This window comes from Cajanus cajan, chromosome 1 (genome assembly GCF_000230855.2).
Source record: "Cajanus cajan strain Asha chromosome 1, NIPB_CcT2T_4, whole genome shotgun sequence".
Lineage (NCBI taxonomy): Eukaryota > Viridiplantae > Streptophyta > Magnoliopsida > Fabales > Fabaceae > Cajanus > Cajanus cajan.
The window spans coordinates 9,492,547-9,564,635 of record NC_138517.1 but is presented as its reverse complement, the minus strand read 5'-3'; the positions used below and the strand labels follow the sequence as shown (position 1 = coordinate 9,564,635).

Here is a 72,089-nt window from a genome sequence, read left to right as displayed (position 1 = left end):
ATTTCCTTTATTATTATTTGTATATATTTGTATATATATATGATTTCTTATTTTTCACTAAATTGTATTGAAAATCTTAACTTCTTTTTTTTTTATAATTTCTACATTGGAGTGATGATTTATGAGTTATGAATGTGAATATTCTACCTTGTGATATTTGAGACATTTGTCAACTACGAAAAATTTTATTTACTCAAAAAGAAAAGAAAAAATTGTTTACATTTATTGTATATTAATGTTGGGGTAGAAGGGTGTTACAATCCCACTCAAATTGAAATATATTTGAATTGAATTTTATTTTTAAACCAAATTGATTAGATGATCAATGAAAAGAAAATAAAAAAGATTAGATTTGATGATTTTCTTTATCTAATCTAATTCATAAACACTCATACATGTTATCAATAAAAATAACTTTAATAATTTAAAAATATGAATTAAAATTATGAAAAGAATAAAAACTTATTATAAACATCTTGGTCAAAAATCATTGTAAGATACTCTTATGCTCTACTTGGTGGAGAAAATAAAATTAAAGCAAGTGAAAAGAAGTAGTTAAGAAAAGAAAATAAGAAATATAAATAAAAAAGTAGAGGAAAAATTAAAGTTATTTAATACGAGAGAAATAATAGAAGAATGAATTAAAGAAGATATTTTTTTTATTATTAATTATCTACCATTAACTATATTATATATATATATATATATATATATATATATAATTATGCTAAAAAAAAAGTCAAAATAATTTGCATGGTACACTTATGAGAAGATCAACTTCAAGGGTAGCTTCATTAAGAATATATAGTTTTTCCTATAAATTTACTTAAATTTGTTCGAAAGCATTTTTTTGAGTCTTAAGTTTTATGTTACATTCCCACAATTTTCACTAAACCAAACGCGCTAAGTAGTACACTCTACTCACTTTCCTCATTCGATCTACTTCTTTTTCCATTAAATTTGTGTGTGATTTTTACATTAAAAATACACTTTTCATAATTGATAATGATCACGTATTTTTTTATTTATAAAAAAACTATAAAGGTTAAAAAAATGTTTCTTTGTTTTTAAAGCTTAAATATAATGGTTAGGGTCACTCGAAAACCGTATAACTCGAAAAAGGGGTGTTTGTACTTTGGGAAAGCTACTCGAACAACACCTACCGGGAGTGTACCAAGGGTCTCAATTATTTACGCTCGAAAGCTGAATCTGAGAAAGAAACACTCGAAAATAGGCAAAGGAGGTTACTACAGGTTTCCAAAAAGAGTTGGAGTCGAAACGGAGCAGTTCGTAAAAAGTAAATCAAAAAGGTTTAAAACACGTGGAAAGAACGGTTATGGGAAGTTACGCTTTAGAGCACGTATCTGATATGGAGAGCGGTTACACACCCACGACGCATGTATACGAAAGATAACTGCTCTCGAGAGTTTCTATAAATAGGCAAAGTTTGACCTTTCACGAGGTCGGAAAAACTCATACTTGAATAGAGCTCTGAAGCACTCTCCACCTGCGCATATGGCTTTCGTGCATAGAATCGTTTTTGGGTATGGTTGCTTCTTGACCACTTTTCTTTTTTCCTTTCTAGATTAGGATTAGTTTAGTCTTCTTATTTCTTGTAATCATTTAGTTTTCAATTACGTAAATTCTGACAGTGTTGTAATGCTTGGATATTATGAACCATGATTTGCATAGGAAGTATATCTGTTGTTCATTCTGTTTATTTAAGCATCTATGTTCATGAACACTATTTTTTGATAATCATTGATGAATATCTAGAAACCAGTAATTATTAACTCTTCCTTCTACGTTCTTTGTCTTTAAATCGAATTAAATCAGATACCTAAATTGAAACCGTTTTTTGTCCTAATCCGAGTAAAAAGAATCCATAAAACGACGAATTCCACTGTAAACAATAATATTTAAAATTCTTAATTTATAGTATAAACTTAATTGTTTTTAAATGTTTAAACAAATAAACACGTTAAATTCTACAATATCAAACTTTATTCAACGAGATTTATCCTATATAGGATACAAATACAATCTAGCAAAGACAAGCTTGATTAAATAAATTCAAACAAGGTGGGTTTGATTTGTTTTGAACTGTAGTAGCAATTGGCATTCATGTTAGCCTTTTGGTAATGATATCAATATATGCCACCTCAACCCCCTAAATAATACCCAATTATTTACTATATCTTTCTGTGCTTTCTCGAAAGTATTACCCTATTCTTAAATTGCATATTTTACCAAACAATGCACGATTGGACGCACCTAATTAATCTTGCTTTTTTATATGCACTCCTAGTCCTAGCTCTATTAAACCCTATTATAGATTGAATAGAACATTCTAATGCATAGTTAAATCATTGAACACAGTTGAATTTATTACACCAAACATGAAATGGAATCCCGTGAAGCGGGCTTAACGAGGCCTTCTTTAGATAATTTTCATTATTCTCCTTTTTCACCAATGATTGAAGATATTTTATTTCAGCTCTATGAATAATTAGAGGCACCCTTTTTCAAAAATTAAAAAAGTGCAAGTTGTTCTCGCTAATGTTTGTTTTATTTTTAGATATCACATATATTTTTTATTATAAAAAATATGTTTGAGTTAAATCAGACTATTATAAACTATAATTTTTTTAAAATATTTAACTTACCTTTCTTTTATATTGTCATATACATTTTCTCACTTATCATTAATTTGTTTATAGTACTATCTTATTATTGACCCAACAAATTTTTGAACATATAAAACACAAATTTCTCACTATCATCCTATAAAATGTGAATGCATTATATATAACTATTAAAAAATATTAATAGAAAATATGAAAGAAAAAATAAATTTCTGATATAACTTAATAACTGATTTATTCAATAACATGTTTAAACTTATGTATTTGAAATCAAATATGTCGAAATCTCACTAATAATGTCCAAAACAAAGAGTATAAAAGAAAATTCTAAAAAATAGATAATTATTTTTCTTTTAAAAAATATTTTTAATATTAATGATAATAAAAATAATTAATATACTTCCAATAATATTAAAATAACCAGATTATAACCAATAGGTGAATCTAATGTTTTAAAAACCGGATCGGACCAGTTGAACTGGGAACTGGTGGTCTAGTCGGTTCGAATCTTGAGTTTGATCAGTTATGCATTCGATCTGTTTTAAACCGGAGTGAACCGGTCAGTTTGTCGGTTCAACCAGTGAACTGGTAGGTCAAACCGGTTCAACCAATTTTTTTTTAAATAAGCTAAAAATTGAAAATTAAGATATGATATAAATTTATTAAAATTTATAAATATAAAATATATTTAACATGAATATTTTTTTAGAAAAATTAATAAATATTAAGTCATGCAATTTAATAAGTGACCTACTAGTTAAACCTTTCACCAGTTTCTTAACTAATTTAATAACCGGTCTGATTTTCAAAAGTGAATCTATGACGATATATTTAATGAAACTATATATATAAAACTTGGTAGTTTTGATTAACTGAAATAATTTCATGCAAATTATTTGAGGGAGTGGGTGTCTCACCAATATTTTGCTTTTAACCTAGTTTAGTGTATAAAATGCAATAATTTGTTAGATTTAGGTATTTATCAGTTTTCAAACAGGAGTACAGAAAAATGATGATCAAAGCCAAGCCTGACATTTTTGATTGTCAAAACGAGTCATGATTGAAATGGTGATGTTCTGGACTTTCTCTATTCAACTTTTCCGTTCGCCCTATCACTAGATATCTTCCTACTTCCGTACATGTTTTTCTTTCTTTCTTTCTTCAGTTTACATGAGTTAGAGAGTTTCTAAATATATATTATTAATTCTTTAGAAACACTTTTTTTTAATTTCCCCTTCAATTCTTCGAATATTCAATATTCCATTTGCATGGATTTCTGCAGATGTAGAACCTATGAAACGCTTATTAATTACATGGATGAATTAATTAACATTAAAAATATATTAAATTTGTAATTATTTTTAATAGTTCGATTAATAAAATAAAGCAAAGTACGTATGTGCAGCTAACAAAGAAAAGAGTTGATTGATAGAGAAAGGAAGGAAGACAGCTAGAAGAGTAATTGATTTGATGTAATTTTATTGGCATTTTGTTATGTTAGGTAACAAAAGAAAGGGAATGATTTTGGTGCTGTTGATCACTGTTTCGTGGTAAAGTGGAAAGTTGTAACTCAAATTTGAAAAATGAAAACTCTAGTTCAAGAAAAGCTAGGGAGGTCTTGCCATGAATAGACATATGCTGCTCGTTGCACGAGAGCTGATGATACGACACAAGTAACAGCAATTGTTACAAGCATATTTGGCTACATTTTTTTTTTAAAATACCCTTTATTTTTAAGAAAAAATCTCTAAAATAAAATTATATATAACATACAAATAAATTCTAAATTCTAAATCCTAAACTTATAAAATAAAAATCGATCAATTTATAAATTAATTTGACCAAAATAAATTTTCTTAATATAAGAGCTTGGTTGAGAAACTTGTAACTTATTTTAGAAACTTGCAATCGACCAATAGAAATAATTTATAGTTTAAATTTTTTTTATCTCATTAATTTACTTAAAATTAATTATTATTATTTTTAATTTAAAAACCACTTTACACTTATCTTATTCTATCACGCACATTATCAAACAAATAAATATGTCATTTTATATTAATCAATTATCTCTAATAAGGAAATAATGGTAAAATAAGAAGACATTCCTAATGGCATGTTAGGGTCACCCACCCGTTATAGTTACTCAACTAGCCTTTAGGTGTTTGGGAATTTTTTTAAGTAGGGTTGCTCATTAAGCGAGAAAAATGGTACAAGGGAGATTCAAACTTCCATTATAGAAAAGGTGAAAGTTCGGTCTAAGACCTTAATCACTTGTATCAATTCGCATCGGTTATTAATCAGTTAACTTATCAACCAATCTTATCAAACACTTTTAATTTAATTAGTTAACTTATAGGTTTTCAACTTTTCAATTCCTAACTCATGAAATTTTAGCTAGCTTATGAGTCTTTAGTCAACTTAAAAACTAATTTTATGAAACACCCTTAATTAACATGTTTTTAATTTCTATAAATGAGTGAAATTTGTTTTTATCTTTAAAAATATCTTTTTATTTTTTCATCATTCTAAAATTAAAAATTATTATTTTTAGTCACTATTATTATGCAAGACTTGTTTGTTGTTTGTATTAAATAAAAGATCAAATAATCATCTTTGATAACACCTACTTGTGTCTCTAGTTCTATACCAACATATGACACCTCTAAAAAATTCAAAATATATAAAATAAATATTATTTACATATCTTGAAATAAATATTTGGGGACCAAATTAGTGATTTTAATTTTTAAAATATTGAAAATCAAATAATATATTTTTCAAGGAGTAAGATTAAAATTTAATAATTATTTTACGTGAAAAAATAATAATTTTCAAATTTCAATTTTAGATGATAAAAAACAAAACATTTTTACAAGAATTAAATTAAAAATAATTTATTTTACATAAAATAAAAACATATTTAAAACTAAATTCTATTTTAACCATATTGATATGAGATATTCGACAAATATGTTAACAAAAGTGTGATTAATTTTTAGTCATACATATACAAAAATTGTATTTGGAGAGATAAAATTCATCTTAAAAATTTTTATAATTAAAAAAGAAAACTAATCTCCTTGTATCAATTGATAAATATATTGGGTTAAAGCATAAAGTGTTGTTGTAGTTATGATAATGGGAATCTTGGTTTAGAAAAAAGTGGTGGTGTGTGGAGTTGTAGTTATGATTAGCAAACATTTGAGGGAGAGAGAGAAAAGGTGTGTAGCAACTAGCAATATAGCAACTACTTTGGGGGGTGAGTCGGTAAGTGGCTGGTTCCCTGGGGTAAGACAAGTGACCCCATTGCTAGTTGCTAGTTGCTAGATGGTACTACTCACTCAACAACAATAAATATACTACGGATCCAATTTTTTTTTTTTAATTTTTCTTACCCTCAATTTTGACCAGATTCTGTGTACATAAATGCATAGATGTTGCATCACACGCGTGTTGCAACTTGCAATGTTGCAAAATGGGAGTGATTTCTTTTAGTAGCAATGGATTGTCTTCTCTCCTCTTATCTACCTAGCTAGGTCTATTATAGGTGATGGATTGATCACAAAATGGAAATATATAGCTTCTTTTTAAATTATTTCTCAATTATACTTATTTCATTCCTTCATTTCATATAGGAAGAGTATATGATCTTATATCTTTAAGGTGTCTCACCTAATCTATTTAATAAAAAAATTTAAATCAAATCTTGAAAAAAGTGTTAAGTTTAAAATTATAAAAAAGTTTATTAGGTTTTATAAGTCAATCTATTTATTTATATAATATAATAAAAAAATTAATATATATTATTAAAATTAAAAATAAATAAATAAATTTATAAAATAAAAATAAATTATTAATATTTAAAATATTTTTTTAAACAATTATTTTTTATTATAGGATTTATAAGTTTACGACAATATACATAATTACTTATTAATTATCTCTTCAACAAAAAATAAATTAATTTTCTCTTATATAAAATTTAAATTTTAATAATATTAAGTAAATTATATTTTAAAAATAATTTTTTGATTTTTAAAAATTAAATTTATTGACTTGATTAACATTAATAATTTAAATAAATTTTTAAATAAACTAATAGGATAGGTCAGAATTTATAAAAGTCAGACTAAACTTATAAAAAAAATTATAATAAATAATAAAACAGGTTTAAACTTTAAACTTTAATTTCACAACACATATTAATTTATATATTCAAAGTTTGACTTAACTTATTATCATCCTAGTCATCGTTGTCAAGTTTTAAGATTACATATAAATTATCTATACTCTCCCTGTTAAGCTTATTTTAATGGGTTTATAATTGTTTTTTAATAAAAAATGAAAAGAAAAATAGATAAACACATAGTTTCATATGTGTATATATGCAATATCTGCATAGATGAAATGCTAATTAAGGACATTAGGAAATGGTGAGTTATTGTAGGAGATTAATTACCAGAACTATTAAAAAAATCTCAAGATCAGTATGATGGGTAATATTTAAATTTTTTTTAAAGAAAGTGTTTTTTTACAATACTTTTTAATTTTTATATTCATTTTATTAATTTATAACATTTTTAGTTTATATAACTATCATTATTATTATTTTTGAATATTTGTTAATTAAAAAAGTGATTTTTTGAAGGATTGCTCATATACGTGGCTTTATGGAAGCATATACACATATATCTGGGTTGGTCATGTATGCTGACAACCAGAGTGTTCAGCTCAGCTAAAGGCTCAACTTAATTAATTGCCTAGCTTATGAAAAATTCAGTGGTAAAAACAGAATATTCATTGCTTGAAATCATTTTGATTTTTTTATTTATTTTATTTTGCCCCTTCTAATGGTATATGGATTTGGAGGGGAAATCCTAATGAAATAGGAAGATATGAACACTCTAACAATATTCATTTTTATTGTTGAGTAAATTTTCCCTGTGATTCACTTAATAACATGAGTCTATTTTTTATTTATCGAGATTTATATAATTTTTTACCTAATAACAATAAATAATTTCTACAAAAATCTTACTAAGTACTGACATTTTTCAATCAACAATTTGGAGAATAAATAAAAGATTAATGATGTTTGTTAATAAATTAAACTTATTTTACATATACAAATTCTTACAAATGTTTATAATTTATAAGTGATTTGTAAAAGTTTGCCTTAATATTTTTAAGGGTTCAATGTTTATACATGGTGTATAAAATTTTGTCAGTGTGAATATGGTATAAAAACTTATTATATATGACCGTTTTTATTGGATGACTATATAATTTTTCACATGATTATTAAATATATTTACTTTTTCTTTATTGAGATGATATAATTTTACACAGTTAATTAATGAAATATATATATATATATATATATATTTGTTTTGATAAAAATTAATAAATTATAATTTATTATTAAATTGTAATATTAACAATCACTGTTACTCATAGTCATAGAAAAATAATCCAGAATCCAGCAATAAATTGGCATGGATATGATACTTTTATTATTGTGTGTATATATGTGGAATGCAATGCAATGCATATATGTAGCCTTGTGGTTAGTTTAGCAGCTTTAGCTTAGTGCTGCCAAAAGTTGGTATCACCCCCTCCGCAAATTGTGGCCACCGCCGCTCATCTTAGCTACTTTAATTCGGATTACTTAAATTAATTAATTACCTTCAAACATTGGTTACATTTCTTAACAAAAAAAAAAAGAAAAATTAATCCAATCTAACTACTGCCTTAATTATAGTTTATTAACTAATAGCATCATTTCCACCCAAATTCAACCGTTTACTTTTGCTTGACTTTTCAAATCCCAAAATTTATCCAAAACTTAAGATTAAAATCAAAATCTCGGTGGCTCTATCTCTATCACCTTCTATATAGTGATGGAATGAAGATGAGTGTGCAAAATTCATCATCTCCTCACAACCCTTTTAACTATTCCTGATTTCTGAAGCATCTGACGGTGGAGGATTCATCACAGAGTGTCTTTTATTAGAACAATATACGAGTAAGAGAGGTTCATAGATCTTCAGCATTTAAGACTCATGTGGTCCTCTACTTTATAACCAGCTCAGTAGTAATGGAATTTTTGTTGGCTCTGCTGCTAACTACAGCACCTGAAACAGTGAAATTTGAAAGCTCTCTTTCTTTAAAAGCCTTCTTTCTTTCTTTCTACTCTAGAGACTAGAGAGGACTCAAGTTCTACCCAGGCCTCGATACATTGTATTCACTTCCTTCGTTTCTGTTCTTTTTTCTTCAAGGATCCACAGTAATTCATCACAAATCTTGCTTCTTCTTCATCTCCTACTTAACAACCTGATGAAACTTTCAGAATTTGATTTGCAGACTCAAACCTCAGTTTCTGAAAAGCTCCTTTCTCTTCTTATTCTTGTGAAGAACTGGTGCTTGTTCATGTTCATGTTCATGTCCTAGTTGATAAAATTCCTCCCTCCCCTAGAAGTTTTTAGTTTCTGGGTCTTATTCTTCTCATTTTTCCAAGCAGAAAAGTCCTTTCTTTTTTTTCAAATCTGGGTGTTGTGAAGAGTTATTATTAGTCTGCAACATGCCAGTGATGGATATTTTTCAAAACCCATCGTCTCTCAAATCGAACAGATTTGAAACAGCCATGTGGGCTGCAAAGTTTGTGCTCATGTCCATGGGGGTTATCTCCACTCTTGTTTTGTTGAAAGTGGCCATAGTCCCATACACATTCCACCTTATTCTCTCAACCCTTCCTCAATTCTGGGTCTCACTTAGAAGCTGGCTAACTCTCCCATTCCTTTACATAATTGTCAACTTCATCATCATCACCATTGCAGCTTCCTCCAAAATCAATAACCCCAAACCCTTTTCTGAGTCTGATCCTAAGCACACATCTGCCAAAGAAGAAGAAAAGGAGGTTGAAGAAGAAGAGCAAGGACAACACCAACACCAACAAGAAGAAGAAGAAGAAGAAGAGGAAGTTGAAGAACAACACCACCAACAAGAACAACAACAAGAAGAACAAGATGAGGAAAAGGAGTTTGAAGAGCTTGGTTTGTCTTGTGACAAATTCATCATCCACCACCCTTTGCTTGAAAATTGCACCAACGATTATTTCTTGCCGGATTCAGATGGTGGTGATGACACACTGGAAGCCACATGGAGGGCTATAATGGAGGGACAGGGGAAAACTATGAGGCCACAGCTGAAGAAGAGTGACACATGGGGTGCTAGAATTGCAAAGGCAGAGCCATTCAAGCGCAATGGGGAGGGTGGTGGTGATGATGACCCTGTGGCTTGGGCTCAGAAGGAGCTTAAAAAGTCTGATACTTTCAATGATAGAGCCTCTCTGAGGAGGGAAAAATCCATGAGTCCCGAGGAACTGAATCGCAGGGCAGAAGCCTTCATTAAGCAGTTCAACAATCAGATGAAGTTGCAGAGGCTCGAATCTTACCAGCGGTTCAGGGAAATGGTAAATCGAGGTGTTTGATCATGTGGCCTATCTTTCTGCTTTTTCACCACTCACAGTGAAAATTTAGCTAAATGAGAATCTCTGGAAGTATATTAACCATTTTGGAGGTACTTAAGTATTCTTCTTAATTTAGTTCTCATTGGATTCAGCACATTACTAAATCCTTGTGTATGTTATGCAGAATTTCACTGTCGGCTATGTGTGTTATCATATATATGTAACATATTTTTTGTTGAAAAACATTTCATGAACACTTTGGGCTAATATACACTTAGAGAGAGAAAAATGTATATGTGATATATGATATGAGAAAAAGAAAGAGATAAAAATAAATAAATATGATGTAGGTGTTCATATATGTTGTTGTTATTAAACCATAATTCAGTAGCATTTACCTAACAACTTGTGCTTTTAGAATGGTCAGTCTTGTCATGGGGCTAGAATACAACTGTTCTCATATTAATATTTGGATTAGTAATAGTAGTTAAGTACAGCACTTACGGAATCTTTTTATGTCTAAATTAAACATAATCAAATGATTGTTGAGTTTTTCCTTTTTTTTCTCTGAGGTATGACCTCAGAAAGGAATCTGTAGGGAGCTTCTTGTATGCACAAGTATGAATTTTTATGACTCCAAAAGTAAATGTGTTATTCGATGGCGCATATCTATGGCATCTAATTATATTCTTGACGCATTGGGCATTCAACACCTGGCGAAACATAAATAGTAGTTAGCACAATTAAATGAATCTAGCATTGGTTAGACTGTTCCACCTACCAAACACTTGATTGAAGTGTAGAAAAACTATAATCTACTACATCATTAGTACGTAATATATCTAATCTCACATATAAGTTCGATTTGTCGGTTTCCATGTGTTGACTCTTTCTTCTCCCTTGGCAGGACTTGCTGTGTACATATTTTTGCTGCTGAGACCGTGTGAAGAAGCCAAGACAAGTATAAGACATGGTGTACTTTTTTCCCTTGTCAAGTTTCTTGTGACATAGTGGGCATAAGTTAGTTTCTCCCTAATCTGTTGTGCTCTTTCTTTGGTCTAGATCTTTTCTCTACATGTTCAACCTAAACTATTCATAAGTGTAGTGCTTCTTATGTTACATAATGTTTGTAATATGTAGTTTGAACCCTAGGTAGCATTATGAGGGTATTTTTAAAATCGAATTAATGTACAATTTATGCAGACCTAATAATTTACCAGTTAATTCAGCTTTAAAATGCTTCTTGAATGGTTGCTTTTTTTCCTTTATGTATCGGTATGCCCAAATGTCTTAAGAGTGGAGGTTAATGACAAGTTATAAACATTTTTTTTATCTAACAAAAATATATTTTTAAAGACAAAATTGCGATACCTTAATTAAAGTACACAATATTTTTAATGTGGTAATTTTAATGGTGTAAAAGACGTCGGGACACTTTGCCTACATGAAAGGAAGGGGGAACATACATGGACACATACCTATTGAACAAAATCACATACGCCTACCAATAACAAGTAACAACCGTACTCGTGCGAGGAGGTGATAGATGGTCGTGTTTAAAGATAGACCAAACTCGGCGAGTTGGACTGGAGACTTGGACCCCTTTTGCTTTGCCCTTTGGCGTATTATGGGGCTAGAAAAGAACTAAGCCTTTTTATCTATTAGGAAAATGGATTGAAGTGAATGAACGAAGATAAATTGAACGTAATGTTGAGAGTGAGTTGTCCTTTCAACTGTGCATGGTTGCATGTGACCATCAAGTAAGATATCTTAGCTTAAGTAGATTGGTTATGTTGTCCATATCTCCAAAGTCACGATTAGTTTTGGGATCAAATTAAGAGATTAGGGCAATAAACATGGTGAACACACCGCGCACATGGTTATTATCTGTCAGAATGGTATGGATCATTATACATCTAGTGGGACTTGCTGTTTCTTTAAGCCTTCATTTTAATTATAACCCCCTTAGGTCGGAAAGCACGTTGCCCCCTTTCATGCCAGTGAAAATTGAAACAGAAGAGTCCCATGACCCTTGTTGTGTCACGAACTTTGAGTGGTTTGTGAGTACAGAACTTCATAAAGAAGTAGGACCTGTGTACAACTGAAAATATAAGTGGATCCAAGTTGTGAAAGTCTTTTATTTGTGAGAAATCACAGACAGGGACCCCGCATCTCCTGCCTGCAAAATGCCTTTAACTTCATTTAGAAAAGGTCAGTTTTATTATAATATTTGCCTTCTCTTTCTATTTTAAACCTTTATACCTTTGTCTCTGTTGCAACCTTTGAAAATAGTCACGTATAATTTAATAACTAGATTTATGTTAATCAAATAGAAATTTAAAAAAAATGATTTTTATTACACACCCAAAACACTATTCAACAGTTCATATGATATGATAAAACGAGAAATTAAAAAAAAATGAAAACTGTTGACGAGGTGGTTAAAAATGAGATGTACATCTAAAGTTCATTATTCAATTTTTAATTATCAATATATTATTAAGATTGCCTAATAATATAGAGATTTGGGTAATATACATAAAAATTTTAGTTTCTAATCTCATTGCCCCATTAATTGTAGACCAACAAAAATTATAATCATTATAACAAGCTAGTTGGGACAGGCACTAACGCGTGTGACACTGCATAATCGTTTATGCTATGGTAATAATCACGTGTAAATATTGATTACGAAAAATGTACAAGCTAGAGGACCTAAGAATAAGACCCAATGTTTGCCATTATCAAAGACTAGTCCTTTTCTAATTAACCTCTAATGGAAACAACCACGAAAATCCTTGTACACGTTGTTATGGCACGAGTAAGCTGTGGACCAGAGGCATATGAATAGGGACCCAGAAAGTATGGGGCAGATATCAGTAAGTGACTCGGACACAAGAAGCTATTCAAACGCGGCTAATTAGGATTTAAGTTGGCTTCAAGACGCTGCATTCAAAATTGCCCATGATATAGACTTGTAAACTTCTAGCGGCCGCTAATGCTATTATTCCTTTTGTAGGTGCATGGGACATTATCTATGCATACAAATTATAGTCTAAATATTAGTATCGATGACAAATTAATAAAGAATTACCAGCAGTATCTTTCTCAATTATTTAAACTTAAACTTGACTTCTTTTTTCTTTTTTTTTTAACTGGTAATGGATTTGATGATAATATTCTAACGGGCTAAGCAATGTGGTAGCTAGTTGTTAGGCAACTGGCATTAAAAGAGAAAATAAAAGGAGGAAGAGAGAAATAAACAATACTAAGAAGTATTTGTTTTTGGTGTGACTTAAACCTTACAAGGTGCCTCTATATATATAGCATAAGGAAGAGGCAAGCATTACAAACTAAGCAATGTGGGACTTAAGAAGTAAGCATTACAAACTAAACAATGTGGGACTTTTATGCTACTACAATTTTAGAACTTAGACTACACACTTAACAATTCTCCCACTTGGAGTCTGAGTTCTAGTTAGTTTCCTTGTAAGCATTGAGTTCATCGGCTCCTTCGCCTAGTGCAGCGTTCTTTATCTTCAATTATTCTTGAAGACCAGCTGAGGTAATGCAGAGCCTCAGCTTGTCAGTTGTAACAGTCTTAGTTAGCATATCTGCTGGATTTTCTGATCCTGAGATTTTCAACAAAGATAATTCTTCATCATTTATCAACTCTCTGATGAAATGGTATCTTAGTTGAATATGCTTGCATCTAGAATGGAAGACAGGATTCTTTGCAAGACATATAGCACTCTGACTGTCACTGAACAATGGAGCATTCTTTTGTTCTTTCCCTAATTCACTGAGAAAGTTCTTTAGCCAGATCATCTCCTTGGCTGCTTCTGAGATAGCTATGTACTCAGCTTCGGTAGTTGAGAGAGCAACTCTATTCTGAAGCTTAGACTTCCAACTCACTGCAGTTCTCCCCAAGGTGAAAATGTAACCAGTGGTGCTTTTTCTAGTGTCCAAATCTCCTCCCAAATCTGCATCAGAGAACCCTTGTAAAGTGAAATTACCTCTTCTGAAGAGCAAATTTATTCCTGAAGTACCCTTCAGATATCTTAGTATCCACTTTACACCTTCCCAATGCTTCTTCCCGGGATTCGATAGGAATCGACTGACAACTCCAACAGCATGTGCTATGTCAGGTCTGGTGCACACCATGGCATACATTAAGCTCCCAACTGCTGATGCATATGGTACTCTTGACATGTGGTCCTTTTCTTCAACTGTCTCTGGAGATTGCTTCTTTGAGAGCTTCATGTGAGTTCCCAAAGGGGTGTTCCTGATTTTGGCATCTCCAACATTAAATCTGTCAAGAAGCTTTTCTATGTATTTCTCTTGAGACAACTTCAAGACTCCTTCTAGTCTGTTTCTAGAAATCCTCATGCCAAGAATTTGTTTAGCTGGACCAAGATCCTTCATCTCGAAGTGGTCTGTCAATTGCTGCTTTAGCCTGTTAATTTCTGTCATATTTGGCCCTGCAATTAGCATGTCATCAACATATAGAGCAAGGATAATATAACTGTTAACATATTTCTTAACATAACAGCAATGATCCATGTCACATCTGCTAAATCCTGAGTTTTGCATAAACTCATTAAATTTTTTGTACCACTGCCTTGGTGCTTGTTTCAAGCCATACAAGCTTTTATGAAGCTTGCATACAAGATTTTCCTTGCCTGAAACTTTAAAACCTTCTGGCTGAGTCATATAAATATCTTCATCTAAATCTCCATGCAAGAATGCAGTTTTAACATCTAACTGCTCCAAATGAAGATTCTCTGCAGCAACAATGCTCAGTATGACTCTGATGGTAGTCATTTTTACAACTGGAGAGAAAATTTCTGTGAAGTCAATTCCTGGTTTCTGCTGAAATCCTTTGATCACAAGTCTCGCCTTGTATCTTTTTCTGCCATCAGATTCTTCCTTCAGCCTGTAAACCCACTTGTTTTGTAGAGCCATCTTTCCTTCTGGCAATTCAGTTAACGACCAAGTACCATTCTTTTGAAGAGATGTCATCTCATCCTTCATTGCTAACTCCCACTTGACAGAATCATTCCCCTGTATAGCCTCATCGAAGTATTCTGGCTCACCAGCATCAGTCAACAATAAATAGTGCAATGAAGGAGAATACCTTTCTGGTGCAACTGAAACTCTGCAGGATCTTCTCAAAGGAGGAGATGCTGGTTCTGATTCAACCTCTATATCTGTACTCTGGCTTCTGTTGGTTATGTCGCTTTCTGAAATTTCTTCAAGTTCTACTTTCTCAGAAGGCTCTGGCAACTTGTCTGTATCAATAGATTCTGCAGAAAATCTATCCTTATAAAATAGATTCTCATTAAAAGTGACATTCCTGCTTCTGATGATTTTCTTGTTTTGGTCATCCCAAAATCTGTAGCCATACATGTCAGAACCATAACCGATAAAATAACACTTTCTGGCCTTGGGATCCAATTTATCTCTACTATCAGAGTCTATCAAAACATATGACACGCAGCCAAATACTCTTAAATGTGAAAGATTTACCTCCTTCCCAGACCATACCTCTTCAGGCAATTGATAACCCAAAGGAACTGATGGTCCTCTATTTATGAGATATGCCGCTGTGTTGATTGCATCTGCCCAAAACACCTTAGGCAAGCCCGATTGGATCCGCATGCACCTAGCCCTCTCGTTCAATGTTCTATTCATTCTTTCTGCAACACCGTTTTGCTCTGGTGTTCCTGGTATTGTCTTGATCATTCTGATCGTTCTGAACAGAAGTTCTTGAATTCATGGCTATTATACTCTCCACCATTGTCAGATTTCAGACTTTTCAACTTTAAACCTGTCTGATTTTCAACTTCTGTTTTCCATCTTTTAAACACAGAAAACACGTCAGATTTATTTTTGAGAAAATAAACCCATACCTTTCTCGTAGCATCATCGATAAAGGTGACATAATAGCATGAGCCTCCAAGAGATTTCACTGGAGCTGGTCCCCAAACATCTGTATGCACCAATTCAAGCTTTTCTGTTTTCAGTGTCTTCCCTTGCCTTGAGAAACTAATTTTTTTCTGTTTTCCCAAGATACAGTGTTCACAAGTGCCGACATCTACATGCTTTAACTTTGATAGCTTACCCTTTGTCGCCATTAGCTTCATTCCTTTCTCACTCATGTGCCCAAGTCTTTGGTGCCACAAGAATGAATTATTGGCAGCCTCAGTAACTGCTATCATGTTCTCATCTGCAACCATGTAAAGTGACCCTCGCTTCCTTCCACGAGCGACAATGAGATTGCCTTTCTTGACTTTCCATGCTCCATCTCCAAAAGTGGTTTCGTGCCCTTCATCATCCAGCTGCCCTACAGATATTAAATTTCTTTTTAAGGCAGGGATATGTCTGACATTTTTCAGTGTCCAATGACTCCCACTTGAGGTCTTGATGGCAATATCTCCTTTTCCAACAATACTCAAAGGTTTGCCATCTGCAAGGTAAACCTTTCCAAACCTTCCAGAAACATAGTTAGTCAACAATTCATTAGAAGGAGTGGTGTGGAATGATGCACCTGAGTCCATAATCCATGACTCAATAGGACTGTCTAGGCTGCAGATTAATGCATCGTCTATATCGTCAGTTGCTGCATTTGCGGATTCATCATCATCACGCTTCTTGCGATTCTTGTTTTTCTTCGGAGCTTTGCATTGATTGGTAAAGTGACCTCTCTTGTCACAATTCCAACAGACAATGTCATTCCGGAATTTTGGCTGACCTTTAGCTCTTGACTTTGATCTTCCTCGGCTGTTGTAACCTTTTTGAGTGGTCCTTCCTCTACTTTCAGTATTTAATGCTGAACTGGAAGTAGAACTGGAAGGCTCCTCGGAGTCTCTCCTGCGAACATCTTCGCTTAAGATCAGGTCGCGAATGTCGTTGAGCTTTAACTTGCTATCCCTTGCAGAACTACTGACTGCAGTAACAGTTGCAGCCCAACTTTCCGGTAATGATGATAATAATATCAATGCCTTCACCTCATCTTCAAATTTGATTTGTACTGATTCTAACATGGCAAGAATAGTGTTAAAATCATTAATATGATTAATCACAGGGTTACCTTCTCCCATCTTGAGATTGAACAATCGACGCATTATGTGTACTTTGTTTGCTGCAGATGGTTTCTCATACATGTCTGATAGTGTCTTCATCAGACTCGCAGTTGTCTTCTCGTTGACGATGTTGAATGCAACATTCTTGGCCAATGTCAGTCTGATCACGCCAAGAGCCTGTCGATCTAGCAAGTTCCACTCTTCCTGTTTCATATCGTCTGGCTTCTCCCCTATTAAGGGTTGATATAACTTCTTCTGATACAGATAATCCTCTATCTGCATCTTCCAGAAGCCGAAGTCTTTACCATCAAACTTCTCTATCTTCACCTTCCCCTCTTCTAATGCCATTGCTCTGCTGCTGAGAAAAGCTCTTGCTCTCTAAACTGAGATTCTCTCCTCTAAGCTGAGGAATTCTGAGAAAAGCTCTCACTCACTAAACTGAAGATTATTCTTTTCTGTTGTGGAAGATCAGATAAAACTGCAACCACAGAGCATACTAAGAATACTCCCCCAACTCTCACCTCTAATCTGAAGATTATTCTTTTCTGTTGTGGAAGATCAGATAAAACCGCAACCACAGAGCATACTAAGAATATTCTCCCGAACCTAGAGCTCTGATACCAGTTGTTAGGCAACTGGCATTAAAAGAGAAAATAAAAGGAGGAAGAGAGAAATAAACAATACTAAGAAGTATTTGTTTTTGGTGTGACTTAAACCTTACAAGGTGCCTCTATATATATAGCATAAGGAAGAGGCAAGCATTACAAACTAAGCAATGTGGGACTTAAGAAGTAAGCATTACAAACTAAACAATGTGGGACTTTTATGCTACTACAATTTTAGAACTTAGACTACACACTTAACACTAGAATGGGAGTGAGCCAGTGGCAGTCGTGATTATCACACAACACGAACAATGCCTTCGCAATCGCAATAGCATCCTTTTAAACAAAGCCGATAAAGGCCCAACCCACATACGTTTGGTTCGGCCTGGCATTATAGCAAGGTCTGGTTTTCGCTAAAAGCATTTTAAGGCTGTGGAAAGAAATGTTTTCCTTGTTCCAATACATATTCTTTCTCGTGACATTGTAACATTCACCTTTGTATAATTATTTATTTCATGATTTAAAATTTGAAAAATTACAAAATGGAGAAAATTAATTACAAGATTATATCTACCGTAAGAATACAAAAAATTTATTCCTATGAGCCAGGAGCAAAGCATTGGCAAAAGGGAGCTTCCTTATATCCTTTTTTAAAATTAGTTCAATGAAAGCGTGTCACAGTAAAACTTTGGTCAATTCAAAACTACCACTTCAATTATAATATTAATACATAATTATGCAATTAGAATAACTCGAATAACGATAAATTAAAGAACTTAGATAAACAACTTTTAAAAAAAAACTAAAACTAAAATATATCCAGTAGAAAACCGTAAAGCATATAGAAACCTAATAAAATGCCAGCAGACTAATAAATAATAGTTATATTATTTAAGTAAACGTTAAAAATTAGCACGTGATGACATTCTACACAACTATTTTCATTTTTTACTTATCTATGTCGACTAATGTCGTATACTAAATCTTTTTACAGGAGATAACTTTTTATTTTCTCATTTCATTATTCACAAGACATTATCCAATTTAAAAAAAAGAAGAAAAAAATTTAAACCGCAGAGAAAATACCCACATTGAGATTGCACTGTGCAGAGCATTACAAGAAAGAAAAGTACATACCCTGCGTCTCAACAAACAAATTCACCTATATATGTACACAGCATGGCGAGCGAGCAACCTCGTTACCACACACAGAGTAAACTCATTATTCAATTTCGAATACACCAACAGAGCAATTGACTAACCCTAATCACATTCATAAATGCAGTGAGAGGAAAGCACAAGAATGGCAAAACTAAAACATCTGGTGCAAGCTAGCTAGGGAGCAAGCTCAACGCATCAGATGAAAACGGAGACGCGGAAAAGCGATGAAGAAACGAGCGGAAGCGCAAGCAAGGACGATTACGAGAGTAAACAACGGCTTCGGCCCATAGGGCTCCTCAGCACGGGAACAATCGCAGGGGGAGGGCTCCTCCGCAGGTGGGTGTGGATCATCAACATGCGGCGGAGAAGGCGGCGGAGGTTGACGTGGAGGAGGAGCGCCGGCGGCGGGACGCTGGTCTTGATCGTCGTTGGTTCCGTTACCGGGAACTTGGACCTGGAGTTTGAGGCCCTGTTGGCAGTGGCCCAATCGGCCACAGACGAAGTAGCGGCTTCCCACTTCGCTCAAGTGGATCACGGTTTCTCCGGTGTCGTACGTGGCCAGAGCGCCGACTATCGAACACGTGTCGTAACCTAGTTGGTTCACCTCCACCACGTCGTGAACCGGCGTGTATATGAACACTGCCAACCAACGCGAAACGCATCGTATTTTAGTTTTATTTAATTAATAAAAAAACTATTACTATGCCGAAAACGCCCACGGCGTCCTCGTCTCCGTTTGTGTGCACCACGCTAAAGCGAAACTAACTTCGAGAACGAAAACGGTTACTCGCTAGCTGTTTCATTCTATTCAACACCAATCGGAATGTTTTCTACGCATATTAATTCTGATATTCTCAAAACGAAAATTCAATTCAACGAGTGAAAAAGGACTTAAACTAATGATCCATTACTGATTACTCGCTTGTTAATTAATTTACTCTTACTAGATCTAAAGCTTCAAAAACACGAAAATTGCAATTCATGTGCTCTGTTTAAGAGATTAGTGCATGGATTGATTAATTAAGATGAATATGAAGATATTACGCGTACCGAGATCGTCACCGATGTTAAACGTTGTGGTAGAAGACCAGGCCTGGATATTGGAACGGAGGTCCCAGCCGGAGGCACCGCCGACGGTGTGATTCTCACCGCAGACGCATCGGAAGAGAATCGAAGTGAATACGATGACGATGATAGCCTTGACAGCCCACGCTGGCCTGAGTTTCTCCATTTTTCTTTCAACCAAACAAGAAAACGAAAACTCAGAGCCAACTAACTGATAATCGAACAGCGTAATATGGAATTCGAAGTTCAGGTCTGAAAATTCACGGTGCAAGTGCGAACAATCGAAATCTAAATCACGCATAATATATGTGAATTGAAGTGGAAGGTAGCTACCTGCAAATTTAGAAAGTGAATTTGTGGAAGCGCCAAAGGAGGAGGAAGAGTGAGAGGAGTATGTGGCGTTGGTGGCAGCGATCGACGAGAGAGAATTCAAAGTATTCAGCGTTTTCGCGCCTTTATACGTTCACATGGAGAGAGAGAGAGCGAAAGTTTCATTTCATAGCTCAGTTTTTGTTTCTGTTGCGGAGAGTCAACTACAATGCGGGCACACTTACTATGAAGACTGTGCGCCCGGTTATTCCATTTTTTGAGGACTCCACACAACTTCCACTTCCAAAGGTTATTTTATTCATTGACTTAATCACTTATACACTATTAGTGTAAATAAATTTTACACTGACAATTAATTATATTTTTTAATTGTGTCATGTCACTGTAAACACATTTACTTTTAACAATGACATGATATAATTAGTTGTCATTGTAAAAAAAATTTACACTGACAATGTATAGGTAATTAACTCTTATTCATATGCTGTCTCCCAAGTTTATTTTAGTTCTATATATATAATTAATGCCTCAATTTTTCATATATTATTTTAGGATTTTATTACAATGCCTAATAAAATTGTATATTGCCTAATAAAATTATTTACTTTTGGAATAATTATTTAAGAGTTAGAACTCAAAATCTCTCCTGGTCCTTCCTATACAAGAAAAAAAAATTTATAAAATTCAAGATCAAGTAGAGAGGATTTGATTTGTAAAATTTATAATTAAAGTGATTTTTAATTGATTGAGACTAATTCTCCTCACTATCTATATACTATTATAATATAAATTTAAGTATTTATTTTAAATCACTTTTTTTTATATTATTTATCTTCTTTTATTAATAAAATTTGATTATTTGATTAATTCGATGGAAAAGATTTATACTTTCTTATTAAACCAAAAAATAAAAAAATATAATAGTGATCTCCACACATTTATCTTAAAATTAATCAAGAGATGAATTGATAAATTGTATTTTATTTTAAATTATAACAAATCATATAACTAAGTGAACAGAGATCGGATAAGAAATATAATAAAGTATGTTATTTTAAAATATTGAAAGAATAAAATAAAGTAATTTTAATTTATATAGTGAACTAATCGTGTGTAAAAAAATATTTACATGATCCAGATATAAGGGTTAAATTGTTAGTTTTGCTAGGGGGACAATACCAAAGATGGCTGCCAATGGATGCTGCTGGTGGTGGCTGTACCATGGGACCCTATCTCAACACATGATGTAATTAACCTTGGTTCTATATATTGATGTAATCGCATTGAAGTTTGAACTCTCGTTAACTATGTATCATTTACCTTTATCTTGACACATATGTTAGACTCGTTCAAAACCTATTATGGCTCGTCAATTTGTCTCAACTTGAGCTCTTTAGGTTTAGCATGTCTCGTTTGGTGTTATAAGGGTGACACAAGTGCATCAAGTTAAAGTAACTCATGGTTGCTATGGCGTTATTTGGTTTGCTTGACGTGAATTTATTGCTTTGTTTCTTGAAGTAGTAATGTCTGGTTTGAGAGAGATTGACACACTCTTCAAAACATCCTTTTAAGTATATTCATTTTTATTAGTTAAAATCTATTGACTCGTTCAGTTAAAGAGGACAATGATGCAAGCCTCCACTTTTATAGGCAAGCATTTTCACCCTTTTTGTTTTCTAGAGTGTCTCAAAAGCCCTTCTATCTTAGTTCAGCCTTTACATGAAGAGTGACAATAGTGATCAAAGGACGTTCACAAAAATAATGATAAAGACTCGTTGACAGTTAAATAACCAGTGCCTTAAGGATATCATCTAAAATCCTTATATAATACCCAATATACCAATTGCTGATGAACAAGAACAAGTAATTGTTAAATATTTACAAGTTAAGATGTTTATTGATCCAATGCTTAAAATACTTTACATAGGAAATGGTCTAGAATTCTGGATACAGCAAAATACATTATTGTTTCAAACAATAAAGTGCAATAATGCTCTCAGGAGATTACACTTTCAATTTGCCTAAAATATTCAGCATTTGGATCTTCGAAGTTTGGACCAAAACGATACAATTTCTTTATTGATCTAATATTAGCAGCCACTTGGTGATGCTTCCTGATGGTATAAGATTTATGTAATCGCAAAATCGATGATTGCTATTCTCTTACATGGTATGAGTTTGGTTTACGGTTAAAGGCAAAAATGATGATTGCTTTTCGCTTACTTGGTATATGTTCGGTTTACGGTTGAAGATTTGCCAACTCACGTTTAACAGAAAAGATATATAGACTTACTTTGTATTTTAGTGCTTTAAAAAGTGTTAAGATATGGAAGTTGGTTTGGCCAAAATGCATCAATTGCACAAGCTCATGGCTTTCAAAAACAAATTTTTTTAATTAAAAATGTAATTTATAAAAGTTACAAAGTTATGTAATTTGAAAACAAAACCCTTGAATAGGGGAAAAAGTATTCATTTTTTTAAGAAATAAAAACTAACTTTCAAAGAAAGACTAAAACTTTATTGGTTTTTTTTTTTTTAGTTTAAAAAAACGAATTTTAACATTATGATTTCATCTTTCATTTATTATATTATCAATTCTTTTGAACTACCAATACAATTCAGTTCAAGCAATTAAAAGTTTTACATTTGTCTTGCTCAGAGTCAAGAGACAAAATAAATAGTGGTCTATTCTTATAAGATTTTGTGTGGTAATTATAAAATTACTATTCAACATTAACGATAAAGCCATTAAGGTAGTTTTTACTATTTTTTAAAAGAAAAATAATAACATACTTGTTACACCATTAAATTTCCCGCCCGTATTAGAGAGATTAAAGCCTTTGTTTTAAAGGGAGAACAATAATGGAACTGCAAGATTAGAAGTTTACAGGCAACTAAGATAAAACTTCTGTCATGTCAACCTTTGTTAAGCAACCAAAAATTCAATGGAAAGTTAACATTCTCTATGTATTTATACTGATGAATTAAACAAAAGGGTGCACTAGAAATAGAACAAACTTAGGCTGGGGCATATGAAAACATCTTCAGTCACAGACTCTTGAACTGACACTGAAAGAAGAAAAGAATAACTGTTATTTAATTCCCTTGATCCCTTTTCTCAATCTCAATCAATGGCTGTAATAGGAATGAAGTAATAGGAGCAACAATCCAAAACAAACCATTTTATGGACGACCTCAGGATGTGTGATACATCAACGCCAAAGTGGTGCAGATGTGCACTAAATTTATATCCTGCTGTAGTGTGTTGATAGAAATATGTCCTAAAACCTGTAAAAACAAAAAAACAAAAAAACAAAAAAAAAAAACAAATAATCTTCAATAAAGATGCCCTTTGAGCTGTAATATGTATTTAATTCTATTGTAAATTTACAAAGTATAAAGATGTACTTTGAGCTGAGTTGAACTATTTCAGGAAATTCTAAAGCCACAAACCAAACAGGTATGTCAGTTTTAGGAAAATGTACAAATATATAAGGGTAATCTAAAATTGGAAATAAAGAAAGAGTTAATCATCCATACACTATGTAAAGTTTTTTACACTGACAACCAATCATATTTTTTAAATTATTTTATTTTATTTTTATTTCATTAAATGAACAACTGACATGACACTATTAAAAGATATGATTGGTTGTCAGTGTAAAAAAACTTTATACTAACAGTGTATAGGTGATTAACTCATAAAGAAAAGGATCAAATCAACATTGTTATCATTGGAAAATAGAAGTACACACCTGACCAATGCAGCTCAAAGTTCATGCAACATCACAAGATCGTCTGCAACTATAATGTTATGACATCTATGCAAAGGGCTAGCTCAACAATCTACGAACATACACCTCATAAGCCTTGTCCTGCAAACATGAATATTGATTTAATAATTTGGAAGTGCATAACATGAGCTGACCCCATCTTGTTAGTTTCGACATGAAGGGTGCAAGTCAAAAATCTCCACTGGCTTCCATAATTCTCTAAAAACTTATATTACCAACAGAATGAAAGAAAAATTAGAAAATTCAGAAAATGTATAATACAAGTATTGTCATCTTACAATCAAATGTTGTCCAGCTAGGAGGTGTAGTTGAGAAATTCTTTTTATCGTCATGGATGGAAAGCATGCCAAAAAGATCAACTGTATCATTGTTCTTTACCCTGGGGTTGTCAAAATCAAATGATGCAGATGGCCTCCTTAATTGTGGTGAAATCATCTGTGGCAAGTCTGAGGAGACCTGAATTGCGAAGAATAAGCTTTTATTTTTTGTTTTGTGATGCAATAAATTTTGGAAGGCAAACAATTTTTTTCTGATTAGAGCAGAAAGAGAACAATGCTATATATAGCAGTGAGGAAAAAAAAAATAAAATAAAATGCAAATTGTAAACTGCTGCTAAATATCTCTGTGACCACACTCCTTCACCACCCCTGCACTTTTATTCATCTTTTTTGAATATCTAGGTCTAAAGGGTGTGCCTAAACACAATAAAGGAACGTTCTACACAAGGCAATGAGATGCTAAATGCCATATACCTTAGAAGAGCTATAATCGAAAAGATATTTCACAGGGTGGGCTAGGAATTCCAAAAGATTGCATTTTTTTTAGCATTTTGACATGAGAAGCAAAATTTATGGCTCCCTCCTACCCTGCCTTGCAAATTTCAAGACATAAAAGAAAAGAAATACAGAAGTTTCCACAATAGATCACAACATTTTAATAGTAAGCTAGGTCATGTAAATGTAGATAACAACAAACTTCTAAGAAACAGGGCAAAGAGTAATTGGCCACCCATGCAAACCAAACAATAAAAATCACCTCATCAACAACTGGGCATGTGACTAGTTGTTTAAATTATCCATTGTATGTGTCTTGGCAATTAAAATCTGAATGAAATTTTGTTATCAAGGATTGAACTTGACATTATACACAAATACCTCATGAGGTTTTGTTATCGGAGGCCGAATATGTGACATGTGGTTCACAAGAATGCTTTCCTCAAGAGACAATCTCCTATTCCTTGGATTAGCACTCCTAGCCCCAGCAGATGCATTCGAGTTGAAGATTATCTCAGCTTTAGAAGCTGGTTGTGGTCCACCTTCCGAAGCCCATCTTTTCTCCACATACCTGAAAGATTTTAAGCAAGTTAATAAAACTAGAATGTGGGATTAGCAAATTTAATCTTCAAGCTTCTAGTAATGTCTTGCATAAGAATCCATGAAAAAATTTACTTGGAACGAATAAATTTCTCAATTCCATATCCATTTCTGTCAAAGTTTGGCGGTAATTGTGCCTCCCAGTGCTTATTTGACCTCACATTACCCATTGCTGCATAAAACACACAAGTCAAGAGATGAGCTTGGTAGACATTATTTTGCAGACAACCAAAGTAATATAAAAATTCAGCAACAAGAGAATTCAAGAACCCAATAATTTTTTTCTGACAATGACCCTATCTTCTGTGAGTAATTAAATAATCACTATTTTAGTTTCACCAACCAATTAAATGGATATTATGTAATCTCCTATCTGTGGTATATATACCTACATATATGTGGAATGGACCATACCTGTTACCACCACTAAGATGATTTACTAATATAATTTTGTCAAACCAACACCAAACCTTTTAAGAAAACTAGCAAATTCTCTTGTTTTGGAAAGAGAGAAAAGAGTTACTCATAGTATCTCATGATTTGCTTAACCAAACTTCTGAACAAGAAAGTGAGAAACAAATTGTGTAGTTTCTTACATTGCATAAAAGAAATTTGATCTGGCAACCATGTATCCAATGTTGTGGACCGCACCTAGTTGCAAAATCAGAAGGCTTAGTTAAGCACACTATCAATTTCTAAGCTGACACAGAACAAAATATGTATAGAAACCTTTGATATATGCACTCCAAGACTCCGGTGAATTCCTGAACATTGCATGCAAATGAATATCCCTAAGTTCACACTTGCCCACCGTGGTGCCCTGAAATTAAAAATATGTGCTCATAACCATGAAAAAAAAAATATCAACAATTCCTACGTAAATTTATCGAGTTTGATTCTAATGTCTTAGAACAGTGAATTTGAGCCTAATTCAACCCTACAAAATCAGCTTATAAAATAATGATTGCTTTCCACTTATATACTAAGTAATTGCCTAATTTCTAGTCGATGTAGGACTTGGATTTTCAACCTCGTCACGTCCATGGTACATGTATCAATGGTGACTTATAAGGTGATTATTGTTTTCTACTTATATACTATTTAATTGATTAATTTCTAATCGATATGAGTCTTGGATTTTTTCCGATAAGACGAAATTTGAAGAAATTTTGGCCATAACATTAATATTTATGCTTAACATGATTAAAAATAAAATTAAAAAAAAAACTTTTAAAAAGGCATATACTTGGTCCTGCAGTCTGCACATTCCCTGTTGTCAGGTAGCTTAACAAGTCCCTCCAATATCTGCATCCATCCACAAAAAAGATAAATAAATAAAATTGACATGATCACAAATTGAACATGAAGCCAAGTAATTTGGAAGCAGAATTAACGAAAAGGGGTGGGGAAAAACGGAACCTTGGTGTGCCTGGCGTGGAGCTCCTTGGAAACGGAGGCTTTTCCGTTCATGTTTGCAAATCCTTCACAGCGAAGGAAGAGCAAACGGAGAAATGAAGGAAGGGAAGGTTCAAAAGAGGGTCTTGGGTTTTCAACTGCTTTGGGTCCGCAAATTCAGAGGGAAAACACGTTTTGCGATGGAGAGAGAAGACGCTAATGCCGTTCCTCCTTCGATTCAACTTTCGTTGCATCCACGTCAAAACAAGTCAAAATTCTTCTATTTCAAATATTCTTTCATAAAATCTCCTTTCAACACACTCCAGACCCAATTTTCATTACTTTTTTTATCCATAAAGAAGCTGTCAAAGACATCTAATTTTGTATCCTAAGTGTATTTAATGCATTAGTTTGTTTATGAAAAAAAAAATTGGAAAATTTTAATTAACCTCCTTTATTAAAAATATATATATATAATTGAGCATTTCGTCTTAATAATTTTATTTTTGGAGTTAGAGTTCTGTTTATAATCCATAAAATTTGATGCAGTATTATTTTTTTTTTTTTAATACATAAGTAGTTATATTAGATTATAATTTTATATAATTATTCATATATCAAGTTTTAATTCCTTTGCAATTTTTTGTTATTGCATAATTCTTATAATTTAGGGGTTATTAGAACTTTTATGGATGAAAATTAAAATATATTGTACATAAATGATGACATAATATAATAATATGATGTGATTGTGAATACAAATAATATTTCATTAAATTTTATAAATTTTAAACAGACTTTTAATCTCAAGAACTAAATAACATTATTTAAAAGTGAAAGATTTTATTATAATTTTTTCTAGTTTAAGTACTTCATTAAAACTTTCTAAAATATCCGAAGACCAATGACATTAAATTTATTAAAGGGAAAAATTTATTGATTATCATGATCAAACTAAACCCAAACAAACTCCAAGCGTGTGGTTTAGTGGTAGGGGTTAATCCACGTTTAAGCAAGGTCAGGAGTTCGAATCCTGCCTTGTGTATGCAGCCGCGTTAAATCTTGGGACCAGCTATCCCACCCTTTGAGGTGTCTCCAACGTAGCGAGGAGATTAGTCACGCCTATCGGCGGTGGTTACTCCAGGGACGAACAAAAAAAAAAAAACTAAACCCAAACAGGAACATCATCAAGGAAGGATAAATGAACATTCAATTTCAAAAGAAAAATTATTGATATCAAGCTTAAACGTTAACCTAGTAGTTGCATTAATTTCTAGAACAAAGTTCTGTTATACAAAGTGATTATATTCGTTAGAGTAGAAATACATAATACCTCACAAAAGACACCTGAAAACAACTTATAAAAAAAATAAAAAAATAAAACTCTTGATAGATATTTCGATTTTAAATTTTCTATGTATTTAAATAAGATATTCTTTGGTTTAGGATAGTTCATTTTCACCCCTTGAATTGAGTTTTCGTTATGAAAATAACAGAATTGATCCATGGAAAACATTCCGAATAATGATTAACATTATATATTGATTTTAATTATGTTATAAATATTCTACAACGCTTCATTTAGAAATATATGTACCCTGTGATCTTTTCCCTTCCAAATTCTAACTTTCAAACATATCACTAATCTCCCCAACAAGATCCAAAGTACTTGAAACTAATTTGTTTTTCTTAATTTACACATCTAACCGTAAAAGAAACAATTCTATACATCTAATGGACTATAATAAATTAATATATATATATATATATATATATATATATATATATATATATATATATATACTAAACAAAATTCCTTGAAGCACCACTTTTGTCATCTTTAATTAAGTATATACTTAATTAGCTACATCAGATAATAAATAAATATTCGTAAATAATTAAAATAGATATATTTGTATCCATTAATAAATGAAAACGAGAAACTATTAGGGTTAGTCTAATAGTTGAGAGGAGAGGAGTCGGGGTCAGTGTTTTAAAACCCGAACCGACCCGGCCGGTCGGACCGGTTGGACCGGGAACCGGTGGTCCAGCCGGTCCGAATCTGAAGTTGAATCGGTTATGCAGTCGACCCGTTTCAAACCGGATTGAACCGGTCAATTTTCCGGTTCAACCGGTGAACCGGTGGGTCAAACCGGTTCAACCACTTTTTTTTTTTAAGGGACCATAAATCACAAAAATAATAATGAAAATTGAATCTCTTAATGAAAAAGCAAGGAGTCTTATTAAATATAACAATGATTACTTGTTCTAATATATTTGTTTGCAATATATACAATTTAAATAACTTTTATAGTATATTATTAATTTTAAATTATATATTTAATAATTCAATATCTATGTAAATATTACATATATTATTTTGTGATATTAATTGCAAGCATATTATATATGTACATATTATTTATATTTTTAATTTGTATTAATATACCGTTTAACATGTAATTTTTTTATATATTTTTTTACAAAATAAAAATAAAAATAATTTTAAATAAGATAGAAAAATTTAAATTTAAAATAAGATATGAATTTATTAAAATTTATAAGTATAAATATATTTAATATGAATATTTTTTAATAAAAAGAAATAAAAATCGAGTCATGCGGTTCAACCAGTGACCTACCGGTTCAACCTTTGACCCACTGACCCAATACCTTAACCGGTTCGATGACCGGTCCGGTTTTTAAAACTATGGTCGGGGTAGTTAGAAGCATAAGGACCTACATTCAATCCTCATTGCGATCATCTTTATAATGTTTCCTATCATTACAAAAAAAAAATGAAAACGAGATAAATATCAAAAATATTTGTTACAATAAAATTATTAAATATTTTTGTTTAAATATATAATACATTAAATATAAATATAATATTTTTTAAATTTCATTTATTTATATTTATGTTTGAAATAATTATTTTGAACTTGTGAAATTATATTATTTTAGTTTATTAAACTTGTTAAACTTATAATATTAAAATACTTTAACAATTAAATTTATCTTTTAAATTAAAAAAAAAAGTTATAATTACACCGGTGTAACTTTTATCAAGTATTACACCGCTTAATAACTTTATATCAAATGTGAATTTTGTAAATTCAACCGTTAGATTTAAAATTCATATCTCTTAAATTATATAGAAAATTTTATATTAATCCAAGATGATTTGATACTTCATTTTTATAAAACAAAATTGACGTAATATATTTATTTCAAAATACACTAAAATATGAACACTTTGATTACCTTCAAGTTTTTGTTCAATTTTAACAAAAATTGATATACACGTATAAAGTGATATAAACTTTTAATCTAACGGTTGAATTTTCAAAATTCACAATTAATATAAAGTTATTGAGCAGTGTAATATTTAGTAAAAATTATACCAGTATAATTATAACCCTCTCTCTTAAAAAAATTTGATTAATAAAATTAAATATAATATTTAAATAGTTTAAACTTTAACTTTTAAACTATTATTTTCGAAGAAATTATTAGAGTAAATAAAAATTATCACTAACATGTTCTCTAAAATTATTTATAATTTTTAATAAACATTCACAAAAACCCTAAACACCCATAGATATAGAAAAGTTTACAAGTACATACCTAACATATATACACACAAATATACGAACAGATTTCTTTGAGATATTTATCCGACAGAACAAATATCCACATACACTCAATTCCTTTATTAATTAATCACTACTTTCCGAACAATACTTTACTTGATTCTATTATTTTAAAAGTGTCTCCAAATGAAGGGTAGACATGTTTACAGTAATTCAGTCCCGTAGAGAAAGAAAGATCTGTTTAGTGACATAGTCTTTTAACTAATTATTTTGGTATAAATTTTTCTCACATTGTAGAAGACATCAAACAAGGCATATTCATTTCTACGCAGCCCCTTATAAAACAATCAGGTGTTATAAATGCTATCAACATCCAACATTAATAAAACAAGACTATAACAAGAGTTCCCTTAACAAGAAAATGTCATGCTATATTCTTACAATCCAAGAACATAATCGAAAACAAGTTAATGTTGAATGTTGACACGATCATATCTCTAAGTTCTATGAATCATATAACACTAAGGTCCAAGTACATATTGGTTGTGACAAAATTGACAATGAGAAAACAAGACACTGATGCACACTCTTATTAGACAAAATACGGGACAGCACTCGTTAAATTTTGACAGGGTATGCCGAAGGGTCTTGTCCCAACTTCCAAGGTTGAAACAGTTTAATCCCGTAACTTAATCTGAATGGAACTGAACCAAAATTTTTCACATGAAATCATAATCATCCAGAGCATCATATCGATCAGCAGGAATAAAATCCTCATCAGGTTTATCCACATTAAGTTGCTTTTTCTTGCCACCTGCAGTCACAGCAAAAACCATGAACACATCAAGAGACAAAATAAACACAAATATGAATTCAACAAAGACTTCTTCAATCCAAGATCAAGTTACCTGTCTTCTTTTTGCCGGCATTGGCTTCTTTCTCTGCCTTTATCTTCTCATTTGCAATGGCAGTTACCGAGGAAGCAATGTCTTTGGCATCTGCCCCTTTTAGAGAAACCATTGATAATCTCATTACTGCCTTTAGCAAGCCCATATAATGATAACTTTTCTGCATTCGTCAAAAAGTAAATTAGGATGCCCTTTAGACAAACATTTAAGGAGTAAATCTAGAGTATTTAACTGACCTCAAAAGGACGAAGCTTGTGTGCAATAAGCTCTGCATACTCCACGAAATCACTTTCAGATTTTGGTATAAAAGTGTCGATGTTCTTCTCGTCTTTTCCCCCACCAAACAATTCCTTAGTGGACTTATAATCTGCTTCTTCAATTAATCTGTGATATAGAGTAAATTTATTAAGTGTATGTTTGAATACTAGTTTGAAACCACATTCAATGGAACAATGCACTTTCCAATGTAGAAAAAGTAAAAGCTTATGTGTAACTTTTTTTTCAACTACAATTGAATTGAACACAACTGATTCCCAAACACGCCATAAGACCTTATGTTGCTTTTATCGAAGTTAGCAATCTGCTTCTTGTAATGCTGTTGTCATTCAGAGACTAACAATCAAAACATTGTAATGGAAAATACAATTTTATCAATAAAATTACTTAAACATCAAATTTAATAGCATCAAAGAATAGAGAATGAATTTCATCACTCAAAAACACTTAACAAACCATAAATATGGAGTAGGCTTCTTGCAGTATTTTCTAATCATTTAAATCCAGAGGCTTTAGCAGAAGAAAGGAAGCCAAATTTCTATTACAGTTCAGTAAGTTTATATTCATAGTTCTGCTTCAAATTTTGCTTCGTTTATGCTTGATGGGTGACTTCATTAAGTTGTCTTAGATTGAGATCATTACTTACCCTAGCTAGTTAAAGCAAACCTTAGATAATAATATGTAAGTACCACCCGACAGTTAAAGCAAACATATATCATTGCACTTAAACAAAGTAGCACAAGTACAAGTCTGGCGTAGCCTAACAAAGAAAAATTGTACTAAAACACAGTATTGACATTTAAGATGACAGACAATTTTGTCATGCAAACAAAACCAAGTAGCCATTAAAAATAATACAAAAGCAACTTAACAAGGACTAAGATTCAGTTATGGCCTTGTTACAGTCTACCCTAGCTCATAATCATACTTACTAAAAAGCATATGCCTACACATGGTTAGGTGTAGAGTTTAATAACGTGACACCTCACACCTGTACCCATAACAAAAGATTATAAGAGAAACATAAGGATCACCAAATTAGATGGATAAAAGTATACCTTTGTTGGCGAAGTTTCTCAGCCACAGGATCCAATGGTTCTTCCTCCTTTACTGGTTCTACTGTCTTACCCTTCTTGTCAGTAGCTTTATCAGAAGATTTTTTAGAAGCTTTTTCAGTAGTTTTTACAACAGGTGCTGCAGGTGCCTGAGAATATTATGCAAAGTAACAAAAAAAAATTGGCAATTGATAACTAAAGAAAGACCATATTTATAAGAAATAAATCATTTCATTAAAGAAATCCTGAAATTCAATTTTAAATATACTAAAAAAGGTAATCATTGTTAAACAACTTGCATTAATTTTAGTTTTATACACCCCGTCCTTTCCTCTAAAAGATAATAGATAGATGAAACAAGCATAACAATAAACTGCAGATTTGAGTAAAAATAAATTATACTTGATAGTTACCGATAAATTATATAAAAATAATAATTAATAGCTATAGCAATTTTGATATTTTAGTAATCAACAAAATATAAAAGATTAATAACAGCAGAAGTTGCATTGGCATAGCAGTAGTCTAAAGGGTATGTTAATCAGCCAATAAGAGGTAATTGGATAGGAATGAAAAAGAACATCTTCAAAAATTACACACAAGTACCATTCATACACATAAATAAACAATTTTTTGCTGTTACATCATGTTTAATTGTTCATACCGGAGCAGGCTCGTCTTCATCCTCCCATGATTCCTTCACATCATTTTCATCCACATCTTCATCATCCCATTTACTTTTAACTTGATCTTTTACTGTAAGATTAAGTGGAGCAATTTGCTCATCCTCTACAATAAACATTTCGCAAATTAACACAAATACAGAGGACACTAGAAAAAACATAATATACAAGGTTACAAACATACATTGTGTTTGAAAAAAAATGATAATTAAATTGATATAGTTGGATAAATTTACAATTCACTAAACAATGGTTGAATATGAGCAATGTGATTTGGTTATGGTTTACATCATTCTTATTTAATTGACAACTTCATCTTTACTAGTTTACCCACTATAACTTCTCTAAGGGTAATATAACAAAATTGTTGAAGTAGTGAGCTTATTCAATCTTTAATGTTTCAAACATGAAAAAAGAAATATTAAAAACCAAGTCAAATCAATTTTTTTGTTTTAAATCAAACCCATTTTTAATTATTCCAAACATACTCATAATGAATCAAAATGTAATATAACTATGAATCAAATAACAATAGCACTTCTGAGAATCGAACAAATTCATTAGCAGGTAGCAACTACAAATATAGTTTTATCTAGTAATTTGTGATACATACAAATTTAATATCCTAACCCTCCATTTTGGTAAAGAAAAATAATCTTGAATAAACAATAAAAGGTGGTGAGACAAAAGAAAATATTAAAGATGGTGTCTGGACTCTGGAGGTAAAATAAACAAAAAAAACAAAGAGATATAGAAGATCAGTACAGATTGACTGTTGGAAAATAATGAAAGTAAAAACATACCATCATTAAAGAATTCACCCAACAAAAACAAGATTCCAGCAATTACATTAACATTAAAAAACTTATGTGCATGTACAAAAAAAACAAGTGTAGCAAGATCTCATTACCCCAATCATCCATTGCTGTCACTTCGTCAATAAAACAGAATAAAAGAATCCCCGTTAACTGACTACATGAAGAATAAAGCTAATCAGATATTTGAAATCAGATATTTGAACTGAATCAAAGAAAACTAGTAAATCCTCAACCACGTAGGGTTGGAAAAGGAGTGTCACAGACTGAACCAGTAGATCTGCAGAGACACATCAAAATCAAAAAGAGACAACTACCAACAGCCATTATATTAGTCTACCAAAATCAAAATCTCGTGATATAATACAAATGCCAACAAGACATTCTCTACATGAAAACACCCAGAGGTACACAAAAATTAATCAAAACTAATCCAAGCAACAGTCGCAAGGTTTTCAAAGATTCTAAAACGAGGTTCCAAGGCTCCAAAAGAAACCAATTAGTCCCAGAACAAAAAATTGTCAAGACAACAAGATTTAATAAGATTCAAAAAACCTCTTTCATTCAATACAGAATCTTCAAATCCTCATACGATACATGCAATAAACAAAAACACGCACTTTCAAATGATAACACACACCCACTTAAAAAAAAAAAAAAAAAAAAAAAAAAAAAAAAAAGAGTTCAACCCGTCAACAAATAATGGAAATTTTAATACCGAAGTTTAATCAAACCTAAACACGCAAACATTACACCTAAACACAAAGGCCGAAAAAGAACAAATTTTTCAGAGGGGGTTAGAAACAAAGAGGGTTCAAGAAATGGAAATTGACCGAAAAACCCTGATTTCAGCCCCAAAGCATCCGATCCATGTAGATGATTTTCCGGGAAAATACAAAGAAAAAAATATATATTCCGAGAAAAACTATATCGATAGATGATAGAGTGTTCCATAGAGGATTGAAGAAGAGGGTGCAGCACCTGGTGAACAACGACGGCAAAAGTGTCGATCAGAATTAAGCGTTGGAGCGGTGAAAAGTGAGGTTTGGATTTGAGAAATTAGGGCACAAAGGATTTGGTTTGTGGGTTTGGTTCCGTTGGGGAATATAAACTGCCGTCAAAATAAAAACTTTAGGAATGGGAAGGGTTTTGTCATTTTTCATTTTATATTGCTATACTATCATCTTAACATACATAATTCACGAGATAAAATTTATTTTATCTATACTATTTTATTAATAAAAAAATTATTTTCGTGTTCATTTTTTAAATATTTTTATTTTTATATTTTCAATAATTACTTATTATTATATAATTTTTATTATTTTTTAAAATAATTCACGAAGACATGAAATATCTTTTATATGTTAGTATAATTAAAATAAAAAGTTATTGTGTATAAAATATATTGTAATTAATTTTTTAATAAATAAATATTTTTAAAGATAAAATTTATATTTTAGATTTAAGACAAATTTTCATTTTTATGTGATCGACACTTATGGAATTCTATCACCATTCGAGGAGGGGATAAATAAAGATTAAGCAATTTGGAAATGTGATACACCTTCCAAAGTTATTGGTTTTGTATGAAAAACAACAATGTTGAATAGTGTCCTTGTAAGAGACAATTTATGCAGGAGAGGAATACTTGTGCAAAGGGATCAAGTGATATGCTCCATGTGCCACATATTAACAGACACTGTCTCACACATCCTTTTTACTTGTCCATTCGCATATGTCATTTGGAGGAATATTTATGGATGGTTCGGAATTTACACAGTGTTGCTGAAAAATCTTGTGCAACATTTCTGATGCATGAAAGGATGTGGGGATGGAAAACTTATGGAAAAAGCATGGTTTCCCATTTTGGTTAGCATGTATATGATTAATTTGGCTACATAGCAATGAGATCATTTTTGGAGAAGGGCAACCAAGTGTTGCAAGGATTGTGGAAGGGATTAAGTAGAAATCATGGTCCTAGTTAAAAGGTTAGCCGAAAAGACTTCACGATCTCGTTTAATGATTGAAATGTCAATCATATCTCGAGATTTAAGAGAATGCAATAAGGTATTGATTAGTTATAATTTATGCAGATATTTTGTATAAAAAAAATATGTTCATATTTTAAATATAGCGAGAGATTCGTTTATTTTATGAACAAATTCATTTATATTTATTTCGTTCAATAATTCACGTTTTACATTAAATTTCAGAAAGAAGTCTACCTAAACTTATTCCGTTCAATAATTCATATTTTATATCAAATTTTAACAGTCTAATCATTGAATTTAAGATTCTTAATATATAGATCAAATTTGTAAATTTTTAAAAAATTTGAAAATTATTTAATAATTTTTAAATGTCTCAAATAATGCATATTTAAAGGTAAGAAGACAACTTATATAAAAGATAAGTTGGATCCAAATTTTATATATGTGACTACAAAATCAATTTTAAACCCATTTAAAAATTAATGCACAATAATATACATTTTTTTATTTTGCTATTATAGTTTAAAATTTTATTATAATTTAAAATTTAATTAAATGTTTTATTTATTCAATTTCTGTTTAAATTTTTTAATATTTTTAATTACTATTTATTCACATTTAATAGGATTAAAACAATTATGTTACTATGTTTTAATGGCATTGATTTGGTGGAATATTTCAGTTGATTTCAGCACGTTACTCATCAGTTTAGCAATTTTGACGCATAGTGGTAGTTATCTTTCACACTTGCAGCAACATGTTTACACTTTATAAATAGTTATGCATGAGGAAGAATACATAGACAATATAAGTAAAAATCCTAAAATTATTTTTATTATTACTAGAAGGGATGAGGCACTCTGTGCTTCTAATAATTAGACACAAATAAATATTAAAAGTTGTGGATAGTTATTCAGAAAGAATATAAATTATTTGTTTATTTTTTTAAATCAAAGGGGTATAATGTAAAAAAATAAAAATAAAGGTGGCTATCAAATAATTATACATAGACAAATATTAGAAATTTTAGAAGATATAAGATTTTTCTTTTTTACATTCAAGGTATAATAGTAATAAGTAACGTAAAATTATTTATACAATTGTATTATTTATCTAGTAGGGCCGAGGCACTTCGTATTGGATAAATCATGCAAAGGGGATATGTTTATACAAATCGAAAGGAACAAAAATAGTTCGTGCATATTTGTTCCTCCATTCTTTTCTATCAGATATGTTTTCTTGTAAAATTATTTATACAATTGTATTATTTATCTAGTAGGGAAAATGCACTACGTACCTACATTATATTAAAAGAAAAAATAAAAAAATGAAAAAAATGAAAAGTTACTCAAAAAGATAATTATTAAAAATAAACAAAGGATAAAATTTCCCATATAAATTTATTAGTTTGAAGTTTTTTAATTTGATTAAAAATATTTTTATAATAAAAGGGTATAATTATCAAAAAAAAGTGAAGACAAGGTAGTTACTGAAAAAGATATCCCCTTTATATATTAGTATTATAAGTATTATATATATATATATTAGTATAGGTAGATTATATATTTTGGAGTGATATTTTTTTCTTTCAAAAATTCTTTTAAGAGGAGCGCATTACCATCGATGAGAGAATTGTAAGTTAGGATGTCAGGAACAATACATTTGCAATGCATTTGTCTGTTTGTACGAGTCATTTTAGAAATTCAAGTAATTTTAAATTTTTAAAATTTGACTTACTTTCAATTAAATTTTTTTTACTTCCCCTTTCAGTTTCATTAAAATGTTTTATCAAACACCCTATAAAGAAATTCATTGCTTCATCTGCCATTTTAATCTTACATAATCCATTAATCATGACAGTATAGCTGCGAACATCAGGAGTCACTCCTCTGTTAGCCATAGTGTTGAAAATATCTCTGGCCTCGCTGACTTCATTAACAAGGCAGCACCCGTCCAGTTTTCACCATCACAGCCAACATATCTTTTGCTTCTTTCACCTTTCCTTCCTTACATAATCCATCAACTAATACGTTAAAGGTATAATTAGTTGGATTGATATGTTTCAATACCATATCCTTAAATAAATCAAATGCTTCTTTCAATTGTCCCATGATGCAAAAGCCATATATTAGACTGTTGTAAGTGACAACATCAGGAGAAATTCTATTGACAACCATCTCAGAATATTATATCTGCTATATTTCATTGTGCTGTTGAGTTTTCTTATCCTCTGATCCCGACCCTTAATGCGGAAAGTATGCTTTTTTCCAAATTCTGTTACAGAGAAATCGGATTCCAAGCATTATTTTTCAGAATTTGATGATTATATTTTAACAAATATTCTACTATACTAGCTCGTGTTTTTCTTAATTTGAAAAGAAATCAACTTGGCAGTTACTTTTAACCAATCGTAAAAAATCCCAATTGAACACTAACCGTGTTTGAATTTTAATTTGACCAACCCAATTGGATTATATTTTGAATAGAATTTGGAATTTCAAAGTTCAAACCATAGTTTGATTAGAAATAGTTACTTCTACAGGTGAAAGCATGATATCCAAAATTTAATCCAAATATGCTGCTCTTGTGGCTTTGAGAAAGATAGAGCGTAAAAATGCAAAATCAAGGTAGAAATTTATATTATTATAATTATAATAATTGTTATCTATCCCATTATTCAATCACTTCCACTAAAATTCCGAACAACGACATAAAATTTCCCTATTCAACATTTATATGAGGGTTGCCATCATCTTTTATACTTTTATGCTTCATATCCACTGAGGCATCCTCCCAGCAAAATTGAATGAAACTGAAAGGGGAAGTAAAATAAAAGTCAGCATGCAATAGCAGTTCAAAATAAATCGATGAGAATAATAATTACAAGATTCAAAGCAAAAACTAGGCAGGGTCATGCAGCAATTTAACCAAGTAATTGTAGGAAGAAAACAAAACACAACTCAAAATGTATTAGCCTAAAACATCCACACAAGAACGTTTAAGAAATAGTTGATTGACATCTTCCATCCTCCAATTGGCCATATTGCTCTCACTGTTCCTGATGTCTCTTTACATATTTATTGTGTGTAAGAGAGAGAAAGAGAGAAGAAATACAGAACAATCTCTGACACCAGTTCTTTTGGAAAAAATGGCGACACAAAATCAAGAACTTAGACAGAAGCCCCTCAGATTTACCTTCTTCAACATATAATAAGAAAAACTAATAAATCTTCAGAAATTGGAACGATGGAATTAGAAGTTTTATGGCATCAGGTTAATTCATCATAGGAGCTTTAGTAAGACACTCATACCCTAACAAGAAGCACAAGACATTCATGGAAGCAAGCTTGTCAAACTGGAAAATCTATGTAAACTCCTGGAGCTTCAGAGGTTTACATAGACTCGATGTGTAAACTCATAATAAATGATATTAAATAACCTATAATTTACATTTATGCATACATATAATACTCTTTTTTGGTTCATTATCAAGAAGTATTTTCCATTAACCATGGAGACAATATCCTTTAGGAACTTGACAGATACCAAATATGTGAACATTTCCTCCCAATTTGAGTTTTTTTGCAATTGCAAGAACCAGGATTCAAATCCCAACCCTTAATAAACCACAGACCATAGACCCACCAATATCAGACATTATGTAACCCTTAAGTAAATGGACCAAAAGATACCAAATTTATAGTTACATTAGTGTTAAGTGGACCAAAAAGTGAATGACTTGATCACTAAGTCAACCAAAACAACTACCGTTTACCCCCTAGCCCATGAAACTCATCATGTTAGAGTGAAGCCATCCTTGTATCAAAAAATATAAATGGTAATTCATTATGAGAAGCTTTTCACATTGGCCAGTGCTGGGATGCACCTTTGACATTTCAAACTAATGAAACTATTGACAAAATTAAATCCAGACATGCAAGATTTTTTCAGTAAAAAAAAATGTAGTCTGGCATCATTATTAATGTATGCACATCTAAATGCAAGGCTTAATTAAATAACTGTCAAAACTGGAGATTAAGAAACTTGTCAATTAGACACCAGAAAGCTTTGCAATAAGATAACTGAATTTGTAACATACTTGCATCCTATAAGAAGTATACAAGCATATTAAATAAGTAGGATGAAAGTAAAAATCATTTTTATTACAAATAATTGTAAACATCTTACATTCTATGGATCACTCAGCCACAATGATTAAGGTTCCATTCATAGAGCAAAGCAAAAGCCAAGTAGATCTCTGAAGGTGGCACCTTGTGCTGCTTTAGTCCTAGAAGTTTTCACCTATGCAAATTAGTCCATTTAAGGGTTAACTTGTTCACAAATTGACAACTTAACAGGGTAGCCTTCTTAGCCACTTGACACATTTAAGATAATTTCTCCTATAAATATGCACTTTCAAGGATTGAAACACCACAAGACATAACAGATAGCAAGGTTTTAAGTTGTGGTCGTGGTGGTAGTTTTGCGATCCTTGATATTGAGCCTGGTTAAATACAAGCTAAAAACGCTTTGAGAATTTTTCTATTGGAAATAAAGAGTATTTTTTAATAGAGAAATTCTCAAAAACGCCTCTAAGCTTATATCCAAATAAGCTCATTGTAAAGGAAATTGCTGACAAATGTGGTCAATGTGGTCTCAATTGTTGTCACAAAAACCCCAGCCCAAAAATCTTGACATTGCGATTGAAATCCCAGTTGCCATTTCTTAAAACCAGTGAATGAAGTAAACTAAGGCATATTAATAAATTTCAATCAAAAGCTAGGATGTAAGTGTTACTGAATACTGATAACATAAAATTGCAGTCGAAGCCACAATTGTCGCAATCCTTGATATTGCAAAAAATTGCAAACAAACACAACAAAAGTTGCAATGCAAAGACCCAAAAACCTTGAAGTCGCAGTCAAGGTGATGTGAGCATAATTACAGCCGTATCAGCTACATTGTTCACAATCTCCCACACCATAAAGGATCCCAACAAATCCGATATACCCAAAACTGCAATTACAATTTTAAACATTAACTGCAGTCACAATTGCAGTCGCAAACATTCTTTAAAAGCTTTCTCATAACTAAACCTCGGTTTGTTCTACTTAGATTCTTACTTATTTCCAATGTCCAAAAAACCAACAGAAAATGAATAATGGCTTCTCCACAAGCACTTCTTGGGTGAGTTAAAATTAGCTTATATATAAACTAATTTGTAGAATCCCTCTTATTAGCTTCTCTATAATCTTAGATTATAACTTTTACATAAATTAGTTTTAACTAATTAAAAAACTTATTTTAATTTTCTTTATATATTTTTTTTCTCACTTAGAAATACATATGAAGAAGTTTATCCAAACTAGCGTTCACAAATGCATAAATTCAATTCATTCTACCTTCTCATATTCTTCTCTTACAAGTGTGTTTAAGAGCGCACAACTCAAACGTAAATGAAATAAACTGAATTCATTTGAAGAAGCTGTATTCTACAGATACAAAAGTGTTTACAAAAAAAAAAAATGTTCACCCAAACAGCACAGTTCCAGCATTCAAAAACAAAAAAGGCACCACAGAAGAAAGCGAGGACCGAAGCTTCGGACACTCACAGAGCAAAAGCTTGGAACTTTGGCAGCGTCAGTCGGCGGGGTTGGGGTTGGGGTTGGGGTTGGTTTCGCGGGGCGTCTTGGCGACGATGGAGAGGGCGTGCAAACCGGACTGAAGCTCGTCGGCGAGGAGGTCGTAGACGATGCGGTGTCGTTTGACGAGGCTCTGGCCCTCGAACTTGGGGGACACGATCTTCACGTTGAAGTGGGTTTCCATGTCGGAGCTTCCCCTCACGGCGGCGTGGCCCGCGTGCTGGTGCGACACGTCGTCCACCTCCAGAACGGTGGCTTCCAGCGCCGATTGCAGCTTCGACCTTATCCTGCTCGCCCTCGATAGCACCGCCGCCGCTCCCCGCGAACTCATCGGAATCGCCTCCTCAGGTTAGGGTTTTGCGAATCCAGAAAATTGAAATACTGCGATTTTTTTTTTTTATTATTATTTTATTGTAGTTCTCGAAATTTATATGAATCTACTCATCTAGTGATTTTGATCGAGGCAAGCGTATATTTGATTTTGAATTTTTGTAGCGTAAAATGCAATGAATTTTAAATTAAGATTAAATTATATTTTTATTTTCCGTATGATGTTTAATTTGTAATTTTGGTGTCTTCATTATCAGGTTTAAATTATAAAATTTAGTCTGTAATTTTTGAATTTTTATGATGAATTTTTTTTGTAATTTTAATTTTGTAATTTTTTTAATTTTAATTCAATTATTTAATATTTGTTCATTAATTATTAAAATTATAATATTAATTACATTAGAATAATGATATAATAATTAATATTTAATAATAATATTTAGATTAAAGGGTATATATGTAAAATTATTTGAGCTAGTTATTATAATATTGATTTTATTTTTTTTTAAAGCTCCAAACTTTTACATTTAGTGACATTGTGAAATAGCACAGCCAATTACTAACCCTTTAAAAGTGGTTTTTTTTTATATATAAATTATGTATTAGAATCGAATTTGTTACTAAAAAGTTAACACTAACTTCAACACTTTTCTTACACAATCAATGAGAAAAAGGCAGCATGTTCCAAATTATAGGGTTTTCACTAAATTGACCAAATCCTTGTAGTTGTTTTATATGTGAAAATTACGACCCACTCTTTATTATTCTTCAAAGGCATGTTACAAGAAAACATAAAATATGAACAACACCTTACTCACTTTCTCATTGCCACACAAACCATTCAGCAAGCAATCCTATGCATTATAGCACATAGATCCTGATTTTGGCCCCTTTGATTTTCATTTTTGGGGGTCCTACTTAACTTAATAATGCATCACATTCACAACATCAACCTTGTGTTTCTTTACCACTTACTAGTCGAACTATGTAACTCCCAAGAGCCACAAGGACCACCATTCCAATTGCAAGTTTAATGGCTGCTATTCTCCTTTTTCTTGTTTCTACCCCGCAAATGAAATGCTTCTCCATGACTATTTCTTTAGGCATTGCAATGAAAAGAACCCCATGAGCAAACTTTGCACGGATTGAGTTCATAGCACACCCTTTTGAGATCCTAATCTCTTTGTGGAAACGGCTCCATTTGTTATTGGATGCATCTATAGGCCTTTCTCCGTAAATTCTTAGGACCCCCCAGTCCTCTGCTTGAACCTTAAGTTGCTCCTTCTTGAAACCTATAACACAAAAGATCATTACATATATATACCATTAGAATAATTATAAAAAATATATATATTCATATCATTATTATGTATATTATTATGCTTGTCTTTCCATTTTTATTGATCGTTTGCAACTTCAATACTACTTTTCAATTTGGGTCGATTATAAAATTCTCAAACTCCTTAGTCCTTAAAATATAAAGGTGTAAAGTTCGGAGACAAGCTTGATATAGAACCTCTTAATGTAAAATTGTTTATTAATCACAGAGCACCATTGATATTACTTCTAAATTGAAATAGCTAGTATAAAAATCAATAAATTGATCACATATAATAAGGAAATTTCAATACCCTTCAAACTAATTTCAAGAGTGGCTTGTCCTTCCTTTGTAAGCCATTTGCAATAAGGCTCAAAATCCTCATACAAGCGATTGCTGGTAGGTTCAGCAGCATTGGTCTCCATTGCAAGTGAATAGTGGCTTCTCTTCTATCTCCCTTTATTTGAGATTTTTGTTTTTCTATTGCTAGAAGTTGTGGAAATCAAATGGATTGAATGAATAAAATTGTGGTTGAATCTCTTTTTATACAACACAAGGCTACGTGGCAAGAGTTGGTGTGGGGTTTCCTCAGTTTCATTAATTTTCCTTTTGGTTGAGAGAATAATTCCTTTTTTTCTTGAGTAGGTCTTGTATAGGATGTTGCTTGCTTCAATCATAGTATTGCATGGTGAGAATCGGGTGTGTAAACTGTAAATGAAGGAAACCTATCTTATATTCTTTTTCTTTTCTTGGCATGCTTTTGATCCTTTTACTGTAACTTAAGAATTTGATATTTCAGTTTAGTTCTAAAAATCATTCAATTAATATATAATCAACTTTGGGGGAAAAAATCATTTGTTTACAATAAAGGTTTTTTTTTAAGAAAATTAATGTCATCAGAAAAAGTGTGAAAGTAATAAATTAATGTAGAGTTGTTAGGTAACATTTCTTACGTGACAACACAATCTTATATAATATATAGTAGATTTAATATGATTTAACAGTGTAGTTTTTTTCTCCGTCATCACAAAACACTTTTTTTTAATATATTTAATTATTCATCAAATAAATATCTTTAAACATATAAAATTATTTATTAGTCTCCAACAATCTTGCACTTGCAATTTAAAGTAAAAGAATGTGTTTACTCAAGTCCTGGTGAGGAAGTTTGTAAAAATGGTGTATTTTTAACATATTTTTTTATTCTTGTTTGTTTTTCTAAGTTTTTTGTGTGCTCAATTGATAATATATATAAAAAATATATTTAGCTCGATTTATAGTAGAGAAAACTTATTATCATCTAGACATATCGATTGTTTTATCCCTAAAGTTAAATAACTCCAAAATGAATTACTTACAAAAAAGTATTGTACAAGAAAAAAAATAATTAACTATGAAAAATGTATAGCTCTTTTAAATGAATGCATCCATAATGATTAAAAATTCCTCATTATTATATATAAATAAGAATAATTTCTTTTTATGATGATATTTTTAGGAGTCATTCATTAAGTGTAATATTTTAAATTGTTTTTCTTCGATAAGAATGTTTTAATGATTTTTCTTAACTTCCTTAATCTCTTATCTATTTTATTCTATCATTTTTTATTTTTAAATTAAATTTTAATATTTACTTAAAAATTATCAATAGCTTGCAAATAATCTTGAATATCACGATATAAATTATTTAACATGAACATAAAATATAATTTATATAATAAAATATTTATTTAGCATAAGTTTTAATTATAATGTAATTTATTTATTAAAACTTATTTATTTATTATAAATTTAAATTATATAAAATAAAAATATATTCTTGCATTATGAATGTTAAAATATTAGTTTAAAATTAGTGTATTATCTTAATTTGATAAAATGTATTAATTATGATTTTTTTTAGCAAGTATGCACTTTAATTAACTATGAGAAAAATAAGTATAATTAGGATATAGAAATAATTTATAGCATGCAATATTGTCAATCTCAAGAGTTTAGGTAATCTCGTGGAGGCTTCATAAACTCTTAAGAGATTACTCAATAAAAGAATTATAAAAATAATTAAAAATAACATAATAATTGAACATTTTAACTCCATATTAAAGAGTAAAATAACAAACTCGCGAAGAAGTAGACTTTTGAAGCTGCACGACTTGCAGAGGAGAAGATAGGCTCACGGAGGAGAATGGTGGTTCGTGCACAAAGGAGAAGATGATTCACGCAGAAGAGAGTGGTCGTTCTCGGAGGAAAGTGGTCGTTCGCTATGGAGAACGACGGAGGTGAAGTGGTTTGCGCCTTCACCGGAGGAGAACGCACGGGTCGCATGACAGTTTGCCTTTGTCGGGGAGAAGACAGCGTCACGGCAGAGCCGTGAAGGAGATCTTTGCTAATAGGGGAGAGTGAAATGAAAGTCTCATTTCAACCCTAACCCAAAACAAACATTTGTGGAGAACAAAAAAAATGTGATCTCTTAAACTTGGGATTGATCTCGCAAGATTACACGAGATCACCGAGATTACTCAAAAACGAGTTTACTCTCGAGTTATACAGGTCAACTGACATAATCTCGTAAACTCGTACGAGTTTATGAGTTATCACTAGAGATTGACAACCATGATAACATGTACTTTAATTGGTTAGATATAAGATCTATGCGTATTAATTAGGGGGAAAAAAGCAATATAAGAGTAGTTATATATATATATATATATATATATATATATATATATATATATATATATATATAAATTGGACAAATTTATTGTTATAAACTAAATTAGTTATTTTTCTTAATCTTGATAAAATAAGTAATTGGGTCTTAGAGCATCTTCAATATTAGTAATTTATTAAGGTTCTTATTTCATTTTAAATGAGATATATCATGTACATTATTCTTAAGCAACTCATATTACATTACATATTTTGTTTCAATGGTGGATTTTATAAGCAACCCACAATTCTATAAGTTTTTTATTTACACTTCACTTTTTTGTCAAGTTAAAAAATTGATGTAATTATTATAATTAAACATTAATTTAATAGATATAATAAATAATATTTTAACATATAAAAATTAATAATAAAATTTACACAATTCATTAAATGAGTATAAAAAATATTAAATATTAAAAACAAAGAAATTACATAACCAAGAAAAATATATAACACTAGTTTTTAATTTGTGAGTGATGAAAGGTTGATGATACATAGATGCTTTTTTTATATTTGTAGGAGTAATTTGTATTCTTTATTGTTCATTGAAAGAGTAAAGCTAAAAAAATATTATTTTTTAATTTATAATTAACATTATTTATTTAAGAGTATTTATTTATTTTTAAACAATTTCTTGTATCAAATTATCATATTTCAACGAAAGTTACTAATAAGCACAAATGTTTATTAATAAGATATATTATAAACACTCTCCATTAGAAATGCTTTTGTATATAAGAATAAATGTAATATATAAACAAAAATTATGTTTTTGTGTGCTATACCACTGTAACTGATTTTAATTGCCCTTGTTATTTTGATCTATATAAATCATGGGGTTGCTTGCATTAATTCTCGTTTTGCAAGTCAGGTGCGTTTAACTTCTAATGAAGGAAAACTCTGTTTTTATTTTTTCCCCATCTTCATTTGGTTTTCTTTTCTTGGCAGACTTTTGATTCCTTTTTCCACAACTTGAGAATTTATGATTTTTGTTTACTAAAATACTTGCAACTTACAACAAGCTTGTGAGTTGTGAACTGTTTTTTTTTTTTTTTTCAGAGAATTAAAAGGCAAAAAGTAAGGTTTTGCACTAAAGTCCTGCTAAATTTATTTTTCAAACAAATATACATTACTCAACAATCAATTTCTCATCTAAAATATACTGAAGTTTGAAAATTGTTTCCAGAACAGATGTTTTTAAAACCAGAAAAACAAAAACAGGTATTTAGGAGACAAACTTCTAGAAAACAACAATATGCTCAAGGGACAAATAAATCTTAAAAAATGTGAAACTGTTTTTGAAATTAGTAAACAAACGAAGTCCTTAGGTCAGTCAATACTTTTTTACATCATCTTAAACATTTTTGCTTTTGCAGGTTTACCTTTTTCCTTCTTATTGCTAGGATTATCAAGCTGCTGGTTATAATAAATAACTTGGTTTGGAAGGAGAAGGACTCAAACCAGTTAAATTTGTGATTGTATTCCTTATATTTTATCATACTAGTATATCAGCTGCCTACAGCACTTGAGAAAGTGAATTTTTTCTATACTTGTTTATTCATAAGGATTGTCTTAGGATGGCATGCTAGCTGTTTGTTTTGAGATTTATGAGAATATGATATATGTGATTAACTCATATTAATATCATAAACAAGAAATTCATCCTGTTTCTTGGTAAATTGGGAGATACATGTTAGGGGTGCCAAAACGGGCCAGCCTGCCCCGTTTTGATCCGCCCCGTCAATGGCCCGCCAAAAACGGGCCGGGCCGAGCTGGCCCGCCAAGGAAAACGGGCTGAAAATGCTGGCCCGCCCCGCCTAAGGATAGGTTGGCGGGCTGGCCCGTATACCCAAAAAATATTTTGTAAAAAATGGAAAAAAAAAATATTTTTTATTTTAAATAAAAAAAATGGAAAAAAAATTATAAAAAAAGGAATCATTGCTTGTTACCATAAGTACAAGGAGGCACACATAACATAAGCACTTGTGCAGTGGCCCGCATTCTACAGTTAATTTTATGCATTCACCAACATGTACCAATATTAATTTCAGTTACTTAAGAAAAATGTTAAAAATGACAACTAGTGAATTGATTTAGATTTTGGCTGTGGCTGGAAATGGGTTCTATTGGGCCTAATTTTTTTTTATTAAGCCTATTATTTATACTAACTCAATCACTAAATCAATAAATTACCTATGCGGACTTGGCGGGTTGGGACGGGCCAGCCCGCTATTTGACCCGCCGGGCTGAAATGCTAGGCCCGACCCGCTAATTTTTGGCGGGCCAGCGAGCCGGCCCGCGAGCTACGGCCCATTTTGCCATCCCTAATACATGTGCTATGCTAAAGGCTGGATGGCAGCTGCATAAAGTGCTTTGAGTGTATGGTAAATAGTGTTATTGTTTCACTTTTGTGCCTTGTTGTCATATGTAATTTTGTTCTTTCCCAAACATAATATTAAAGACTAAATACTCAATTGCAGAATATTATGCTAGGTAGATAACCCTGTTGCCCTTATAAGTCAGGTTTTAGCTTCTTTTTTCTTTTTTCTTTTTTCTTATTAGTTTCTTTAAATTTCTAAGCTTTAATAAAACATATTGTTCAGGCCAGATTTTAATTGATTCCTATTTCAGTGCTTTGTAATGAGGACTAATGTTAAATAGTTATTGCATATATATTTTATTGTTTTAATTGATATGATAAATTAGTGAGGTTACTAACGAAGTGACAAGGGACTCACTCTTTAAAAGAATATATAACATTAGATAAAATTCGAACAATAAAAACTAAAATTTAAACCTCTTATCAAAATTGTTCTTATGGAAAGTTTATATATAGAGACTGCCTGGTGTGTTGTGTGTGAGGAAGAGTTAGAAAATTGTTGCTATATGGTTCATTAATATTAAATAATTTAATATTATTAATTTATTAATATTGCACTTAAGTTCTTACAATCTTTTCAAAAGGGAAAAAAATTTCTTACGATCTATTAACTACTTTTAAAATTTTTATCTTATCTTTTTTATTCAAATCTTGTTTTTCTCTTTTTGAGTCCATACAAAAATTAAAATTTTTTTCATCACTAGTTATTTTTAAAATAACTGTTTATTTTTAATTTTATTTATAATATTAATCAAAATATAAATTTCTAAAATAGAGTTAATTTCTTGTATTTTAATTAAATAACATAAAATAAATATATTAATATCGGGACTTGTACTCGTACATATATGGGTATAGATATTTTTATTATAATTTTAATTATAAATTATAGAAGAATTTTTTATATATTTAATAAATTATAAATTTATCATGTATTTTATTATTATACTATATATATATATATATAAAATAAATAAGAATTTACACTCTTCGGTTAATACATATACTCATCAGTCCTATAAATTAGTTATTTTTTAAAACTTTTATTCATACACTTTGTTTTTTGTGTGTCTTCGCTATTTTACTTTGGTGTAGTTAGCACCATGCTCGCCAATAAAGAAACAAGAAGGATTTCAAAAAAAGACCCAACTATTCAAGTAAAAATAATAAAAGGGACATTCAATTTCTGAAGTATATTTCACACGAAGTCAAAGAATGAAAGATTAATATCACGCTCCTCAAAAAAGGTCTTAGACATGCATGTCTGGAAGGTTTGCCCAATGCAACAATTAAGAGCAACTTCAATGGAGTCTCGATTTCCTACTATTGGAGGATTCTGACGTGGCAACATGAGTTGTTTGAAGAAGAGAGAGAGTTGCTTCTTCAAGCAACCGTTCCTTACCAGATTTCAAGCAAATCTTATTGAACATATTTGGAAACGTTCAGAAATAATAATGAAAATTAATTTCGTACAATGTCTATGTATTTATTATTATTTTATTTTATTTTTAATATCTACTTATTGTGTATTTTTTTTCTCGTAATTTATTTTCTTTCATTGTAGTGCAATTATCCTTTTTAATAAAAATTTAAAATTGGTTCATAAATGATTAGAAAAAAATTCTAAAAGTTGAATTTCTTAAAGTTTCTTACCATTAGAGTAAATTTGTGTTTGAGTTGCTTAATACTGACATGACACACTCGGGACCACTTTTTTCATTTTTCAATGCATGAAGCAACTCAAATGAGTTGCTTCCATTGGAGATGCCCTAAGAGCACATTCTTGTTCGCCAAACATGGTTACGCAAAATCTAAATAATTGCGATTAAAGTAGGTAATTAGGGAAATTGATTCCATTTTTTAGTAAACTATAGACTTAGCAATATGGAAGAAAAAATTGGTAAGTTCTAAATTCACCTCTAACCCATGTATATCCAAGAAAGAGGTCAAGTTAGAAGTAAGGTATTTTTTCACCTATGTAGTCATTTTACGTTGTGTGTGAACTTTGTGTCCTCAAAAAGCATCACTTATAATCTAGCTACCCCTAACTTCCTTTTCTTGGGAGGGTTCCAGAGTTAATCTCCATTACATCATCTCTACTATCAATTGTTAAGACACCATCAAAGAAAGTCCCCAAATCACCATTGGAGAAAAAATGTTGGAACTTTACCTAATTACATGGACCTTCGACTCTAATATTAATCCAAGGATTGTATCAAACAACCCCCTAACTTTTGGGGTAAATTCATTAAGGAAAGTGGTGTGGAAAAATGGAGATGAAAACTATAAGAAGGAATGTTAAACTTGAAGTCTTTGAAGGAATGTTAATGGTGGAACAAACACCGTAGTAAAGGCAAGAAAAAAAAAGGAAACAAGGAAAGAGAAAGATAGATGAAGTTGAAAAAGAGGCAACAAAATAGGAAACATGAGAAAAAGCTTTTATCTATAAAAAAAATGCACCTATAATATATGACACATTAATATACATTAGGATGTCACACATTGTAAGTGTAACGTAGTAAAAAAAAATCAGTAGCTAGAACGGGCCGTTCCAAACTACTGATTTGGCCTTTCAAAAATGAAGGAGAACGGGCCGTTCAGGAAGGAGAACGGGCCGTTCCGGAGGGAGAACGGGACATTCCGGATGAATCCCGGAACGGGCCGTTCTGATTTCAGAACGGGCCGTTCTGGACGTAGTTTTTGTGCGTGATTTGGGAGTTCGGAATGGGCCGTTCCGAACTCGGTACGGGCCGTTCTGGGCCAATCCGAAAGTCTATAAATAGGGGTTGGGGGCCTTCAGGGAAATGGGAGTTTTTAGAGAGAAGTTTTAGAGAGAAGGTCTCTGGGTCAGTGAACTCCTTTCTCTCCCAAATTTCTCTGTTTAACTCCTTTTCTCCTCTAGATCAATAACTCCTTCTGTCTTTTCTTGAAATTCAGATTAGAAAGCTTGTTTTGGGAGGACTGAAGTTCCGAGTTGAGCCTCGAGGGGAAATTCTACTTTTGTTCAGTCTTTGGCTATCTGAGCCAATCTTCAGGTAAGGGAAGCTAGAATGTTTGTTGTGTAGGTTGCATGTGAGTTTAGAAACTCAATAGGTGCGTGAATGTTGAGAATCCATAGATGATTGAAGAAAATCTCATCTTTTGGGGTTTTGAGATGATTTTGATGCATGGGTTGGATGCATGTGAGATTTGAGTTTATTTTGAGTTGTATGGAGCCTATGTATTGTGTTTGCATGGGGCTGGATTTGTTGGTTTGGATGAGAGTTTCTGAACTCTCTGACTAGGATTAGGCTAGGCGCAGGTTGAGTGCGCCAGGCATGGAAGAGTTTAGGGCTCTCAGGTTGGGATTAGGCTGGGCGAGCTCAGGCTACGCCGAGCGTAAATATGTTAAAAGTTAAAATGTTAGATCATATATGTGTGATATATGATGTATGGTGCGGTGTGATTCATATGTATGCTTTGTGATGATACGTATGAATGTTTGAATATGAGTATGACTGTTGATCATAATGGTGGGTAGACCATATATGATGTATGATGCATTATTGCATGTGACGTCTTATGACATGTGTATGATTGTTGATCATGATGGTGGGCAGACCATTATGATGTATGATGCATTATTGCATGTGATGCCTTATGGCATGAGTCTAGCCTAGGACTTGAGGAGAGGAAAAATGTTTTCGAACTGGAAGAGCTCACATAGAGTCTCTTGAGAGTGGTGCTTGGATAGGCCACTGATATATGAGAGTGGTGCTCTGGGAGGCCACTGGATTTGGGAGAGTGGTGCTCAAATAGGCCACTGGGTTGGGTGAGTCTCCTCTAAGTCCTTAGCTAGTGTTGGAGCGGGGTATGAGGTCGAGGGTTATTCCCTTAACCAAGTACTCGGGAAGGTGCGTGGATCCTTGCGGATAGTCGGTGGGCGAACTCCACAATTGACTTGGTTAATGCATGCCAAGGTCGTGGTAAGCCCGTACCCAGCTGTGCTATACCTGACGGTGGATCTGGACTTCCAAGTGTGTAAGTGACATCATCCGAGTAAACCCGAGGGAGGATTATATCCTGTTTAGCTGTGACCGAGCGGGCGCTTTGGGCGTGAAAACGGTTGGGGTGGTTTCGGTAGGATGGAATGTCACTTATACAGCTCTATTGTTGTGGAGATCTCCTAGGTGTATGCGTGACGACGCATTAGATGATTGATATGCATTGATATCTGTCGTGAGATGCATTTATTGCATGATTATTAATATGATGAAGTGTGGTGTTTGACTTCATGATTGGTGCATTGTATGTTATGCATGAGTAGTATTGGATAGAGTGTATGGTGAGACTCTATGAATATGATTAATGGTTGGATGGTTGTGTAGTATAGATTATAGTTCTATACTTGTATGATTGATTTGTGAATTCTAGCTTACCCTTCTGTTTCCATGTGGTGGAACTGCGATGATCATACTTGGTATGGGAGCAGGTCAGGGCTAGCTTGGAGTTGAGGTGTCCGCTGCGAGACGGGGAGTTTTGATCCTCGTGTTGGAGTTATCATTTTGGGTAACAGTTTTGTCTGTACTTGACCGGCACTAGAGAATATTATTTTTGGGATGACTGTACATATATGGAGTTTTATTTTATAACCAAAAATTTAGATAATTTATTTTTTTTATTTGTACATGTATAAGTTATCCAGCTTAATATTTCTCTTAGTTCACTAGCAGTAGTGCGATTCCACTAAGTGTAGAGACCATGGCGGGTCGTTAGAGTAAGTGCATTTTTTCTCTTCTCTCTCATTTTAGACTAATAACAAGCTTAACTAATTTAGTATTATTTATTTTAACCAACTTCTATGTCAACCCTCATCAAACTAGATACCAACCCGATCCATTAGGTTATTCAATTTGTTCATAAAAGAAATGAGAAGCAAGAAAACATCTTTGATCCCCATTAAAAAGAACAACCTCAAATAGATTAGATTAATATCTAATTTCGAGTAAAAATGCACCTACAATATGTGACACTCTTATATATATTAGGATGTCACATGTTTTAGGTAAAAAAAACCTTCCCAAAGAGACAAAGAGGTGTAAAGAAGCCTCAAATCATCATTGTTTTGATGAAGCAATGTGATATCCCTAAAAAATGTAGGATCAATGACTATGGTCTTCCTTAAACCAAACATCAATATGCATTTATAAGTCCCAAAAGTAGAAAGGCATGTAAAACCAAAAGTGATCATTTAAGCACAAAGATGGATTGTGTGGCACTGTGTAATATTTATTGGAAAAGCAAATAAAATGACAACAATTTAATTTCAATGCATTATAATTTCATCTCAAAGAAGCTTGAGCCTAAGCAAGACAAGATTAAGTTCTTTTGTCCAAGATGAACTTGGGACTTGGGTGCTTATGTACTAGTTGAGCTAGTGTGGACCAAGGTATAATTTAAATGCCTACATTCAAACATAAGGATCTTTTGAAAAATTGACCCCCTATCTCAAACAAAAGATTAAGCATAGACGCATCAGGGAAGTGATGCTAACTATGGTCATACTAGCCTATAGCTCAACTTCTTAGGTATATTTCATCATCAATGGTCACAAAGGTGACTCGTAAAACAAGGGTCACTTATCAACCAGAGATAAGTATTAGTAAACATGTCCCAAAAGAGAGAGAGAATGTGATCAAGTAGTTATTGTGAAACAACCCATAAGTAAGGAGAAAAACTATACTATGTAAGATACATTGTCTAACTTAAACATAAAAAGGATTATTATAATAAGTATCACTACATTACATGTTCGACGATTAGAGTTTGAAATATAGAATCAAGATACCTTCAAACTTGAGAGAAGTTGTCATAGATTCAAGCAAATACAATTATGTTTTGAATAACATATTTGGAGTCAACAAACTTAAATTAATTAAAATTATATAAATAAACTTTAAAATATAAAAATCAAAATTAACTACAAAAATATTAAAGCATATTTTTATAAAGTGATATTTTGTAATACCACACATGATCATCCCTTACTTCATGTCACTATTACACCTATTAGAGTTATAAAAGGTTGTGGTGATTTCGATAACTTCATAGTAACAATTGTACTTGTAGTCACATTATGTACTTTCTCTTCAACAATTTTTACAGCAAAAAAGGTATGGAATTGTAAAAATATCAACAACTTCATACCAATAATGGCAGATTTTTTTTGTGTATCATGGTGAAAATAGGAGGAGGACATCGCCATAAGAAGAATTTTTTACTCTAATAATACTTTTTTTAAAAAAAATTTCTAACATGAATCTCCCATCTAAATATTGACTTAGTTAAACTTCTTTATTATAGCTGTCAGAATTCAGTTCTCTGAAAACTAAATTCCGAACGGCCAAATTTTTTTATAATTAAAACTATTTTTATTAATTATATAAATTTGCATATAAAATAATTTATAATTATAAAATTAATAATATTAATAATTTATACTTTTATAAAGTAATAAATTTAATAACTTATATTTTTAATAAATTATAATTTTAATGAGTTATAAATTTAATAAATATAAGATATAATGTTAATAATTAATAATTTTAATAAGTTATAATTTTAATAATTTAAATTTAAGAATTTATAATCCGAAAATGAGAGCATGGTGGGGTCTCTTCCAAGTTCCAAGTCAGCGCATGGCGTCAACTCCCGAAGTTAGCGCGTGAATTAATCGTCCATTCAACTTCAACCGACTCAATATTTACGATTTTGCCATCACTCTTTCTTCCGTCTCTCTGTTCCCTTACAATCCTTCATTTCCAATATTTCCTTTCTTTTTTTTCTCTCCCTTTTCTCTTGACATGTCTTCTGCCGGCGGCGACGGTGACGGCGACGGCGGCGTTACCTCCGGCGACCCTCGCCAATACTTCTGCCACCAGTGCGACCGCACCGTCTCCGTTTCCCCTTCCCCCTCCACCGATCTCCTCTGCCCCGATTGCAACGGCGGCTTCCTCGAAGAGCTCGAAATCCCTAACCCTAACCCTAACCCTCCCAATCCATTCTTCTCCGACTTCCCCCTCGCCGGCGCCACCTCCTTTCCCCTCGTCCTCCCCGGCACCGCCTCGCCCTTCGACGATCTCTCCGCCCTCTTCGGCGCCCGATCCGACGCTGCCACCGGCGACGCCTTCGAACCCCTCGTCTTCCTCCAGAACTACTTCCAAACCCTCAGAGCCGGCGGCGCCAACCTCCAGCTCGTCATCGAGTCCGGCGACCCCGCCGGAGCGCTCCGATTCCCCGGCAACGCCACCCACGGCGACTACTTCTTCGGGCCTGGCCTCGAGGAGCTGATCCAGCACCTCGCCGAGAACGATCCCAACCGCTACGGCACCCCGCCGGCCTCAAAGTCCGCCGTCGAGGGGCTGCCGGACGTCACCGTCACGGAGGAGCTGCTGGCGTCGGACTCGGCGCAGTGCGCTGTGTGCAAAGACACCTTCGGACTCGGCGAGACCGCCAAGCAGATGCCGTGTAAGCATATATATCACGCGGATTGCATTTTGCCATGGTTGGAATTGCATAATTCTTGTCCCGTTTGTCGCTATGAGTTGCCCACAGATGATCCTGATTACGAGCAGAGGGCTCGTCGCGGTGGCGGCAGCAGCGGTGGCGGTGTTGCTGGTGGGCCGGCTCCCCAGGTGAATTGGAACTTGGCTGGTGGTTCTGCTGATTTGGCTGGTGGCAGTGGCGGTAGCGGTGGCGGCGGTGGTGATAATTTGCAGCGGAGGAGGTTTAGGGTGTCTATGCCTTGGCCGTTTAGGCAACTTGTTTCTTCTGCTGCTGAGACGAGTAATGTTGGGAATGCCAACAATGATAGCAACAATAACAACAGCAGTAACACCAATAGTGGGGACAATGGTAGGCAATTGAATTCTGGAAACAGGGGGAATCAGAATTTTGAGTCGGAGACCAGACAGGAAGATCTCGACTGAGGACCGCTCGTGTTTTGTATGTAAGTTTGGATGTTACCACTTTCTTTTGAGTGTTGTGTTGTGTTGTTGTTTGTTTAAGATGTCATAATTAACGTCATGAAGTAGCATATAAGTGATAAGTTATGCTGAGTTTGCTCTGGATTATTATCCTGATATACTATTTCTTTTTTTTTTCTTTTTTTTTTACTTTCCCTCTGATTCTTATCGAGTGGGGTCCGGTGACTGAAGGTATTTTGTATGGTTAAAATTTGTTGCACGCTAGCCGGTAGGTGAAAGGTTAGATGTAGGGTAGCTTTTCCTTTGAGCGTGCAGCTATGCAATATCTGTGAAATTACTACGAAGGAAAAATTCTCTCCTCTTCTTTAATTGGAGGTGCCTCAATCAATGGAATATTGTGGATTCTGAATTAAAAAATTCTGCTATGTAATTGTGCAGTGCTACATCTGTTTTTGGGGTGGGGGATTATGATGTTCTTGGTGTCTGTTCTATTTTGGTGGACGCATTGTAACATCTTGATAAAGTGATCACATTTCCTTGAATCAGATAGTATCTAAGCAGCATAAATTTCATTATTTTCTACCCTCCAAATCATGATAAGCGATGTTTCTGCCTTCCTAATGTAAAAACTGGTTTTCTCATTTAAATGGGAAAGCATCTGAAAGGACGGGTGGTGTATCTGTTAGAAACCTTGTGTAGTTTCATCATCAAAGCTTTTGACAACTTTAATTCTAATTTTTTGGATGGGGTAACACTTTGATTAACTAAGCTCTCTCTATGGGAAGGGAAATTCAGGAAAATTTCCTCTTGTTTCTTACTAAAATTGCAATGCATATATTCTATCTTACTCATATTTTAGTAAAAACCCTTTTAATTCCAATGTCTATCTTCAAAACTCAAAGTTTAGAGTATATCTTCCCAGGATTCCTCAATCAAACCGTATCATCCACAAAAAATATGCATTTAGGAACAATCTTTTGTATGTCTCTGGCAAGCACATCTATGACTAGATTAAACAAATGAGACTCAACATCTCATGTAAACCTATCTTTATAGGAAAATACTTGGTTTCACTTACAAGTGTTTGCACACTAGTATTTATCCTACATATATGTCTTGAATAGCTCCATATCATGTATTATACCACATGAACAATTTTCCTCTTCAAAGTCTTCCACAACATTTGGCACTCAAACATATACTTTTTCCAATAAATCTCATTATTCAATTTGATACCTTTCCATTAACCCTTGTAGAAGATAAATAGCTTCTGATACACACCTTGGCATACATATAAATTAATTCTCTGCAATCCTTGTCTTTTAACTTAATCTATGCTCATTAAGTTTATACCCATGTAGTTTATAATGCACCACCTACACTGCATATAATTATGGCTTCCATAAATTCAAATTTAAACTTTAAAAGGTAACTGCTTTGTTTCTCAAGTTCTTGATCAGTGCTCTTATGCTTTGTTTGGATGGGGAATGGAATAAAGAGAAAAGAAGATAGGAATAGAAGCAGGAAAGAAAGAAATAGAAAGGAAATACAGTGGAAAAGATATGTTTTTTGAATAGATGAAAATCATGAAATTAAGGAATGAATGAAATAAGAGGTAATAGGAAAATACCATTTTACCCTTAAAAATCTCTTGTAACAATAGAAAACCTGCAATGAATGGATAAAATCAAAACTTCTTGCACAACCCAATATCTCATTTTGTTGTTGTTCATAACAACATATGTAGTTCAGTCATAATGGGTGAAAAGACAGCACATTTGTCCCATTAACAATTTTGGGCTGCTCAGAAATGCGGTGATTCTGTGAAGATGTTGATGAGGGAGGAGTTGCTGTGATAAAATATTAAAATCTGACCCATTTCACACCTTGAATGAAAGGAAAGAATTTTATGCGTGAACAAACAAATTTTGACAATTTCCTACTCCTACTTCCCTTCAAACAAATGACTGAAATATTAACTCTCTCCCCCATCTCACTCCTATTTCCCTCCCTCATATTTCAGTTGAAACAAATGTTGCATTATAAAAAAATATTGGTTTGTAAAATGAAAACAGATTACCTCCCCCTGCCGCATTCACACCCTGCCCCTGGTTTGCACTTCCATTTTTGCACCTAAAATCATAGATCTGCTCCCCACCTCTGGTGGCACCTGAAAACACAGATCTGCTCCTCTTCCTTCTCCTCTCGCTCAACACTCAGCTTCTTGAAACCAAAAAACCTCTCAAGTCTCAAAATGTTTAACCTTACGTTTTTTAAATTTTAAACACATACTACATCGGTCCTAATTTGAACCGATATAAAATGATTGCTTCAAATTTCAAAATTGCAAAATGATTCCTATATTTTGTTATGTTGCTCTTTTCATATCATTGTGTTTGATTTGGGAACAAAAGTGAAAGGAAAGAAAGAGAAAGGAGTGGAAAAACAGTAGAAGGTGAGATGATTTTTAGGTTGTTTGGTAGAAAAGAAAGACGAAGGGAAGAAAATAGATATGCATATAAGATGACATAAATACCCTGAATAAAAAATTAATTGTGAAATAAATAGGGAGATTTTTGTCATTATACCAAAACAACTTTCTTTTTTCTCTTTTCTGCTCAATTTGAGTGGATTGCTACATTAAACATGACCCACTTGAAAATTCTTCTCTCCCCTTCCCATTGTACTACATACCAAACGAACTAATTGAAGGAAAAGAATTGACAGACCCTCATTTCTGTCCCCCTCATTTGCATACCAAGCGTACAGTCCTATCCTGATACACAACCATCAATGATTATTTTCTATGCATAACTGTTATTCTGCTTTCTAATAGATTTTTTTTTTTTGTCCTGCTACGGGTAACTTCCAGCCATCTAAACCAGAGACTAATTCTGCTAGCTGTATTGGACAGCCGCTAGCCCAAGGGGTTTTTGCACATGGCAGGGATCCAACATGGGATTTTTTGCTAAATAGATCATTTGCATAACGTGTGAGTGCAAGATGTCTAACTATTATGTCAACCTATCGAGTTCTAATAGATTTGCTATTACAAAGCCAACTATTTTCAATCACATTATTCCTAATAATTATCTTCATCCAATCCATTAATGGAACTAACTTGGATCTTAGTTCCCATCATCTACCAAATAAAACAAGCCAGGATCTTAGGGAATTGATGAATATGCCATACGTTTATTTACCATTTGCATTAAGACTAGAATCTCTTATTCCTTATCCAGGCACTGGAAAGCCTGTTAAATAGAATTTTGTTTACAGGCCACCTTCATTAATTTGCGCTGAAGTGTTCCAGTACTGCTAAAATGATACTTTTGAGAAATTATCTATACTGCTTGATCCTGATGCCATGCTTGATCCTGATGCCATACTTGTCCTTTAGTGAATTTGAATTGGATTTGACCGTGCCTTTTAATTTGCTTTCAAAAATATTTGATGACAATTGTACAGGGTGCTTTATAACTTCACTTATTTCATCGCTTAAGGGCCATGGCTTCATATGCTTCTATTTTTCTATTTTTCAAATCTGAAGGACCATATAGATATCAATTATGAACGCAAAAAAAAATTATGCTTCATATATTCATTGACTGATCATTATTGAAGTCATGTTATTTTCCAGGACTTCCTCTTGTCTTGAAATATTTCAATTTTTAACTCCTGAATTAGTCTCGAGTTATTGATAAACTTTCTATTGTTCACTGATGAACTTTATAGAAGTCATGCTTGCTTTCTTTCAGGCCTTGGTTTCTTGCAAGATTTTAACTGTGGATATTGTTTGTATGAATTATCTTTCTACTCATGCTTTCTGTTTTTCCCATCTGGCTGATTTACAAACAAAAGTCACCAAATTTCCTATGAAACTAAGAGGATGCTAATAAATAAAACCTTGGCCATCTTCCAAAAATGTGGTATGTGTTTTATCCATGTCAAAATTTCTATCTTCACAAGTGGAACAAAACTTCAATTTTGTTGCCAGTAACATTCATTGTAAAGAAAGTCATATCTTTTGGTGTATTACAATTTGATTAGATATTTATCACTTGGAATTTTTAAATTTTAAAGAGCAAGACTTATTATAAATACTATTGATTTGGTCGTTATCATTGTTAATCTCTTTACACATTTTTAATTTGGTCTCTACATATTGTTCTTGGAATGTGAGTATTACACTGTTTCTGCCCTTGATAGTGGGTTCTTAGACTTGAGTTTACCTTAGAAATCTTTATAAAATAGAAGTATAGTTACTCGTTCATTTTCTATTTTCCTTTTTTTTACCTTTTGCAGCATGCTACAATATTGTAGGCTTCTGCTTTATGATATTATGTATCAGATGTCATACACTTGGATCAGGTTTTCATTTAATTTTTTTTTTTTTGCAGGTATGAAGAGTTTTTCAAAGTTGCAGCATTTTGTTGAATAGAAAGGATGTTACATATCAATTAGTGGTTGTTGACAGTTGAAAATGTTATACTTGATTACAATGAACTTGTTCAACTGTCAATCGCCATTTTTAGAGTTCTTTATACAATTATATGTACATTATCGGTTCAATATTTTCTGAATTTTGTTTTTATTGCCTGAGTGTGACTCGTGTCCTTGGACTCTTCCAAACACCATTTCTACTCCTTTGTGTTAACCAATTCATTGTTCTGGTGCATTGGTAAACTATAATACTACAATGCACTTGGTCTTAGCTCCCCAATTTGAAGTTTTGGAATATCGTAGACTGGACTCAGTCTATTCGTGTTTTCTTAAAATAAATCGTTAGGTTTCCTTGTAGCAGTATAGTATGCTGAATCAATAAGTTCAGGACACGTTAGTTTCCTGCTTGGAAACGCCATTCTTAAATTGATATTTGGTGAATATTGTAATGACATTTGTTAACTTTACAAAGCACTTGTCAAAAAGGTGAAATTGTTCTCCCCCTAATGGTGGCACAAACTTTGCCGTCATTATAGGAGCTTAAGGTTGTGAATGAACGTAGGTGGAGGCTAATCCTTTGTTGAGAAGTTTCAATGCTTCCTGAAGTTGTGGCACTTACGTTGCCTTGGAGCTTCAACTCTCTTGGAAGGATAATTCTGTGGAATTATTTAGCCAATACCAATTTAGCATTGACTCGGTTTCTTCAAAGATGATGTCATGTCTTGGAAGTGATAGATATTTAGGTATGTGTGTATCATACATTAGTTAATAAGTTACTTGTCGTGGCCCAGTCAATTGACCAGTTAATATAAATCGTTAGATGTATTATAAAATATAAAAAATCAACGGTTAGACAGTTGATAGAGATGGGAAGATGTTGAAGTTTTGAAGACTTTGGATTAGTCCATAACGTATATGCCAAAAGGAGCTAGCTGAGACCTAATACTAATTACTATCTTCTTCTAGTTACAACACAATGTTTTAAAATATTATATGAGACTAAGTACAGTAATCCTAGATCAGTGTTGTTAGCTAGTTTTGAAGCCTGTGCATTATTAGCCTTGTAAATGACTTTTTTTTTTTTTCTTTGGATGTTTGCTGCCAAACATTTTAAGGATACCTGTTGAATGAACTAGAAATAGAAAATTAATTATAAATATATTAAAAAAAAAAAAAAAAACTGCTTTTATATTTAGTACTTTTTTTTTTTTTGATGATATAGTACTTTATATTTTATCAATTAGTACTAACAAAACCTTTATGTAGAAAAACAATTTTGAGCTTAAAAGAATTGAACTATGTCACTTATATATATTGAGGTACATGAATCAAATACCCAAAAAAATATGAAAATTAATTTTAATTATTAATAGTTGGATTTCATGCATAAAGTAAAAAAAAGTTTGTACAGTTGACTTGAAATAAAACATATCGGGAATTTAACCTACTTTTAACATTTTATATTAAATTATATGAAAATAAAAAGTTTAAATTAAATAATTATATAGTAAGTTTACAAATTATAAATAGGTATTAATACTAACAAATTAAGTTAAAGAGAGGTGTAATTCTAAAATCATGACACAAAAAATTAAATAATTATTTGAGTGCTTTAAATAGAAAAGTATAGGCATCTAATTGAGTATTAATGTATATATTAAATAAATAAATAAAAGTGCTAATAACATGACGTGTTACTGTATCTACCAATCTCTTTTCCATACATAACAAAGTCATGGAAATCTGTGTTTCTCAAACTCTTAACAACTTTTTGAGTTTTTTTCCTTTATTACAAGACTCTAGTAAACAGGGGATGTCTGTAAAACAAGTTTTTAATATGAAAAGTAGTTCATTTTCCTATTACCATGGGAATGCTAAATGTTTAATTATGTTAATCCCATGATATGGACACAAGTTTATGTCCGTTTTAGACAAAAACAAGTTCTCTTCCCTCATCCACTCACACGATGTGTGGCACGCAGCTTTTGGGTTAAAATATAAATTGATGAAAGTGATTGCATTTATACTTTATTTTATTTTTCATGACGTCATATATGAAATGAATTGATATATTTGGAGGAATGATATTTTCAAAGTATATTATTCATTTTTATATTCTTTTTACAGATATTCCCTACTCTATTGAAGTTAGACTAATTTAGCTGACTCCAAGTATTTTCATTCTCATTTTTAAACACAATAAAAAAAATAATTGTTAACACAAGATGAGTCAATTTGATAAATTATTTTAACTTATTTTGACAATTCTATCACATAATTATCACATCATTATTGAATAGATATTTGTTAAATGATTAAAAAATAATTAAAAAGATTAAAATTGATAAAAAAATATATTACGAAACTAAAAGTAAATTAAATAAAAGTTAAAGACTAAAATGAGTTAAAAATGTTTAAGAAATAAAAGTGAATTTCATAAATAAAAAAATAAAATTAAAGACTAATATTATAATTTAAAAAAAAAAAAAAATTCAGACAACAACCACATCGATGAATAAGAGATTAAAATCCATCCAGATATTTAAGAAATAAAAGTGAACTTTATAAAAAGATTAGGAGCCTAAATTATAATTTATATTACAAAAATATACATAAATGTTACGTCAAACTAACTATTGATACAGCAGCTGACATAACTATCACGTCATCATTCAATGATGGTAATTTATGGTAGGACAAACTCATTCTTTAAAAAAATAAACAGTAAAATCAGTTTAATGTTTTTTAGAACTAAAAATTTAGAAACTAAAATTACATTTTACCTTATTTTACATTGTAGTTATATCCTGTAGCATACCCCCCTCCCTCCCCTTACTCTGAATATAAAATTTTATCATATTATTAATCACACAAATAATGTAATCTTTAAAATAATACACATGATAGTATATTATAATGAAGACAGTTTTGAGTAAGCTTGCAGATTTTAATAAACCATCAATCTTGTATATATTATAAAAAAGAAAAAAGAAAAAAAAAATGAATCTTTAGAATGTGATGGAATCAATTGGCTTGCCTTATCGCAGCAGTATTTGACTTGATTAGTTGTTAGGCATTAGATTATGACAGTAATAAGTCTTCTTTTTTTATTTTTATTTTTTTACTTTTTAAGTAATGAGAAATTGCCTTTTTAACTAATGAAAGAAGACTTGAAAACAATTGGAGTAGAAGTGTAGTTTACCCAAATCCACATTCATTGATGAGTTATTACTTTCTAAAAGAATTATTTAAGTAAGCCATTCAGAGTAATACACTTAGTCACGGGTTAGGTATTAGGTGACAAGAAAATTGTCAATTAACATTATGTGTTTAAATTGTGATGATAGTCATGTATTGGAAAACAAAATTGTTGAAGATCACAGTCGACCGGTAGAATGGAATGATTGTAATATTACATTTTTTTTATCAATAAAATAATAGTATATATAAGGAAAAATAATTTTTTTAAATTAGGTATTGTAAAATAGTTACTAATCTTTTCTTAGAATTGTAAAATAATATATTTCATGCTCATAATAAATTTGAATCCTAAATACTTTGTTTAAAAGACACAAGTCGTTATCATGTGTGACGATCAATATTAATTAAAGATAACTCTTATTTTATAAGTTAATTTTATAAAATTCAGTTAAACTTAAATCTACTTTATTAAAAAAAAAGTATTTGTATCATATTTTAGCGACTTATTTACTTGTCACTTAATTAAATGATGGAGTTTGAATACTAACTTTTGTAAATTATTGGTTGTTTGTCAAATTTAATTGGGAGACTTCTTGTATTTGATGAAAAATACTCTTTTGTAAAGAAAAAAAATAGTACTAAATAATTTAATTTTAATAATATTAAAAAACATTAAATTATAAATTATTCATTTAAACATATAATTTAAGATTGTATTATTATAATAGATAAAATAACACTTTTCTTTAAAGTGTAAAATTTAAATAACCTTTTATAACGATCTGTTAGATAATCACACTTTACATCTTAACTACTCGCAACATAAAACATAAACTAACTAAGAGTATCATGTAAGCACTTCCTTAATATACATACAACTATATATATATATATATATGTATAGGAATTTAAACAACTAAAAATGTAGAAGTTCCTCCATGGAACACTTACATAAAACCTATATCTACACATACACACACATGACTACAAGATCCCAAAAAACTGAAAACTTAAAAGAGCTAGTTGCCAATCAACTAACAACTAATATGTAACTACATAAGAGTAGCCCACAACAGATTGTTATCCTCCAGCATGGCTCCCAAAACAAGGACTCCCCTTTAGACTATCTTTGTCCAACTCCTATATAAATATGATCATCACAGTCTATCCATAAGAAGCTATGCAAGGATAAGTTAATATTCAAAAGAATAATCATATAAAAAGTATAAAAGTAAAAACAACTAAACTACCAATGTCATCATGCAAACCACACAACAAGATATCTCATGGTTTACAACTTTATCAAGACAACATCACCATCTCAACATAGTATTCAATAACCTTTAGCAGTTAAACAACTTAACCACATACAACAACTTTTAACCTGCACTGCAACATATATGCAACAACACCTCAAAATGACATCAAACAACTTTGAAAGATAAGAAACTTAATCATTTCAACTTACAACACAACCAACACATTATATGCATAACACCTCAATTACATGCGTCGTCACATATTTAACTATGGGGATCTCCTACAACAATGGTGAGCAGTCCGAAATTAATGATCTCAAATTTTGGAAGAATGAATATCAAACAAAAAACATTTTACAAAAGACCAACACAACATTTTTTTATTTTATTTTACAATGACTAAAAATAATGATTTTAAATTTTAGAATAATTATAACACCCCAAAATTTTATAGTTAATAATAGTGTTTTTATTTTATAATTATTAATTGGATTGGTTTTAATAAGTGTTTTAATTATTGAAATATATGGTTTGTAATTAAATATGTTTTATTCAATATTTTGGGAGAAGGGAAGTGAACTGCAGTTAAATTATTTTATTGGAGGGTTAAGTGTGAGTTAAGAAATTATGGAGTTATGTCAGTTTCCTTCTTCTTACACTTCTCACTTTCGCTCTTTTATGCTTCATGCTCTGAAAAACTAGGAGAAGAATCAGAGATTATTGGAGATCACTCCAGAGATTTGCACCCTTCATCTAACATTCATCGAGGTAAGAAGAGAATGAGTCATCTCGCTCTAGGCATGAAATAATTGTTAGGTAGTGAGATTAGCCTTTAATATCTTTTTTGTTGTATGTATGGTATGAGGGAGAAATTTCAAATTATGACCTAACTTGTGTTGTTGCTTTCCATATGATTTTTCAGTGCTATATTTGATTTTTGATATATTTATATGCTTAATTTCATGAAATAAACTAATCTTGTAAATCTTGAATTGTTCATGGGTTATTGTAAGAATCCTAATGGAATGCATTTTGATGTTTGTATAAGGAGTTGGTGAACATGTGAATATATGTAATTTATGACTTTTAGAAGTATAACTTGACTCTTTGAGTGTTTTTATTGATTGGAATTGTGAAGTTGATAATTGATACTTGTTGTATGAAATTTTTGCTTTTTGTAAGGTCATATTTCTAGTGTGACACTGGATGCTACCTTAGGACTGTCAGGTGTCATCTTTACCAAGAGCACAAAGTGCTCTATGTGCCACTCGCGTTGAGCATGGGTTGGTTCACGTCAAGTGTGGGAGCTTCTTGGAGCTCCATGTGATGTTCATGTCGAACGCAAGCATCTAGAGAATAATGTGTGCTCTCTGGGTGCATCACGCCGGATGTAGGATGGTTGCCATTGGACATTGTTTTGTACCTATTGATTCTCTATGTTTGAAATTACTAGTGATTAATATGTATGATTCTTGTGTTAAGTGATGTATATAATTAAGTATGATAGATTGAATATGAATTTATGATATTGTGAGGTGATATGATAAGGTATGATTGTTGTAAATGATGTGAAATAGTATTGGTATTGGCAAATCATGAGAATATGACATTGCATTGAGTCTCATGTAACATGCATCATATGTAAATATGGCAAATCGAAAATTCGATATATATATATATATATATATATATATATATATATATATATATATATATATATATATATATTCTATTGGTGTCACATGTATGTACACATTGACGTCTATGTCCATTGTATTAAGTATGTTAATGTGTATTTGTATTATGAACATTGTTGTGAATTGTGATTATTAAACCTTGTGTGAGTTCATAGTTTGATAAGATGTGATATTGCTACATAGTTAGGATTTTAATTTTGTTATGTGTCCATGTTTAGAACAATTGTTAGTTTTCATTATTGTTATTTTTAATAGACACTTATATTGGTTTTGTGTTTTCAGTTAGTATGTTATGTGATATCTTCTAGTTGGACTTGCACTATTTCTATGGTTATAGGCTCTTTTCTTTTTATTTTTAAATGTTACCCTTAATACGATATGTGGAGTAGAAGGTATTCCAAGAATGAAGATTTATTTATTTATTTTTTTATAAAAATCAAAATTAGAACTTTTTTAGAAATTAAAAATATATTTAAATTTAAAAATAATATATTAAATAGCACGTGTGTATTAATATCTATATCTACTAATAGTAAAAATGGTAGAGTAAAAAATTATGTACCAAAAAAAAAAGGATAGATCTGAAAACTATATGCAATTGTATGGCAGAGTTATTATTGGAACATTTGAACATTGCTTATTTAATATACTCACATGGTACGAGTTATTATATTGGAGAAAAAATTAGGAGTCTCTCATTGTTGAGACCATCTTTTTGAAACACGGCTTTTTTCTTTTTATGTTGTGTTCATAAAACACGATTTATCTTCTTTTGGAATTATTTTGCAAAATACTTTCTTTACGTAAAAATAAAAAGTAGTAGTTAATAAGTAACAAATTCATAGAAATCTATTTTTTTCACTAACTCTTTGACAAAATTAAACATGAAACAGTAGAAAGAAGACGTTGGTAGAACAATTTTTTGATATGAAAAACTAAAATAGTTTTTCATTACCATGGAATGCTAAATGTTTTAATTATTTTATGTATTTTGTTATGATGTGGACGGCAGTTTGTGTCCGTATGATGGCTTTACTTTTTCTCTCCCCACACACTAAGGCCGTGTCTCGTGGACTCTGGAAATTAATAAAGTGAAGAAAAGGATTGCATTCATTTTTATTTTTATTTTTTTACTTGTTACTATATATACATTGCAATCAATGGATTGGGAGAAACAATAGACTAATATAAATTTTACAATCAAAATTGTTTGATTATTCACATTGATATTATCATAAATTAAAATAAGTTAAATTTGATCTTATCATAACTATTATCAAATATATCACATTTATATTAATATAATTGCATCTTAATTGAGATGATCATATTGTTGTTGACTTTATCATGTTTTAATTAATACGTCATATTAGTATTTTTTTTATTTATTTTTACTTATATAATTACATTTTCGATCTTATTAACACACTATAATTAATTTAGTCATGTGTGATGTAAATAATATTATAATAAATTATTCACACATGTTAACAAACTTTTTTTCCTATGAAATTTACAAACTATTTTTTCTTATGAAATCTACTATTTAAAATGGTATTATACACCATGTATCTCTTTATATTGTTGTACTACTTGCTCCCAAATTTACTTGTGTTAGAGTTTACAAGTGATTGACCATTAAGTGTCCCTCTCCAATAAGTTTGGTCTAGTCATAGTTAGTTGTTATGGAGCATCCATTATTAATGTATTTTTTTTCTTCTTAATATAGATATTTATCGTATCATTAATTACAAAAACAATTTATTTATTTATAAATAATACGGAAGGATACTATTCAATAGTGTGCAATTTTTTTTTCAATGATAATATATCATTAAAAAAACTAAACTATAACCGATGATTCCATTGAAAAGATTAAGTATGAGGCATAAATGTAGTTTGTATCACGTTGACTGTTTTGAGTAAGCTTGTATATTAATATTATAATAAAGTATATATTAAGTATTAATTAATGTTGTGTACACACTATATATATATTGTAAGAAGGAATCTTAGAATGTGAAAGAATATAATCTCGATTGACTTGCCTTCTGGCAGCACTATTTGACTTCAATTCATTATTTGTTTTCCACAGCTTTAATTCGTTTTTACATTTTAGTAATGAGATATTGCCTTTTTAACTAAGAAAGAAGGTCAGAAAACAATACTAATATAAGTGTAATTTACACAAATTCACTTTCGTTCATTGCCTATCACCACAATAATTGTAATTTTCTTTTCATAATAATTATTTTTAAGCAGGCCATTCATGTGGTTGATTTTTAATTTGGTTCTTATTTGTAAAAAATATATATATATTACATTGATCTTTATATAAAATTATTATTAATTTCGTCTTTATTGTCATATGTTAATTGTTAATTTTTTAAAGTATTTTTTAACTTGATCCTTATAATTATAGTTTATTCTTAATTTGGTCTATATGATGTTGAACATTATTAATTTAGTCCCTATATGTAGAGATCAAATTAAAAATATATGACCAAAAAATGGATTAAATTATGAATGTTTAACATGTATATATATTAAATTAAAAATGTGTGTTGAAGATTTCACTTGGACTAGGAATAAGATCATGATAGTGTATATGAGTAGGAAATAATCCTTACTTTATAAGCTAATTTTGTAAGATTAAGTTAGGTCTATAACTCATATTTTAAAATGGTATTAGAGCATATTAGCAATTATCACTTGTTAATAGACTTATTAGGCCATTCGTTATTGAACTATTTGTAGATGTCCAATCTTGTAAGATGGTAGAGAATACAACCAATTCTCACCTTACAAATTAGTTTATAATGTTAACGTAAACTCTTAACCCATTTTTTTTATTATAAAGAATAAGTCAAGAGATTAACAATAATGAGACAAATCAATAATATTTATACATAAAGAAATTGAGTTAATATTTTTTGTATTTTATAAAAAATATTATTATTTTTATTCCCCTTTTAATCAAAGTTTTTTTTTCATGCAAATTAAGAAATTAAATAAATTTTCTTATTTTTTATAAAATAGTTTTGAAGTTTATATACAGTACTTTTTTTTTAATATTTTCACTCTAATAAATGCATATTAGATTACAAAAATTAATAAAATGTGATATGATTGATAAATAATTATATCTCTTAAATATATGGTCAGAAGTTCGATCATTAATAGTCTATAAAAAAATATTTATTAGAAGAGATTAACTCCTTTAATAGATCTCAATACTTAAAAAAAAAATTAGTTCTAAATTTTAGACAAGAGAATACCTTAATTTATCAAAATATTTTTTTTACCAACTAAAACAATATATTATATAACAAGAAAATAATGCATTATTGTTATATTAAATCAAAAATAAATAAATATTTTTTTTTCAAAAAAAATAATAATTAGAAGAAAAAAAACAAAAGAAGTATACAATTTTCTAATATACTCCTTATCTATTAGATTCTTTTTATCTATTTCTTTTTCTACTCCACAATATTTTTTGTCAAGGATAGAAGAAGTATTTGCCAAGTAAGATTTAATCAATAACATTATGTTATATTTAAGTCTAGTAGCAGAGATTGAGTGCATGAGGAGTTATATTTAGTCCTCATTATTATTGTGTGTAATGATAAAAAATGTTATATATATATTTTTTTAATTTTAAGTATTATCTTTAACTTTAAGGTAACAGTTGAAAAATTTGTAAGAGATGTGTATAATCACATACAATAAATGTGTGCAGATGAACGGTATAAGGATAAGGAATAATTAATATTTGAACTATAGACTCATAGGCTAAACGGCACTGAATCACATAACTAAATAAATTGTATGAATAGATATTCAAATAATGTCCACTTTATCAGACAATGTAGCTATGGACACATAGGCTTACATTATGTTAAATGAGACCAAATGCATAGAGAAAAAATGTTCAAAAAATGAATGCAAAAAATAGAAGAATGAGAGGCACCACCAAACAATAATTCAGAAAATAAATAGAAAAAAAATGAAAAAGTTGAAAAGTGTTGCAATCATGAGAGGGGCCACATGGTTCAGTGGTTTTGGCTCTGTTATGGTATGTGTCGGTGCATAAATCTCTCACCGCGTTAACCAATTATATAATATTATTCAATAAATACAACTCGTGCCACTTTATTATACTTTACAACACAAGAAAATATATTATTTTTGATAAATTAAATAAATAAAAGTACACAACCAATAAATCATTGATAAACCAAATTAAGAATTTGATAAAAGAAGAAGAGTTGAGTTCATGATCGTGATTCCAAATCCAAAAGTGGTAGAAGAGCTACGCTACAAGGAATTAGGAATCATTTGACTTTGTTTTTTTCTTTTTAATTTTAATTTTCATATAACGTCACATTGAAATTGCTTCATAAACAAATTAACCCACAAAAAGAAAGACATTGTCCATATAAAAACCATGAGTCATGTTTCTAATGTCATCAATTTGCTTACACTTTAATTTATCTTTTATTATCCACTAAGACTATATTATCTTAGATAAATTTTACGAAGCGGGTGTTAAATAATTAATTAAATTACTCTTGATATAAAAAACTACACAGTGAAATCATAAAAACCATCTTTGCTGTTTAAAAAAATATTTTTGATATATTTTTAAAGTGGTTATTATAAAAAGTAAATAATTTGTGAATTAATAATATATAAAAATTGTATTGTCATTCAATGGTAATTTATTTTACATAATAAATTAATTACTTTAAACATAAAATTTACCATATTTTTATTGACCGTCAATTATACTAATAATACATAAAAAAAATTCTATTACAAAAGTAACAAACTTTTCATTTACAACAAATAAAATAATATGTATTTTTTTTTATTAAAGATAGGGCTGATTT

The 72,089-nt window shown here is 31.3% G+C and overlaps 7 protein-coding genes across 15 annotated transcripts; 2 read left to right on the top strand and 5 right to left on the bottom strand.

Moving 5' to 3' along the window:
• Window positions 1-8,515: 8,515 nt before the first annotated feature.
• LOC109796909 (uncharacterized) lies at window positions 8,516-11,353 on the top strand. Its single transcript, XM_020356759.3, has 2 exons — window positions 8,516-10,226; window positions 11,024-11,353. Exon 1 carries the CDS (start codon window positions 9,229-9,231, stop codon window positions 10,135-10,137), a length of 909 nt encoding a protein of 302 aa, XP_020212348.2. The 5' UTR covers window positions 8,516-9,228; the 3' UTR covers window positions 10,138-10,226; window positions 11,024-11,353.
• Window positions 11,354-18,871: 7,518 nt separating this feature from the next.
• Window positions 18,872-20,593, bottom strand: LOC109796459 (chemocyanin). Its single transcript, XM_029271189.2, has 3 exons — window positions 20,366-20,593; window positions 20,018-20,202; window positions 18,872-19,606 (listed from the first exon to the last, which is right to left on the bottom strand). The coding sequence occupies exons 2-3, from the start codon at window positions 20,196-20,198 to the stop codon at window positions 19,155-19,157; spliced, it is 633 nt and encodes a 210-aa protein (XP_029127022.2). The 5' UTR covers window positions 20,199-20,202; window positions 20,366-20,593; the 3' UTR covers window positions 18,872-19,154.
• A 2,664-nt stretch (window positions 20,594-23,257) lies between these two features.
• On the bottom strand, window positions 23,258-27,213 carry LOC109797010 (putative ADP-ribosylation factor GTPase-activating protein AGD15). 2 transcript variants are annotated; one of them, XM_020356892.3, is made up of 11 exons: window positions 26,949-27,213; window positions 26,776-26,834; window positions 26,259-26,349; window positions 26,126-26,180; window positions 25,605-25,701; window positions 25,311-25,500; window positions 24,435-24,612; window positions 24,118-24,237; window positions 23,771-23,801; window positions 23,542-23,650; window positions 23,258-23,431 (listed from the first exon to the last, which is right to left on the bottom strand). In XM_020356892.3, coding segments are annotated over exons 1-8 (723 nt in total). In that variant the 5' UTR covers window positions 27,000-27,213; the 3' UTR covers window positions 23,258-23,431; window positions 23,542-23,650; window positions 23,771-23,801; window positions 24,118-24,235. The 2 variants fall into 2 exon arrangements, with proteins under 2 accessions (XP_020212481.1, XP_020212480.1); XM_020356891.3 differs by lacking the exon at window positions 23,771-23,801.
• A 3,683-nt stretch (window positions 27,214-30,896) lies between these two features.
• On the bottom strand, window positions 30,897-35,394 carry LOC109797814 (uncharacterized). 2 transcript variants are annotated; one of them, XM_020357958.2, is made up of 7 exons: window positions 35,236-35,394; window positions 34,350-34,411; window positions 33,421-33,545; window positions 32,760-32,905; window positions 31,662-31,809; window positions 31,426-31,585; window positions 30,897-31,331 (listed from the first exon to the last, which is right to left on the bottom strand). In XM_020357958.2, the coding sequence occupies exons 2-7, from the start codon at window positions 34,360-34,362 to the stop codon at window positions 31,237-31,239; spliced, it is 687 nt and encodes a 228-aa protein (XP_020213547.2). In that variant the 5' UTR covers window positions 34,363-34,411; window positions 35,236-35,394; the 3' UTR covers window positions 30,897-31,236. The 2 variants fall into 2 exon arrangements, with proteins under 2 accessions (XP_020213547.2, XP_020213546.2); XM_020357957.2 differs by having other exon boundaries at window positions 34,350-34,407; window positions 35,236-35,393.
• A 3,469-nt stretch (window positions 35,395-38,863) lies between these two features.
• LOC109797125 (BolA-like family protein) lies at window positions 38,864-42,334 on the bottom strand. 6 transcript variants are annotated; one of them, XR_002239681.3, is made up of 4 exons: window positions 41,861-42,334; window positions 41,157-41,264; window positions 40,437-40,550; window positions 38,864-39,060 (listed from the first exon to the last, which is right to left on the bottom strand). XR_002239681.3 is itself a non-coding variant. In XM_020357046.3 (2 exons), exon 1 carries the CDS (start codon window positions 42,219-42,221, stop codon window positions 41,889-41,891), a length of 333 nt encoding a protein of 110 aa, XP_020212635.1. In that variant the 5' UTR covers window positions 42,222-42,333; the 3' UTR covers window positions 38,864-39,060; window positions 41,861-41,888. The 6 variants fall into 6 exon arrangements, 1 of the variants encoding a protein (XP_020212635.1); XR_003804027.2 differs by having other exon boundaries at window positions 40,437-40,536; XR_014433790.1 differs by lacking the exon at window positions 40,437-40,550.
• A 568-nt stretch (window positions 42,335-42,902) lies between these two features.
• On the bottom strand, window positions 42,903-44,063 carry LOC109798142 (inactive protein RESTRICTED TEV MOVEMENT 2). Its single transcript, XM_020358376.3, has 2 exons — window positions 43,852-44,063; window positions 42,903-43,512 (listed from the first exon to the last, which is right to left on the bottom strand). The coding sequence occupies exons 1-2, from the start codon at window positions 43,961-43,963 to the stop codon at window positions 43,169-43,171; spliced, it is 456 nt and encodes a 151-aa protein (XP_020213965.2). The 5' UTR covers window positions 43,964-44,063; the 3' UTR covers window positions 42,903-43,168.
• An 11,324-nt stretch (window positions 44,064-55,387) lies between these two features.
• LOC109797213 (E3 ubiquitin-protein ligase RING1-like) lies at window positions 55,388-61,317 on the top strand. 2 transcript variants are annotated; one of them, XM_083074354.1, is made up of 2 exons: window positions 55,388-56,617; window positions 59,467-60,981. In XM_083074354.1, exon 1 carries the CDS (start codon window positions 55,473-55,475, stop codon window positions 56,595-56,597), a length of 1,125 nt encoding a protein of 374 aa, XP_082930480.1. In that variant the 5' UTR covers window positions 55,388-55,472; the 3' UTR covers window positions 56,598-56,617; window positions 59,467-60,981. The 2 variants fall into 2 exon arrangements, with proteins under 2 accessions (XP_082930480.1, XP_020212759.1); XM_020357170.3 differs by lacking the exon at window positions 59,467-60,981 and adding an exon at window positions 60,995-61,317 and having other exon boundaries at window positions 55,390-56,617.
• Window positions 61,318-72,089: the final 10,772 nt, after the last annotated feature.

Bases quoted from the DNA above. Each gene is read 5' to 3' on its own strand.
- LOC109798142 (XM_020358376.3), bottom strand. From the start codon at position 43,963: ATGGAGACCAATGCTGCTGAACCTACCAGCAATCGCTTGTATGAGGAT. The intron at 43,513-43,851 runs GTATTGAAATTT...TTTGTGTTATAG, and splicing joins TCTTGAAATTAGTTTGAAGG to GTTTCAAGAAGGAGCAACTT.
- LOC109797213 (XM_020357170.3), top strand. From the start codon at position 55,473: ATGTCTTCTGCCGGCGGCGACGGTGACGGCGACGGCGGCGTTACCTCC.
- LOC109797814 (XM_020357958.2), bottom strand. The intron at 31,810-32,759 runs GTATACTTTTAT...TCTATATCACAG, and splicing joins GAGAAACTTCGCCAACAAAG to ATTAATTGAAGAAGCAGATT. The intron at 31,332-31,425 runs GTAACTTGATCT...CTGTGACTGCAG, and splicing joins TGCCGGCAAAAAGAAGACAG to GTGGCAAGAAAAAGCAACTT.
- LOC109797125 (XM_020357046.3), bottom strand. From the start codon at position 42,221: ATGAGTTCGCGGGGAGCGGCGGCGGTGCTATCGAGGGCGAGCAGGATA.
- LOC109796909 (XM_020356759.3), top strand. From the start codon at position 9,229: ATGCCAGTGATGGATATTTTTCAAAACCCATCGTCTCTCAAATCGAAC.
- LOC109797010 (XM_020356892.3), bottom strand. From the start codon at position 26,999: ATGAACGGAAAAGCCTCCGTTTCCAAGGAGCTCCACGCCAGGCACACC. The intron at 26,835-26,948 runs GTTCCGTTTTTC...GGATGGATGCAG, and splicing joins TCCACGCCAGGCACACCAAG to ATATTGGAGGGACTTGTTAA. The intron at 25,501-25,604 runs GTAAATTTTTTC...AAAATCTTTCAG, and splicing joins GAGAAATTTATTCGTTCCAA to GTATGTGGAGAAAAGATGGG.
- LOC109796459 (XM_029271189.2), bottom strand. From the start codon at position 20,198: ATGGAGAAACTCAGGCCAGCGTGGGCTGTCAAGGCTATCATCGTCATC. The intron at 19,607-20,017 runs GTACGCGTAATA...GTTGGTTGGCAG, and splicing joins TAACATCGGTGACGATCTCG to TGTTCATATACACGCCGGTT.